Raw genomic sequence first — 58,888 nt, forward strand, 5'->3', positions numbered from 1 at the left:
ATGGGGGTGAATCATGGCATGACTGGAGGGGTGATGTCAGGGAAGCTGAGGTGGATATTTTTAAAACTTCCCGATGGCAGGACGAACTAATTGGATGAGGCGGTGCAAGCAGTCGCTTGACAAGAGTCTTCTCTCTTAATGAGCTGCACCGATTTATATTCGCGTCTGAAATAAGTGTGGTAATGAAGATGGTTTTCAATTATTGCACTCAGCTTTACAAAGTAATTTGTGTGTGGATTTAAATGAGGGGTGCGTTTAATGGAAGCCACCAAACCCCTAGGTAGATCTTTCTTTTATGGTGGTAAAATTCTTTACTTTGAGAAATAGTCATTATAAACATTTTAATGTTCCAATCAAATTGTTTATCATGAAACCATTGGAAAAACGGCAATATATAAAAGTTAAACCAGTGTGATATGGTGCTGGTGATTGACTGTGTTAGGAGAGTGGTGGCAGTGGTGGTGATGTGGTGATGATAATGCTGGTGATGACATCTTTCCACCTGTTGTTTATCATTACAGGTATCGGAGCTACTGCAAGAACAGGCCAGTCTTAAGCTTGAAATTTTGGAGGCCGAGGGACAGCAGGAGTTGCGATGGGAGTGCAGCGGAGACATGGGCAGCCCACGTCCCCACGTGGCCGCGAGGGTCGCACCACCCGCCACGCGGTCTGGGCCCGGCGCATCGTCCCCCACGGAGCCCAGCGCGGAGCACGTGGAGAATCGCCTCTCGCCAACCCCTGAAGCGGATGCGTGGCCGCAATGGGGACGGCACCGCCGGTGCTCGACCGCCGCGAGTGAAGTGCCGACATACCGGCCGCACGGGCCGCGGGGCGACGCGGAGCGACACGACGCGGCGTGCCGGGAGAGGAGGCCGGAGTCTCCGGCGAGCCGACGATCATCCGGCAGCTCACGAGATGAGGCGGCCGTGAGTCACGGAGAGCTCCTGTACCTACTAAAGATGGTGAGTGGTCATGCTGGGGACGACAGGGGCAACCGTACCACGTTGACACGGTATCGTTGCTCGCGTATCCCAGCACTGGTACGTGTGAGTGTGTGTAGTGTGTGTGCATGAGTGAGTGTGTGTGCGTGAGTGAGTGTGTGTCTGTGTGTGTGTGTGTCTGTGTGTGTGTCTGTGTGAGTGTGTGTAGTGTGTGTGCGTGAGTGAGTGTGTGTCTGTGTGTGTGTGTCTGTGTGTCTGTGTGATTGTGTGTGTGTGAGTGTGTGGGGAGTGACAGTGTAGCGGTTAGCGAGCTTCGTGACGAACCCGGCGACCCGGGTTCGATTCCTGCTCACGGCCAACACCAGTGACGATTATCTGAACCGGTCCTGGGCTTTTTTTAGGTCGGCTCAATCTCACAAGAGTACCTTGGTGCAATGTATAAACATCGCCACTAGGGAGACAAAGGCGGCCGGGCGTGGTGTTGGCCACCCACCCACTCGTGTGCCGTGCCAGCCTTTTCGATGCTCGCTAACAGCACTTGCCCCTACAGTCTGCTAAGGCTATACGGGGGATCTTTGTCTTTGTCTTTTTTGTGTCCACATAACTTAAACCGGGTCCGGGGCAGTTGACCCAGGAGGAAACCTAGGCAAGTTTCAGGATCTCCACCATCATGATGGTATATGTCGTCCGGTAGGCGTTGATGACACACATCACCTATGCTGACTCCAATTACCGGTCTGTGACGAACAGAGGGACTGGCGTCGGCTGAGTGGGTGGTCAAGGTCGGGGTCATTTGAATGCGGAGGTTACGTAAGGTGACGTTGACACCGTGGAAAAAGACCTCGGCCAATGTCGTACGGCTCTTTTTGCGCCACTCTCCCTCCTCCCCCTGCCGCTGTCAGGCGTCGTGCGGAGACCGCTGGTCACCCTCATGCTGCTCCGTGCACGATCACTCGTGTTTATGTTGGGCGCCGGAATCACTTTGCCGAGCTGTTCATACGTACAGTGTGCATCTGACGTTGGTGCATTCTTGTAAGCTTTCCCGGCACAAATAAGTATGTGGTGTTTTATTTTGTGGCGTGGCGTCTACCTCGTACGTAATAATATTAATAATATAACGTACATAATAATATGAATAATAATATTCCGTGCACCATGCGTGCCTCCTACGCATTTGCACTGCGTGCTCGTTGTGCGTTTGGTGTTTCTGCGGGAAAGTCGCCGTATCGATTTTTTTGTGCGTCGGCCTTGCTGCGTGTGTGCGAGCATTATTGTACATCAGTAAATAAGTCACTCCCGTGAAGTTGTGTTTAATTGAATAGGTTTCACGAGGAAGACGGAGGCGTGGGTGGGAGGGAATGGGGTGATGTGCATCGTGAGGCCGATATTCTCGTACACATTCAGCCCACCACGTCAAGCTTAAGTGGCTCTTATCGGAGAATGCAGTGAGTGTGGTCTCGTGACGCCCTGTGCACAATTTGTCGTGCAGATGAAGGACTCCATGCTGCAGGAGGTGCGCAAGGAGGTGCTGGACAACATGCTTCCCTTCCTCACCGGTGCCGAGTTCTCAGCTTCTCTCCCCGAGGAGCTCGAGTCGTGATGATCATCCCGTACCCTCGCAGAACTCCTGGGCACGAGTGATCCTGCCTGACCACTACCAGAAGCAGAGCTGCAAGAGGAGTAGGACTTCAGTGGGCTGTGAACTACTGCGTATGTTTTCACAGCTGTACTGTAAAATTCTCTGCTCCACTTACTGGAAGCTTTAGTTCCTGAAAAATCTCCCACCACATGGAGCAAAACGTCGGACAACATGCCAAGCAAAACGCGGTATGACCCGAAACACATGGGATATCCATTTCTGCTTGTGTTCTCGTCTGCCCTCCGTGGTGGGTGGCATTTGAAGGAAGGCGATAAACGCCCTGGCTTTGCGTTTTCCCAATCTTCCACCTGCAAGCAAAGTGCGTGAGGGTGGGGAATGCTCACCGCACTGTGAAAAAAACACGACGGGATCTCAAGCGAGGCCTTGGTGCGTCTGACAGCTGATGGCTCTGGGCTGGGGCAGGCACACGTTGCAGTGTGCACGTTGAACATGTAAAGGAGAGCCGACACAATGTTGCAGGGGTTTCGTCTTTTAATCCTTTTCTCCCATCCACACCCTGTCCCCAGCCGTCCCAATCTCGTTCCCCGCCAAAGGCCCCTTCTTCCCGCCCGTTCTCCCCTTATATCTCCTCGATCACCCCTCCCACTAACCCTCCTATTGGTGGGAATCCTTCCCCTGACACCCCTACAAACAAATACGTCGAGTATCTCGAAGCACATGGGGCGGTCTGGTGAGGGTCTGGATCATACGGGAGTGAGCGGCGATTGCTCTGCGGGATCGGCCATCGTGGTGGGATTGGAAGAAGCGACCGCATTTCACTGCGCAGCTCTTCGCTGTATAGCCCTTCGATGTGTCTCCGTGGTGTTTGGACAACACGGGGTAACGACGCGAATATCCATTGGAGAGCGAAGCAATTGTGTGCTCGTTTCCTGCAGTGCCCTGCCGGTTTTCAGAATTAAATCCACTCTTCCTGCAAGCAATGTGCCAATACAACTTTTTATGTAATTAATACTTAAATATAATAACTTTTTCCTGAGTGCATCACTCAAAGTGAAAACTGGTTTCTTATTGTGTTAATATATATTTATTGAAACTCGGAACGAATTGCGATCGTAGAGTTTTTGTTTTTATGCACGTGACGACTCCTCTTGCAAGGAAGCTAATCATGAATATATCAATCACATCTCTCCCTTGAAATTGCTGCACATGCTGCTCAGAGTTTACATGAATGCTTGGAATCGCAGCTGATGCAAACACAAAACGTGCAATTATTTGAACAATAGCAGAATTGTTTTTGTTCATCTTTTGAAATCTACCTTTTTATGCAAGGTGTGCGTGCTCATGGGGGCTGTGAGCACCGTCCACGTTACGCGTTAAGTCCGCGTGCAACATATGGAAATCTGAATGTACAGATGTTTATACAATCTTGACTTACAGCTTTCGTGACTGCAGGAATTCTATTCTTTGGGTCTTTCGGTAAAGCCACGTAGATAGAACAAATACTACAAATAATAACAATATCATGACGTTTCGGTTGCAACACAAGCAATCGTCATCAGGTGAAAAATATATCGTTATTGAATTGTTTTTATTCTATCTACGTGGCTTCACCGAAAGACCCAAAGAGTATAATACAGATACATATTAAATAAATGAGTGTGAGATGGAGAGAGAAGCCAAACCTTTATAAACGTCGGTATTGGACGTGTTTTCGTGATTTAAGATCAATATGTATCAGTCTTGTTGTCACACTGAGAGTTTATAAGGGGATGTATTTTTTTCTTGAGTATAGCGGCAGAGATTAAACTATTCAACTTGTTTTATTTTACCAGTTAAGCCCACTGAGCTACATAGCTCTTTTTCAGAAGTGGCCTGGCTACAAATGATAACTCAACGAAGTGGCTTATCATGTGGAAATTTATAAACGCCAAATACTCTGAACGCGTGTTTTTAAATGTGGAGAGAAAAACCGGAGGACCCGGCGACAAATCCACGTGACCACGGGGAGAATATGCAAACTTCAAATATACAGGCGTCAGGGTCGGGGTCGATCCCACGACCTTCTATATACCTGGCGAGGTAGTTCGTATCTTGCCACCATGGCGCCCATATGGTGTATACGATGGCGAATTTTAACTCCAGTGCAATAAGTGACACGCGTATTCTTTGGAAATATATGGGCGTTGGGATGCGACAGAACTGCTTTGCACAACGCACACTTAACCGTACATGTTTTTCTTCAAAGTGTTTAATATTCCATTTATTTAAGGTTAGTTGGAAATGCCTTGTGCACTTTTTTGCCACCTTCATCTGCATGTAAATGCACAATGCGCTGCGCTTTCCGCGTGTGATTTCTACACCTCCTGGGAGGTGCTGGGTGGCTCTGTGCCAGAGTGAATGCCGGTGTCCGTGTATTCTGCGTTGAACTCTGAATAATTGCGCTGCGCTGGGAGGTGTGACGCCACTCTCTCCTACGGTTTCGTTTCGAAATCGGAAAATTTGCATCTTTTTTGCCGATGCCGAAAGCCACACATCCCTGCCTTTTATTCCTCGTGTGAATTGGTCTACGACAAGCATCGCCATAAACAACAACACTCATTGACGGTCAGGGCCCACCAAGTCACTTAAATATTTAATGAAACGCACATTTCCAAACACTAAATTACACACGCAGGCAGAAAACAACAGCGTACTTATTCAGTGTATTGCCAAAGATCGACTTATCTAGTATTGAATGTTTTTAAAATTCATACAAAAAATAAATCGATATTTTATGGCTTGGAAGGTTTTTGTGCACGCATTTTTTTTGCAAGTTGATTCGTAAACACAACGACAAAGGAGGTTGCATACAAAACAAGTGGGGAGGACAAGGCCGGGTGTCTGGATCGCCTCTCTGCGTGCGGTCACGCGCCGTGGCGCCGCCAGCGAGGGCCGCAATACACGCGACGTTGCGGCACAGTGAGCAGCACACGTAATCGTTCATTCGTGTGTATTCGTGATCGTTTTCAGCTGAAGACGTTCGCGTTGGCGTGTATCGTAATCAGAAATGTGTTGCATGCTGTCCCTCCTTTTAAAAATTCACTCGTGTCATCATTGTAACTCACGAGTGTGATCGAGACGGGATCCGTATTCAGAGCGCAACAGACACACCGGGCGAGGATAATCGCAGTATCCTGCGTAGCTCACGTGTCGCGTTTCGTTGTAATCGAGTAAGAAAACATAGCTGCATATTGATTTGCATCTATGTTTACCACAAGAAAAAATAGAAAGAATTAGGTCTTGCCCTCACTGACACACTCGGACTGTGCACTTTTAAATCTAGATTGGAAACGAATTTCTTTAGAACTGTTTTTTGTGTTTAGTTTGTCCTTCCCCCGCACCTTCGATGAGCACGGTTGGCTACGTACGGTGCGAGAGAAGTTCAACATACAACAGGAAATGTTCCATGAGATCTATGTGGAATATTATCGGGCTGGTAATTACGTTGTAAACATTGGTGTCTAACTCAATACTTTAGTGTGGATACTGTTCAGTGTGTGAGACAAGCATACTGTATAAGAAAATTGACAAGGTAAGCTTATCGGTCACACATGCTCTGGGTTGGTTGTGTAGTGCCAACGATTCAGAGACAGAGTTTCTTGGAGGCACTTTCTTTATTAACAACTTTGACGGTCTCGTCCGCACAATCTCCACAGTAGCTCAGCCCAGCCTGTACACAACACTGGCCGTCTAACACTGACGGCGCCGACTGAGATAGCCAACCACTTTCCTTCCGAGCGCAATATCTAGCGGAGACATTTAGCGACGACAGCGACGACAACGACGACGAGACAACAGCAACAACGAGACGAGTCCATTCCCAGAACCGGCAGCCCTGAGCCCCCCGCTCTCGGCTCCTTTTATGCTACAAGCGTAGCCTGGCTCCGCCCTGACCGCGCCTCCCTTCTCGAACCTCCCAGAAGGTTCCAGGGTCCTCCAGACCGGGTCCTCTGTGAACCTTGCCCTAGTTCCTCCCTCTGCCGACACCCCGTGCACGCCCTCACCAGCGTGTGCGCTGTCTGTCCCCAACAGTTGCCTCTGCTGTCCACCAGTCGGCGCTATTACACTGCAGCTGTATAGAAGGGCGAAGGGTAAACAAGTTCTTAATAGTATTTGCAGACTGGGTAGCGAGATTTAGCACCTCATGTGTCCGAGTCTGGCACTGCGAATAATAATTATATGATTATAATCGTATTCAAGCCCCGTGTTTACCCAACAAAGCAACGACGAGTCTCCAAATTTACAGCAAGCTCCTGCATGTGGAAGTTTGATCAATTTCACTAAGATGCTGGTGGAGGACACTGTGGACCCAAACAATAACACACATTCAGGAAACCATCTCTGTACATATTGCCATCTCCTAGCCACCTTGCAGTCCAGACCTACGCCGACTCACCTGCTATTCCCTGACAGTCTCCAACCTGGCTCAACCCTCCTGAGCTGAAGAGATCTCATTAGATCCAGGTACATTTAGGTGGATTTGGACATCGGCCAAATGTGCAATTCCTGTCTGGCTAAGCATGTGTGTTATATCAACCCAAGGTTTAATCTTTCCTAACGAGCAGTATCAACGTGTTACTTTTGTATACTGTACTCTTGCCCTGCCTCCTTATATTAAAATCAAGAATTCGCCTTTTGTCAATACACTGATTGATGAAGGTCTGCCCCACGTTACATTTACCATTTTTGAATGACCAAATTCTCCACCCTGGTCAGTGTGGCTTGCTAAAGGTTGTTGTCTAGTGCCAGTTTATATATCACTCGCCACTCATGTTTGCTATGGCTGGGAATTAAATTCAGGTCACTAGATTTCATAGCGCAGGGCATTAACCACTATGCCACGCCGTTAGGATTAATTTGCTACATTTATTCATTTACGTGGAATAATTATGCCGCGAACATTTCACCTGTGAGTTGCACAATCCATATTTACCAGTATTGTGTTGCAGATAGTCATGAGGCTATAAATGCAATTAATGTTCTAGGCAATGTTCCTTCTTCAGTATAGTCATGACAACGTAACTCGTGAATTGGATGTAAATGTTTTGGGAATATCTATTGCTTAACTAAACTCGTGTCATAAATAACGGAAATTTGAGTTTGGAAATAATAGTGTACAATTATCAATTTGGTTTTGTGCTCGTGCAGGAAATTACAAATATAACCACTCGGCCATCCGCAGATTGTTTTCAGTAACATTGTTTTAAATGCCTCCGGATTCCTGTGACCTCAAAAGTGTGTTGCTGCATAGACATGAAAACAACAATAGCGCTGCACCTACACGACGACACGTGCGATTTTACTTTGTGTTTTACGGTCTTTCAAGGGTAACGTGTAAAACATGCCAGGAAATGTTTTATAGTCCTTCAAAAGATAACTTCAATAGCCTTGCTCTCCATGAAGATCAATGCACATTTTCTTAGTTTCGACAAATGCGGACGGAGCGGTGGTGCATTGGTTAGAAAAATGTAAGAAAATATATAGCCACGGCAATGAAGAAAAATAGAAAGAGATAAAGCAAAACAAATATTACAATGCGATTTGACTTTGGTTTGACCGGTTCTTTAAATAAACTAGCTAATGAAGAATTTGCAGGAAGTGATATAAGACATGAGGTAAGCAGCTTGTTTGATCTCCTTGCAAAAGCTGTGCAAGATTTAAACGAGATTGGGTCCTTCAGAGATTAACCTGGGCCGGATGGGCATTGGGGTTAGAGGGGTGTAGGTCACCAGTTCAGAAGCATAAACCTTTCGGCACTGAGGACGACAGCAGCATCCTGTTGGCCATAGGGGGAGAACCCAACATCCACTTTGACCCCTGACTCATCCACCCTGACTCAGCCGGTGCGGTAAGACGATTCACGCAGTCGCCACAAGCAATTACATTGCAGGCTGCCTTTTGCACCTTGGTTTGTGTCTGCCCGAGATATCACGTCGCTTTTAAAAGGGTAGAAACTGCGGTGCGTGGTCTGGCCAAATCGGCGGCATGAGTCATTAAACCGCCCAATTAATTGCCCCTTTTTAATGGAGTCTCTTCTGGCCGTGGGTTCGTGTGGGTCGCCGGTGCCTGTCGTGCCAGCGCGTGTGTGCTGCTGAGCTCGCGTTCCTTGCGTGCAGGGGAATTGTGCTTTGCATTTGTGAACGAGTGCACTAAGAAACAAGCACGATGCCGTTTTTTCTGCATTGTCAGTGTTCATGCTCCGTTTGATTGTCAGCAGAGCAAAGTGGGATTATGTGCTCGCGCTGATGAGGGTGACTGAAGATAACGCTGCATTGGGTGTAGAGAGCTCCACTGATGGCACGTGTGTTCACCATGCGCGTTTTGACGTCCGTTGTTCTCTCTTTGGTCACAATGCAGCCTCCAGCTGGCTTGCATGGCAATTAAAACTCTAAACAGAAATTATCATCATCGGCCATGATCAATCCACTGCTGGATGAAAGCCTCTTCAAGCTGCTGCAATCTACCACGGTCCTGCAATGCACCTCGCTATCACCTGCAGAGGATCTGTTTTTCACGTACAATTACATTTGTTTCAAATATCTTTTCGTGGTTTAATTTCAAAATAACAATTTTAATTGTGCTCATTCAAATGCAATTATCCAGCAAACGTGTAAATGGTCTTGGCTTTCAGCATGCGGCATTTGAAAAAACAATCGCGATTTCTTTTTTTTTTACCTTGAGTTTGATGGCCCAGCGTGTACTGTTACAGGACGATGTCCGTTATTTGCAGAGGGAGAGGATGAAGAGGAGGCAAACCTTTAATTATTGATTGCACGGCGTTCTCCCTCCACGGCATGCGGTGCATGGGTTGTGGCGTGCACACCTCCTCCTCCTGCCCTACGTCATCACACACATCCAGTCGAAACCATAACGGTGGACCCTGAATGCATAATTTAATAAGTGGCAGTAACAAAAAATAAATATAAAAGACAAGCCCCCACCCCCCCCCCCCCCCCCCTCTCATGACGGAGATGAGCGTGTGTATGTGCGTGGCGGAGGGAACGGGAGGAAATCTCGGCCGGGGGTTGAGAGGGAAGAGTGGGGAGGTGCTCAGGACCCACCCCCTCTCATTTCCCCGGCGCGCCGCTTGGCGCGTGCTGCATTGAAGGGGCTGAGCGGAGGCGGCGTGAGGCCCGCGGGAAGGGAGAGCTGCGAAGGCTTCGTCCACCGCTGGGAATTGGCGGCTGCTGCTGCTGCTGCATGCGATGTTCTGTCACAACGGGCGGGCATCGCCACCGGCACCTCTGCAAGGGAGCGGCTTATGAGAACGACTCTAATTCCTGCAGCTGCTGCTTGAATCAACCCGACCCCTCTGCCAAGAGAGGTACCCATCCTCATTTGGTTATTGTTGGCGTTGTTTTTAGACACAAGGAGACGGGTAGAGAATTATGCCGTCTTGTGTGCGGTGCCTAAAATGGCCCGACTGCAGATTTTGGTTCATGTCCTGCGGCCCCATTGTGAGTGGGGCCGCAGATGGATGTATGGACATGGACGCGCGTGCGTGAGTGCGCTGAGATCCTTGTAACATTTGAAAAGATTCGTATTTTGTATGAAGCAGGTTTACCTCTGATAATCCCAATACAGATTAAAACCTCAAAAAACGTAATCTCGGTAAAATCACGGAGTGCGTAAGCCCACAGCTGCTTGTCGCGTTGGGTCTCTCTCTCCCGCTTACGTGAGTATAGCTGCACATACTTTTATGTTTTCACCTGCTCTTTTGTAATTGACGATTAAATTATAGTTGATCAGTTGTTATGTATTTTAGGTCATACATATCATCAATGTGGTGTTTATAGTAATGTGACGAGTTTATATTAAAAAATATCGGAAAATTTTACGTTAATTTTGCTCTCAACTAATGAGCTAAGGGCGTCATTTTGTTTGCGATATATTTGTAGGACGTCGTTTTGTTTCTATTTCACAACCACGTTGAGCCTCGACGACCTCCCGCAGCGGCCGCGTCTGTCACCTCGATGCCCTCGGAATACCCACAACGTGTCACATGTCATAGCAAAACACAACTTTAGTCTGACCATTGGGCGCCGAGGCTTTCTCCATGGGCAGCCAGACCACCCCGCACACCCCCACTGATGGTCCAGCCGAGCGTGTGTGGCCAACCCGTAACGGTGATGTACTGGGAAGGAGATATCAATATCTCATTGCCAGGGCTTTATTCCGCACTCGATATTTTCTGGAACGCTGCTTAGGCTTGCTTACAGTAGACATTATGTATGTACGTTGAACTTCTTTCGCACCATACGTCGACATAAGGCACTACCACGAGAGTACAAGGTACACTTATCCGAAGCCAAAAAGCTGAATGAAATTTAATGGGGCGCCCATGTCCTGAGCCAGTGGTGTAAATGTCTCATTCCGATGGCAGGGGCAGTATATTGTCACTGTTCGAGTTAGCCCTCAGCCAGGATTACACTTAAAACATTACGATTGTGAGCGGGCAGCAGAGCCATATTGCTAGAACATAATAAGCATATACAGTATTATTGTACCCTGTAGTCCTATACGAACAGGCTATTAAACTTCGATGCATGGATTCACTATTGTTGTCAATATATTGATTACAAAAGAAGTCGAGATGGATGTGGCATGCCAAAATAATTCTCCGAACAGCGTTCCGGGCTGCTCCGGCTAAAAAGAATCTCTGCTCGTTGCCAGGGATCGCACTGCAGGGCAACGCTGCCAAGGTCTCGGAGCAGTCCTGTGGCCTCGGCAAGGAATTACGCCACTCGAGCACCCACGTGGCCTTCTGCATTTACCGTTGAACTTGGAATAATTAATAATTAAATATCCCATTCACCCGGTTCCTGCCGACGTCTAAACATGTTGGACTGTAAGCAAGAGAATGTTTACATGTCGTTGGCCAGTCCAGTCGACATTAATTATTTAAGACGAGCCTTTTGCCTCTCCAAGGACGGGTGTATTGCAGTCAATCTGAAATTTGCAAGCGAAAAGCAGAGCGCGACGTGATAGTCATTGCATCAATGCGTGTGCAGTTTGTAAGGGCGCGGTGACACAGACTGATTTCATTTTAAGGTTATAATCCCTTGTTCATCACGACGTCCTTTTTACTTAGATGTCTCAACAGCGTGACGTGAGGGTTCTGCCTTTGTAGTGAGGGTTGTAAGTTGACGCCGAGGAGGGGGGAGGAGGCGCCTCGGCCCCCCATGTGGAGTGACGTCACTTTGTAATGATTATTAATGAGGGGGGCTGTTCGATGTAGAGTGACGTCACCTGCTCATGCTTATTAATGAGGGGGGGAGGGTGCTCCATGTGGAGTGACGCCACCTGCTCATGATTATTAATGAGGGGGGATGGTCGACGTGGAGTGACGTCACAAGCGTTGCACACAGACATTCTTGGCTCATAGGAGGTAATAATGGGGAGGGGGTGTCCATTTTTGAGGACGTCATCTGCTCATGATTATTATTGAGGGGGCTGTTCGATGTGGAGTGACGTCACTTGCGCATGATTATTAATGAGTGGGGGAGTATTCCATATTGAGTGACGTCACCCGCTCATGATTATTAATGAGGGGTGGGGGGTCCATTTGGAGGACGTCACCTGCTCATGAATATTAATGAGGGGGGTTGGTCAATGTGGAGTGACGTCACGGGAGTTAAGGACAGACTTTCCAGGGTGATTATAGTTGGTATTCGACAGGTATTTTTTTAAAGGTGGACAGAGGTGGGAATGGGGGTGGGGGGATTTTAGAAACGTTTCCATTATTTCAACTGCCGTGCCGGGAGATCGTCGAACTGGTGACCTCCGGATTGCAAGTCGAGTGTGCTACCCACTTCAACACATCAGTACCTCATGGTTTTTACATAACAGTCAACGTATTTTGACATCTATTCAGAACCCTTTTAACAACACCTATCTTCAAATAAGCTAACCCAAGCTGGTAGTTTAATGGGTCGTTTTTGACCAAACGCAAACTGAACCTTGCCTTCCGCTGACAGCGGAGCTGTGTTCCGGGGTTGCATTTGAGAGACGGGGAGTGGAGGGACTTCGCGTTGGAAGCCGTGATGCATGATAATTGCCGTCGACATGCAGGAGCAGCAGAGGGCTCCTCTGCCCTAGTTCTGAACGCCAGCCCAGCAAGGGGGTTGTAGGAGAGCCGGGGGCACTACCTGCATGTCGCACATCCTGCATCAAGATGTAAGATGTGCAGAGCCTCTTTCTGGCAAACTGCGCTGGGAAATCGCTATTCTGCCTCTGTCATTGCTGTGGGGAATTAAACCCCCAGCGTGCCACGGACTAAAGTGTGTGCGCGTGTGAGACTCTGTGACATCCTCCATCTCCCGTAGATGAAGCGGCTTAGCAGGAGGATCAGGGTCCCTCAGAGGCATGCATAGTTGCTTGCTACGTGCGCGTCAGGGTCTAACATGGAATTCAGTTGACCAAATCACGATAACTGCTGCACCTATGATTTACCACATATTTGGAAGACATTGCATCGCGGAAATGAATTTTCTCATTTATTTGCGTATTTATAATTTGATTATAAATCGGTTAATTTAAAATAAATGTTACTCACAATTGAATGTAATACATCGCTTTGTGTGTTTGTGTTTTAATGTATGCCGCATAATCTGAGAAAATCTAAACATTGCATGCAATAACAATTACGTAAAATATGAATTTATTTTAACTGAGAACCTATTACGCCTACATTTCTACTTGCATTACGCCACTGGCTTGCCAAAGGTTCAGCCATTTACTTAAAAAACGAAGTAAATAGATAACTCAATACAATAAGCCTTCGGCACCACGGGGGCAAGTGCTGCAAGCAATTCCACTCATTTCCCGGAACCCGCGTGGTATAACGAAGCTGGTGGCCTCCACCACACCCGCACCATTTCCTTGGCAATGTAGGCCAATTACACCGCGACCCCAACTCGCCTGTCATGTTGTCATCTCCTGCTGGATGCGGGCCGCCCCAATGAGTTGTTGGACCGCGCTCGGCGCTGATTTTCGGTGTGGATTTGCGAAGGTTAGGAGCATGGACTGTAGGAATGTAGAAGTACAGCACAACAATGTATCTTGCTGCACTGCACTCTGCTGCCAATAACAACCTCGTGCATGAAGATCACATGCCCAAGCACTATGCAGGCTCAACACTGCTTAGCTACTGCAATCTGACAAGATCGGGCGTATACCGGGCGATTTTAGTTGTAGGTTTATTTTGAATGTGAAAGACAAATATTAGAGGCATTAATTCTCAAGTGGAATTCATATCGCCAACTACTTAAATGGGATTATTTAGGTGGAAATTCATTTGATTTCTCTGAGCATAGCATTGGTATTCTGGGAATGTTGTCTCGATTACTGTAATATCGGAATTATAAACTTGACATTATTCCCCCGCTGAAATGTCAAGCTTTAAACAACGTCAATAAAGGTTTCACATTCACTATTGTGCATCTGGTGGATGTAAAGGAGCCCTATTGCTCGCGGTTATAGATCACCTTAAGGTCGCTCTGCCTTGTTTTGTTTGCTCCCATTCATCTTTTTTCAGCTACTGCCGATTTTCCCATTGTTCAGTTGCGAGAGCGATGACTGATCCCAGCGCCACTATGGATGGCAAATCGATAGACGCCGACGGTGCAGAGAATGATCCGAAGAGCCCCAAGAAGATTCAGTTTGAAATGCCTTCGTTCCAGACGTACCTGGATCCCGCCTCGAGCGAACAGGTATGAAAACCACGAATACGCGCGCGTGTTCCGACACCGTTTCTAAAGATCAGTTGAGGTCGTAGGCGGTGGTGTCATTCGATCTCAGCACACCTTGTGTTTTTGGAGTTGTCAATTTTCTTCATGTCCCGGCTGACTGCGGCCATCGCTATTTACTTCCAATTAGGGATTGCAGACGAAGAGCCACGGTACTTAATTGGCCAGATCGAAACGTGCCACCCCCTCCCCCCCGTGCTGTTGTATAACCAGACACCGTGTCTGCGCCTGTAACGTTGCCTCATGCAGTGCTCATGCTGCATCTCCGTCGCTCCGAGTCAGTGGTCACAGCACCAATCGGCACAGACTCCTGTCCGATGAGCCACACACAAGCCCACGCTTGACTTTAGACCCTGGGGAGCCTACAAGGATGAGTCAAGTATAAATGGACACGCCTTATTCTGTTCATTTGTGGGCTCCTGCCATGCCCCCTTATTCCGATCTTCAGCGGAGTGCAACTCGTAAAGAGCAGCTCGAATTCTGACGTGCGCACATCTGTCCTTGAGAGTGTGCCAATGCGCGTTGGCAAATTTACGGGATGTAAGAATGTCACTGTGAAGGTCGAACAAGAATGTGAATTCCTGCACTAATGCCTGCGCACACAGTAATTAAACTTTTGACTTCAGGAGCCGAGTGGCTGTTGGATGTGAATCTGCTGAAGCAGTGCATCTGCGCACTGCCACTCTCCCTTATGAACTGGAAGATAACATTAAGCCGTAAAATTATAATCCAGTGATTTCAACTGTAATTGTCACCATTGCTGTCCACCCCGCGTGACCTAATTCTATCTGTCCCAAGGTAACGAGTCATCATTGCAACATATGACATCTATTTAACTAACAGTAATGTAGTAATAATCACTTGCCGGCACAACTGATTTACTGCATAGGGGTCAATATAACGACACATTAAACATGTCTATGTCCTCTTTAACAGAACATTGCATGAAACAAGAAACTGTAATTATGCTGTGAAAAAAATGCAACTCCCATCTACCGTGCAATCATCCACAGGATAATTCGCACATCACTGTCATCGCATTTTGTTAGTGTCAAAGAAATTCTAGATTTGAAGCTTTCGTGACTGCAAGGATTCATATTCTTAGGTGTTTTCGGTAAAGTTTTTTTTTACCGAAAAAACCTAAGAATATGTGTCAAAGAAAGTTGGTGAAAGATGCTGTGAATTGAAGTGGCGACCGAGATTGAGCACGCAACAACCTTGTTGACGCAAGAGTCTCTACCTGGGCTGGCAGGGAATTGAGGTCGAGTTTAGCAAGGGGCTACAAATGGAGCGTGTGTTCCAGATTATCTTGCTTCGCAGCCGCTAAAAGGACAACTATTTTTAGAATCCATAAAATATACAGTACTGTATATTCAAAAAAATCCTCCGCGGACGCATCTCGAATGTTGTCTGTGCTCTAAAAATGTAGCCAAATAGCCGAGCGCAATGTTCTATGTTTCTATCAATGTTTTGTTTTCAATCCTAGATCAGACGCCGCAGACCCACGCCAGCCTCTCTCATTCTACTGAGTGATCAGTCATCCCCAGGTGATGTGAGGCGAGAGGACACACATATACACACACAGGCGATGTGTTGAACATTACAGCATTTAGTTGTATGTATTATACGCCACAGTGAAAACACATAATTAGTTGTAATTGCATGTTTACTTGGAATAATATATATTTTTTAACTCTGTACAATGATGTATTTTTACTTTGTTCAGTTCTCTGATTAAATCAATTGCTGTTTACAATTTCAGTAAAAAAATGTACCTTCCAGGTGTGAATTGTAACCACCTCTAATCACTAAATGTTTACGCACTTGATGGAGATAACACTACATGTTGTGGCCTCTGAAAAGGTATCTATGGGATGTATATATATATATATGTTTCAACAGGCAACTTCTGCCTTTTAAATACGAAATTGGTAACAACTGTAATTATTCCGCGTTGGCGTGGCTGATTTTACGAGGAGACATTTGCTGTCAATGAGGCCTGTTGCAGAAAATAATGCCTAGGAAAGACCTCAGTAAAATCCAGGGGCACTGCGCCATTGCATTCCAGCGATACATTTACACATCAGCAGTTTTCTCCACGCGTATCTTCAATACTCACAAATAGCCGATTGCACATTTTCTATCAGTGAAGAATTTTTGTGGCCAATGTTTCATTGCGACAGAATATATTTGTGCATGTTGAATTAGGATGAATTTCCCACTTGCGTTACACGTTATTCTCTAGCAGCTCTAAACTACGTACGGTATCAATGTAGACTCAAAACTTTCGTGACTGCAGGAATTAATATTCTTGGTTCTTTCGGTAAAGTCACGTAGATAGAAAACACAAATCTAAATTAAAAGGAAAAAACCCACGACGTTTCGATCGCAACAAAAGCGGTCTTCTTTAGGTTACTTTGACTCAACCAAGCTCCAATATACTGTATTTTTTTTAGTGAACCTTTGAGTGGCAGGTTTTGGTATTGAGTACCGTGAAAGCCCGATGTCGTGTTTGATGTCAACATTAACGTTCCTCTTATCTTGCACGCAGAGGAGGAACAGACATCGTGTGTGGTGAGTACCTCAACGTGTCGGCCAAATAATTCACTTCTCATAACCAGGGCAGCCACCGGGCCCAGCCTTCACTTTAACGTTGCCCTGGTTTCAAATCTGTAAATAATGAGAAAACCCATCACAACAGAAACATTACTGCGGGCTGGAAAGAAATAGGTTTAGCAAAACACAAAGGAGTGCATTGCAATCATCCAGACCACCAGCTCAAAGTAACTTAATGTGGCGATTTTATGTGTTACACGGGGGGATGATCCCATTGTGCCAGTTGCCTGGTGCGTGAGCACAGCAACAACAAAATCAAGACAAAAACATTCAGACCACAAAGTCAAAGAGTTGGGATGGTCACATTTTCTCAGCTATTTGAGTTGTTGTTAAATGCCCAATAACTTACACTGCAAGCCACAGACTGTACATTATTCCCAGTGTCAGAGTCATCCAATTAGCGACAATAGCACGATAAAAGTTACACGTTGATCATGCAAATATTTGAAGTTTATTGTGGGGAGAAAAAAAAATCCCCAGCTTGCTAATTATATTTCAGTAATTTTGTTTTGTAATTAATTAATCTTCTCTTGAGAATTACGGGGAGCTGCCGTGATTCACAGCAATAGCACTGGTCCATGCGGTGTTCCTGGGACAGATCCACGATAAGTGAAGGACGCCAAATGACTGCTTCAAATAAATTGCGATTTAAAGCTTTCGTGACTGCAGGGATTCATCTTCTTGGTTCTTTCGGTAAAGTCACGTAGAAGGGAAGTAATAAAATAATAAAAATAAAACATAATAAAATAATTCTCACGACGTTTTGGCCACAACGCAAGTAACCGTCTTCAGGTGAAGAATGAAACACTGCCAAACTTGGAGCGTATATATAAGCTGGGTTGGAGGTGGAAGAAGAGCGCCTTGACAAAACAATTTGCATATCAAAATGAATTTAGCATATTTATGGGAAATGCGTAGGAGGTGGGCGGGGGGGTTTTCAAAGTCATATTATGCCCATGCATTATGCAGGATTAGCAGCATCAGTGGGAGGAAGTAGCATTAACAAAGGGAGGGAATGTTAATAGTATGTAGAAGCCACGAAACATGTCAATGGGAGAGCGATGGAAGGAGGCCCGCAGCGGAGCAAATAATGCATTCCCTGTGGAGAAAACAAGATACACAGTCAATGCCAGTGAGTGGACTGTGGTCTGAAGGTCACCATAAACGTGAACAACAATCAGTTAAGATCCGAAATGGTTTATTACGTCCTTCCAATGATTGCTGAGCCAGAATCCATCTTCTCGGTTGAAATTGTCTCTGTGTTTGTATATGTGGATCGCCTCATGAACGAATCTCTCATGGTAGCCAGATGGCTTGCAGAGAACCTCTGTCTTGGAGAAGTCAATGTCATGTGAGCCCACTGAATTGTAACAGTGATCTGCCACGGCTGAGGTGTTTGTCCTACCGTGTTTCAGGTCTGCTTTATGTTCACGGATGCGGTTCGAGACATGTCGTTTGGTTTCTCCAATGTAACTGCTACCACAGAGGCAACTTAGTTTGTAGACGCCTGGGTACTGTATGTCTGGAACCACATCTTTTACAGACGGGACCAGATCACGGATTTTATGTACTGTGTTGAATCGGACCTGGATCTTGTGTTTAATCAGGATTTTGGAGATATTTTTTGTGACCCCAGCAATGTAGGGTAAGGTGATGGTTTTCAAAGGCTCCTCAACAGGATCCTTCTTGATGGTTGGAGTGATGGCTTTGCGGATTGTGTAGTCGGAGTAACCATTAGCCTTAAGAGCTTGGTGTACGTGTTTGAGTTCACTGGCAATGTGTTCCTGGTCGGAGATGCATTGGGCTCTATGGTATAGAGTCTTGATGAGGGAGTTCATCCATCCCAGAAGAACTTATCCTACATTGCTGGGGTCACAAAAAAGATCTCCAAAATCCTGATTAAACACAAGATCCAGGTCCGATTCAACACAGTACATAAAATCCGTGATCTGGTCCCGTCTGTAAAAGACGTGGTTCCAGACATACAGTACCCAGGCGTCTACAAACTAAGTTGCCTCTGTAGTAGCAGTTACATTGGAGAAACCAAACGACATGTCTCGGACCGCATCCGTGAACATAAATCAGACCTGAAAAACGGTAGGACAAACACCTCAGCCGTGGCATATCACTGTTACAATTCAGTGGGCTCACATGACATTGACTTCTCCAAGACAGAGGTTCTCTGCAAGCCATCTGGCTACCATGAGAGATTCGTTCATGAGGCGATCCACATATACAAACACAGAGACAATTTCAACCGAGAAGATGGATTCTGGCTCAGCAATCATTGGAAGGACGTAATAAACCATTTCGGATCTTAACTGATTGTTGTTCACGTTTATGGTGACTTTCAGACCGCAGTCCACTCACTGGCATTGACTGTGTATCTTGTTTTCTCCACAGGGAATGCATTATTTGCTCCGCTGCGGGTCTCCTGCCACCGTTCTCCCATTCACATGTTTCGTGGCTTCTACATACTATTAACATTCCCTTCCTTTGTTAATGCTACCCCCTCCCTCTGATGCTGCTAATCCTGCATAATGCATGGGCAGAATATGACTTTGAAAACCCCCCCGCCCACCTCCTACGCATTTCCCATAAATATGCTAAATTCCTCTTGATATGCAAATTATTTTGTCAAGGCGCTCTTCTTCCACCTCCAACCCAGCTTATATATACGCTCCAAGCTTGGCAGTGTTTCATTCTTCACCTGAAGACGGCTACTTGCATTGTGGCCGAAACATCGTGAGAATTATTTTATTATGTTTTATTTGTATTATTTTATTACTTCCCTTCTACGTGACTTTACCGAAAGAACCAAGAAATATGCTTCCAATAAATCAACATGTCGTTAGCTTACCATTAGTGCACACGGCCCCACAAGCAAAACTCACATTTCACAAGTCTGAGATTTCCCTTCGGAAGAAACCAGTTGTTTAAATCGGGATGACTGAGTGTCAGCTCCACCTCTTCACCCCCCCCCCCACCAACCGCCATGTGCTTGTCACCTTTGTGTTTGCTCCAGACCACTCGAGCCGAAGCTTAACGAGGGCTCTGTGACACATCATCTCTGCGACACATAATCTCTGCCTTCTCCGCACGTTAATCAATATTTATAGAAATGCACACTCGTGCTTTGTTTGCCTCATTAATGTCGACTTTTATGCTTGTCTGTTGCATTCTGAATGAATAATGGAATAATTAACGCCGGTCCGTTTGTTCGTCATTCGGCTTAACGTTTTTAACCTGCTGGCTATCATAGGTGCACCTAGTCTTGATCTGCGAATGCCATTCGTCATGATCAAAGGGTCATCTGCCAATGTCACTGGCCATGTGAAGAGCCATCGTAAAGATTCATGCAACAGCAGGAGTATGCTTGAAGATCCTGAAGGCTGACCTCTCACAACAAAAACAATCACCATTTATATAACGTCTCAAACGCTTTAAATGATGGATATCAGGGATTAAGGTTAGATGCAGAGAGGGTGAGAGCAGGCACACATGGGAGAGGGAAGAGAGAGCTAGACCATGGCACACCAAAGACAAATATCCCCCATTTAGCCTTAATATACTTAGGGGCAAGTGCTGTTAGCGAGCACTTGTGAAGGTCGGTACAATCTTCGAGGGGGTTAGCGGCATTTGTCTTCCCAGGAGATGTTTATACACCACACCAGGTATTTATTTAAGGCTGAGTGGGAATTAAACTTTGGTTCGTAGCGTAGCGCTCCCCATAATTCACATGCACACAACAAAGTCAAACACATGCACAGGTATAGACTCATGCACTGATACCAAGCTTCATCTTTCACATACTCATACACACCCACCCATCCCCAGAGGCTCTGAAGATCCATTCTCCTCCTGTATACAGATACAGGCGATGACGACATTGTCTCACCTGCCATTGTAATCAGACCTTGACGGCCAGAGACCGCCATGGTAGATGTGGCTACTATTGATGAGGGCCACGACCGGTGGTCGGTTTACATAACATATCCTCTATTGCTTAATACAACTTGTTACAAATATATGTTCATGCCTGTGAATAATGTGTATCATCATCACGCACAACTGTATAGTATTATTTGTCTTTATCAGACAGGCATTAATTATTTGGCACAAACTTCACAACCAAGACCGCTCAGCGTCTTCAACCCACCTACGAGGAAAGGTAAATACTAAGAAGAGAACGTTATTTAATAATGAATTATTCACTTAAGGAAAAGCTTTAAAATGTAATTTATGACATACATCACTGTGTTCCTCCTCGAAAGATGTTGACCTTTGGTCTCTGGTGTCTATTAAAGGTCAATTTATGAATGTTTAGCCAATTCAGGAGTATTTGTTAACCCTATGCATGTAGACTCACAGTTCTTATCGTTTGAGTCACAAACTATAATTTCCCTTTTTAAGATATACTCACACAGTTACAGATTTTTTTTTCTGTTGCAGTTAGCACGTTTTAAATTGCTTGCAGATGCATAAACCCCACATGAATTTTGGCTTTGTAATCAAAACAGAATAATGACCCGAACTTTGTTAAGAGCCGACATTATTTACAGTGACGTTGAGTGATTAGGCCAAGCGTGGTCACTTTGCGATATTCTTGTGGGCCTGGCCCAACCACCAAGAGGCAGCCAAAGAGCACGCAGGGCTGCCCAGAAAGGGGAGGGGCACTTCACCCCTGGCCTCACACAAAGTAGGGCCTACAACAAGGCTGTGGATAGTGGCATAAGGAAGGGGCCCTACATAGCGTACTGGCCTGGTCCCCCACGAACCTCTGGGTGGCCCTGCAAGCATGTGTGTGTGTTCTTGGTGTCCACAGCCCACACGGGTGGACCACCCCGAGTAGACATAATTAACATCTTGGCACAAGGGAGCGATTGATAGGGTTTGACCAAGAAATAATAGTTAAATTACAGGGACGTGACTGAACAATGGAGAAAGAGTGACTGCACCGTCGATTGATGCAGAGTGAGTCGGAGGGTTTCCACCTGTCCTGGTTTTCCCAAGATGTCCTCTTTTTTACGCAAGCGTGAGCAGAGATTTCTCATAACGTATTTCATTTCTTATAGGTTTTCAAACCCAATGTTAAAATATTAATAATGAAATACAAGAATAAGAATATGAATAGAAATACAAGGGTTTGTTTTACAAACTAAAATACAATGTTGGTCCATTACCATGTGGGCTTTCTAATCTATTTAAAATGCATAGGCTTCATTATTTTCCACCCTTCCTTTCATCAGCCGAGAGTTGCTAATGAAATGTTTCTGGATTTGATTGTTATAGGTCCTCCGTGAACACATACATTTGTTAACCGCCAAGTTTTGCTGATAAGTTTCACAAAGTCAACACCAGTCCAGAGTTTGCCTGCTACAATAAATATTGCTGGAAATGCCGGTCCAGAACACCCTTAGCCTGGTATTTTATGTTCCTGCAGTAAAAAAAAAACATTGTTACATCGGCTTCTGCTCCAATTAAGATGTGCAACCGCTGCCTTTACTGCCGTTGATGTTACTGTCACTGCTGTTTCTACAACAGTTGCTGTTACTGCTGTTACTGCTGCTGCTGCTGTTGCTTCTGCTGCTTGCTCAGAATCAAAATATGTATTTATGCTGGAGGAATCCGATGAGCTATAAAACTCGTTTTCACTTCTGCAGCATGGTGATATAATTAGTCCAAATTCAAGCCAGACCGATGCGCCATTGGCCGCTTGAGAGAAAAGTGATTCTGATATGACTAAGGGGGAAAAAACAGCCATATATAATGTGTCATGTCGCCTCCGCGATATGTCCTTTGAAAGGCAAATGAAATTAATTTCATCCTGTTAAACTGATGTTATGTAGAAGCAGCTGTCACACTTGCCGATTCGAAGTGAGTGATTTTCAGATTGAGGTGACTTGACACAATGGTTCCCGCGTGCTCATGATTTCACGCCATCGCTAACGTCCACTGTGTTCCAGACGGCACGCCTAAGGAATCCACCTTTGCGGGGGAAGTCAAAAGTGGTTGCCGTACGGCTATAATCGCCATTTAAATGTCGAATTCCCACCACTGGCTCCGGGCTGCGAGATGAGCACGGAGTCGATACCCGCCAGGATACCAGGGCAGCTGCAGGAATTGTTAAAATTACACTCCGTTAATGAAATGAATGGTAATTTTAAACTTCTGTCTGTGTTCCTCTTGCTATGTTTACACATATTTGCCCATTTTAAATAAAAGAACAACAACAACAATGTCTCAACGTGAAGATGCTGCTCATTCCCGGAGCTCTTAGGCGTGCCATCACTGGAGGCTGCCTGCTGCTCTCAGGAGGAGCCTCAATCCGCTCGCTCGCCCCCCTCTCTATTCGCGTTTGCTTCATGCTCGAGTTCACCGGCCCTGCTTCATTGACGGCAGCCTACCCGCTTAATACTGTGGCTGTATTATCCACGAATTCTCACCGCCCGCATCACGGTAGCATGTCGGCATCATCGTCCGAATTTGCTAAATTAGTAAATAACTTTCACCAACTACGTGCAGTCATTGGGAAATACCACAATTCGATATTTACCCCCTACTCACACACTCATGCCCATTCGCAGGCTGTGCTACGTACACCTTGTGCCGCACAGGGGCAGCTGCCGCTGGTGGTATAATACAGGGGGAATGGTTGAGACGAGATGGTGGAATGGTTAGGACGAGATGGTGTAAGGCGAGTTTGGTTGCTGAGGTATAAACAAACGCCCGATGCACACAACCTTTTCTTCTTGGTTTGTTTATTTCAGAGCTGCAGGAGCTGGTGAGATTCAGCATGGCACGGGATGGGCGTGAGAGCGAAATCTCGTCGCCGGAGGACACCTCGACCAGCCCCACCAACGGGTCGCTTCCGAGCGGCAACGGCGGCGACGCCGATCACCATGGGCGCGACGAAGCCGGCAAGAAGACGAGCAGCGGAGAAACGCAGGAACCAGTGCGCACGGGCAGTGAGCCGGGTGAGCAGCACACCGAGAGATTCTTCACCTTAACGGATACAAGATAGAAAGAGAAAAAGAAAAAAACGAAACCCATTCAGTGTAACTGGTATTGACTAAACTTCCCAATGCTGAAAAAATTACCTGCAAATTACTCTATTAGGGTCGAACACAGCCACAACTTCACCCCATAATGCGAAAATCCAGCAGGACCCTGCTTAAAAACAAGTCTTTTGACTTGATGAAGCTTCTCTGTGTATACAAGCGCAATAATGAGAATACGTGTGATTGTACAGCGAGCAGAGTCACGGTGGAAATAAACAATACAATATCACAGAGGAAGCACTCTCAATGTTACTGTGTATGTTTGTATGTATGTATGTTGAACGTCTTTCGTACTGTACATAACCAACCGTGCATATCGGAGGGGTGTATGGTGAGGTTGCAGTATGGGGATGAATTCGGTGTCTGGATATGTAGATGAGTTGGGTGTGGATGTGTGGGTGTGTGGATGAGAGTATTGGTATATGGATAAGTGTACATACAGGAATCCACCAGTTGATGAGACCTGCATTGTGGGGTGGCTATGTGGGCAAGTGACTATGTAGGTCTGAGTCTGCACGTTTGCAGTGTGTAGGAGTCTGAAGGTGTAGGTGTGCGTACTGCTCTTGCGTGGGGAGCAGCGTGCTGCGCTACGATGCCGGCGACCCGAGTTCGATTCCCACCAACTGCCAACACTAGTAACAATTATCTGAATTAGTCCTGCCCCCCTAGGTTGACTCAGCCTCAAATGAGTACCTGGTGTGTTATGTGAACATTGCCACTGGGAAAACAACGATGGTCGGGCATGGGCCTGGCCATCCCCACCCCCCTGTGTACCGTTCCGGTCTTCATAGTTGCTCGCTTTACAGCACTTGCCCCAAAGGTATGTTAAGGCGATATGGGGGATATTTGTCTTTGTCCTGCAAGTGGTGACGCAGGCATGCCACCACAGGTGAAAGCTGAGCTCCACGTTAGCAAATGGACATGCGTCGTGTGCTGCAGGAGACCAATGGTGAACGCAACGACGGGGACGTAGAGCACGTGTGGGAAGACAGGATGGCAAAACAAAACAACTGGAATGTGAACAAATCTATTTGAATCTCGATACATTTCCAGCTCATTTGTTGCAATACAGCTCCACCTCTGAAAAACAATAAGACTTTGATCGATACTGTACATTTTCATTCTTCCCTCTTTGGTATCTGCATAAATGTGAAAAGCACACCATTGCATCGCGTGCTTATGCTTCGTTCAAATAGCCGTCAAAATGTACATATGTAGTTGAACTTCTTTCACACCGTACGTAGACAATCAATTAGCACGGTTGGCTACACGCTGGCGCTGCCCGTCACAGTGTAAGTCTGCTGGGAAACTTGGTGCCTCCGATAATGAGCAGGCTGTCACGGACGTAGTTGTTTATTTACGAAGCCATTATCGGCCCCTTGCTCAAATGCTGCCACCATAGATCACACAATCGGTCAGCCTGCCTGGCCCCCATCAGCGTCCCACGCCTCGGGATGACGCGCGCTCCCCTGGGCCCTTGTGGAAGGCGACCAACGAGCCCTGTCGCTCCCCGGAAGAGTTTGCTAAGTGATTTGAAATGCGTCTCTTGTATGAATGTTGTGTAAATTCACGTGGGCGGTTAACCTCTTGCCCTGGGCGAATGCGCATATCGTTGACACTGCGGTCACATCAACCGACAGCGCTGACCTCGAAGGTCAAAAGGTCCACATCGATGATTGTTGACCGTGTTAGTTTTGTTGTCCTTTTCTGTTTTGCTCTCTTAGGTCATTATCTTTGTAAAGCACTGCATGTTATTATTGCTTTGGAATGACGTGTTTCCGTTTATTTTTAATTACTTTGGAAAAGTGACTTGCGAGCACTAATGGAGCTCGTTGACTTGTGAAAAACTGTGCAGTTGTCTTTCATGAGATGCGTTTGTCCAAAGGGAAGGGGTGTCAGGGTTATGGCTAAGTTTATGGTTGGGGTTAGGGTTTAGTCTGTTCATGGTTGGGAGTAATGTTGGAAGCATTAGATTTGGTACAGCTTGACCTGTGAATTCTGGCTGAGATTAAAACAATTAATGATGACATTCTGATTTCAATCTTGAAGTATTCCTAGCACTCTCTGAAAAGGATAATAACTCATCAGACAGAAATGTGCATGTAGGCTGGAAACAAATGAAAGTAGTAAACATACTGCCAGTGTAATTAGAAAACATCTCTACTACAGTAGGAAATACTGGCTCTACTGCACTGACGATTCCTAACGACGGTGAAGATTACGTACAGGTTGTCCTGCTGTGGACCATACAGTAAACCACTGTAACATACGCTCCTTCAATGGAGAAATATAAAAAATAAACGAACTCTCTCCATGGCTTGCAAGAATATTACTTAATTATCCTACTACTGCAGTCTAAAATAACATGGCATAATTACGACCCTCGAGTTGTGGTCTAAAACAAGGCCATGTAAACTATAAACACAGTCTTATCAATTGACGTGACATCCACGGCATGATTATAATCACGCCTTCTGCTGTCAATAAATCACCTCTTGCTTGCATTGTTATTCCTCTTCTGGCTAGGTTTGCCCTGTTTAAGCTTGAACCTCGGTGGATATTGACAGGTGGCTGCATTGATAAAGATAATAACTAAAGGTAAAAAAACTGAAAATAAATATTTTTCTGGGAACAAAAGCTGAGTTGTGAGTTTTTCCCGCGCTCAGTGTCATTTTAATCCCTGGATTGTGTCGACCGCTGATGTAGCAGTAGCTTGTGTTGTGCCGCCGTAAATCCTGCACACAATGACGGAAAGGTCAATTGTGGAGCAAGTAATTTACTTTTTGGCAGCCAGCTTTTTTGACTTACTAAACACAAGTTACATGTCCACAATAAACTTAAAAAGCAATATATGTGAATATATGTGAAAGCGATATGTGTGAATATTCTTACAGAAATGTGTGTCGACTCCGGGAAATTAAAACGAATTGAGCCAAGAAAGAAACAAAAACCGGGGACTTTTTTTTAATGAATCCATGTGATATGCATATTGGGTTCACGTCGCGATGTGTGCAATGAGTATTATATCATTTACACACATTGTGAATAAACGTGGTATTGTGCAAATAATCTCATGTTCCTGCTTGTAAAATACAGCTACAAATATGACTGGAAAGTGAATGTTTTTCTCTTTAAATATATATTTTAACAAGTGTTTTCATTTCTTACATTATCCCAGCTCCCGAAGCAAATGCCCATGGAGGGAAACCGCTGCAAGACCGTCGCATGGGCAACGGTTCCAGTGAACGGTCCTAGCACCGTCGACATTCTCACAACGAGCGAGTGACGTCGGCACTCTCCGGAGGATGACGTCATCAGGATCTTTGGTACCTGCGGTGCAACGTGGGACGCGTTTGTCGCTGGAGCCCTGACAACCTTCTGGCCGGCACTCACGCATCTCCCTCTCATAATATGGACGGCACCGCGTGTTCCGTGGCACCAACCGACCCACACAGAAACGGGACGACCTCTGGCACTCGCTTGGCCTCTGGGGACAATCGTTTTATTGAATGCGTGCGACTGCTTTCAATGCCCCCCCCCTCGCCTGCAGCGGCTTAAACTGACCCGTGATTCTCCCCCGGTCAGCTGGTCACGGGACCCAGGAGGCACCAGGGGTTCGGCGCATGGCTGGCATCGCCTGGGAAGAGGCGTCGGTGAAATGGGCCTCTCCAATGTCAATTTGGATGAATTTGGATTTTTCCCTTTTTTATTACCTCTCAGAATTTCTCACTGGAATCAAACCGTCTGTGACTGCAGCGGCGCAGGCTCGCTGCACACTGTGCCGCTGCTTGTTGCGTTCTCGACGGGGCTCAATTCTTCACGGAATAATATTCGCGTCGGGAGTAGGCCTCGAGACGGACCGCGGAGTGGTCACTGCCATAGTGAGAAGTTTATTGGATGTGATGTGATGATAATATGCGGGTCTGAATTTGAGCCTTGGTTGTATACAATATTGCCATTGTAATCACGGCAGCAGTGCTTTTTGCTGGCATGACATATCCTTTGCTCTTAAAATGCACAGTATTCAGCATCATACCATTATGTTCTCGTCGTCTTTATTTGTGGCATTTACATTGCTTGTGTTGCTTTGTAAAGGATATGGACAGAGGACGTTATAGTCCCGTTAGAGCTGGTTGAGTGGTTGTGGCCTGGATTTAGGATGTGACACGACTTTGGCTGGAGCCGTCGATGACAGCTGGGGACAGAGACTCGTCGTTTTTTCGTCCGTGACTTTTTTGTCTGACATGCGCCCATGCAGTGGACCAACCACTGTGAACAACGGTCAATAATTGAATCTCATTTGAGCTTTTAACCTCGCCTTGAACTGTACACTATGTTAAAAATCAGTGACGGTGATAACATCATATGAGTTCACTGGCAATGTTTGTTAGAGTTTTGGAATGTCACCAAAGTAGGTCCACTAATGTCAGAAAAGGGCACAATGGGTTCATTTTCAAAATGGACAATGCGACTTTACAGGACGTTACACAATACTGAGCATTGATTTTTTTTAAAGTAGCTGTTTGCACAAATTTAGCATTCTAATCTCACTTTGCATGCCCAGCAACAACACTGAAATGCACAAAAGATTTCTCATTCTGGAGTTTTTCCGATGCCCTGTGCCATTTTCACTGTGTCCAATATTGATCCTCCTGTCGGTCATGCCATTACAAGATAATAACTGGTACATGTGAGGGTTGATGGGGGTTTTATACGTAATCTTAACCTTCACTGGGAATCGCACAAGTCACTAAGTTTGTCGTGCAGTGCGCTAACCACTGCGCAATCGCTCAACCCATATGTAGTCTGTACACATTCACATGAAGACCTAACGAGACTGAACGCGAGCTTGCTGTAGGTTGGATATTTTTGGCACGGATACGTGGCACATGTTTTTAATTGTATCATAAGTGATGTCTCATTGCTTCTTTCTGTTGGGAAATGAGACTAACTACAAGACGTTGCTGCACACAGTCTTGCGTTGGGCCTGGGTAATTGTGTGAATGGATTTAGCAACACACAAAGGTGTGCAGCTTTGCATGTACAAATGATATTAGCCTTATCCAGACCACCAGCTCAAAATAATCGCTTGTGTGCCCATATTGTCGTTTAATCCACCAACTCAAGGAGTTTAGAAAATGTGCCCATCCTCAGGGCAGCAGTGAGACAAAGACAACCATTGGCTGGTTTCATTCTCATGCAGACTCATCAGCACAGCAACATCCTCACATTTCATGCTAGCGGTAGGAGCAGCCACATTTTCTCAACTCTTTGAGAAGATTATTTCCCTGCTACGTGACTTTACCGAAAGAACCAAGAAGATCTTTGAGAAGAGTTGAGAAAACGGCAAAATGGCCACATGCAGTTATTTTGAGCTGGTGGTCTCTGGGTAAGCCAGGGAGCGTTTATACATGCAATATTGTACACATTTGATGTATTCTTAAACCTATGTTTTTCCGGCCGCATTAATTTCTCTGGTTTGAGGGGTTTTCTTATCATTTGCAGATTTGAATGATTGGGCAAAGTAGACAGGCGTCAGAACAGTGTTTAATGAGGCCCATTTGCTCGGCTGAGCTCACCTGTCCCACACCCAGGTGTAGCAGCGCATGATTTCACAAGATGACCGACTTTAGCTGCATAGAGAGCGGCTTGCTCCAAGCTATGGGCAGAGATGATAATGCGAGAGATTTCTGGTGTCATTTTAAATCCCTTGTTGTTTGATTCACATTTTGAATATGATTGCTGAACAGGCATTAGTTGATATTGTCCATTTCTCACTTATGAATATATACGGTATTTGAGTTGGGGAGAATTACTCGCAGTGGAACATAAATATTTTAAGTTAGGGAAACTGTGTTGTAATCACTTTGTTTTAAAGCTGTCATGACCACACAAAGCCATCATAACGTTTTTAACATATTCATAGATCCACAATTGTAATCTCAAAGTAGAACGATACAGAATCAGTCAATAAAAATCTTAACCTTATCTGAAGTGCATCTTGTATGAAATTGAGTACATGTCCACTATTATCTGTTGATCTCTGTGTTGTACTGTCTGTCAATGTGTCTGTCTGTGTGGGGAGCGGTCGTGTGGCAGTTAGCGTGCTGAGCTACGAACCCGGCGACCTAAGTTCGATTTCCGCTCGCAGCCAACACTCGTGATGATTATCTGAACCAGTCCTGTGCCTCCCCTAGATCGACTCAGCCTCAAATTAGTACCTGGTGTGATGCGTAAAACATCACCACTAGGGAGACAAAGGCGGTTTGCTAGCCTTCATAGGTGCTCATAAACAGCACTTTCCCCAACAGTCTGTTAAGCCTACACGTGTGTCTATCTCCTAGGGTCCCGCGTATGTCTCCTCCATGGATGTGTAGTGAGTTCCCAGGGAGACAGACGACGTAGTTGAGGCACACTCTTTTATTCAACCAAAAGGCGGTAACAATACTTGAAGGGGTAACGGCCCCTTCACCCGTGCTCAATGGGAAACACCCCTAGCACTATTCCCTGACTGTCCTATTCCCAGTCCTCCGCTACGAGTGCTATGGGAGGCTATCTGTTCCGGTCCTGGTCAAGCACGGATCTCGGCACCCAGCTAACCAGGCCGTGCTCTTACAAGAGCAGCGGTCCTGGAGCTCTTGGGGCCACGCCACTGGCTTGCCCTGCTCGGCCCTGACAAGGACAGCGAGCCAGCGGAGTTCCAGGGCCTATTCTGCCGGTCTTCAGTCTTCACTGGTAAGCTTCTAACACACTGGCCCCGAGCCCTCTGGCTCCCCGCCTTTTATAGCAATCCTCTCCGAGGGGTGGGGCTATGGGGGATCACAGCGCCCCCATGGCCCCCCAGGGTTAATCGATGCGGACGTGGATGTAGACACCCGTGTGTGGGTGCAGACACCCTTGTGTTTTTGTCCGCCTTTCTCCCCGTAACAACCCCTACAGATGTACAATTAAATAGAGTAGGGAGTTATAAAGTTTTGAAGATGAAGGATAATTTAATTGGTGTTCATGAGATTAAGCAATGGCGTATCACCACAAATGTCCCATAACCATGAAAACACACACACTGAAACACTGCATTGGCAGTGGTGCGAAAATGACAAACACCCACACATTTGTCAGTAACAATGCCCTAAAAGGAAAATATATATACGAGGCAACATTTCAGGCAATGGAACTTATTCAGAGCAGATCTCTCCATGAAGTAAGGCCATTGCCCAACTTGTTATCTATTCGTCTTTTTCATTGCAGGACAGTGCTATTGACGAATGTGTTGAGCCTTCAGGAGGCATCGATGTCTGTCTATTGCATGTCATGGATGGTTTGGGCGTAGCTGGAGTGGACGAACTCGCCACTGGATGGCAGTCTACAATTGGATAAGGAACATGATTGTAATTGGACCAAGGTTCTAACTTGTGTGCTCATGAAAAAATATACATATATACTTTAAGTCATGAATCACCTGTGATGGGTTAAGGAGTCAAATCTTCCCACTTCCAATTTCCTTTCTCATTCGGTAAAGGGAAGAGATCGATGCTGTACAATCGCCTCAACAACACTTCGTGATGTCGTCGCTGCTCTTTGCTCGCGCGTGTGCGCCAGGCGATGTTGACAGACCACGCGCCGTCTCGCAACATCACTCGAGTAAGTGTGCGCCTTTGATCCGAAATGTTGTGTTCAATGTTTAAACGTTTCGCGTACGAACATGGGCAAGCCACTGTTATAAGTTTCAACCTTGTGAGCTCTCATGCCGTTATTTACTGTCGAGTGCGAACTTGCAGAACTCCTGAAGTAAAAATGGAAAGCGTGGAGCAGAGAGGGAGCAAGAAAGGCGCCTTCTTACACAGTGTACAGCTCTCCGCAACGAGCCATTGAGTCAGAGATTAATACAAGTAATAATAATTCATGCTTTTTTACCCAGGAAAGTGTTACTGAGTCTCAAATCTTTTTTCGGAGGTCCTTGCCAATTATTCGCAGTGTAGAGCGACGATTGCTCTCTGCTTTCAAATTAAATCAACTCTTGGATAATTTTTCTAATTTGGTAAATGTGCACCATCAGGCTGGCACACAATTTTTCCTTCTTCCAATGATTGTACAGAATCTTTGACGTCCACTGTGAAGCGGACAGCGCGTGTGTTGTTCCTTTACCAAATAAGGCCCACTGAGCTACATGGCTCTTTTTCAGAAGCGAATTGGCCATAAATGATAGCTCAATTAAATGGCCTATCATCCATAATAGAGGTGGGTTTTGGGGTTAGGGGCCATCCATTTAGTAGGTACGAAAAAATCTGTCAAAACTTGACCCCTCCCCCCCTCCCTGTACGCACGCGGCCTTTTACCCCCCCCCCCTCCACCTGAGTACGTTCGCCTGACGCACCCCCCCCCCCCCCAGGAATCCTATAGAGCGGCCGATATGTAATCCACGCAGAAATGATCAAGGATTAATAATATTGACGTGTTTCAGCAAACAGTCCACCGCCGGACTATCTAACTCACTTGAAGGCCAATGTCGACACATTATTATCGAGACTTCACCCCGCCCCCCCCCCCCGTTTCCTATGCCTACGAGCATTGTCAGTGGACCCCCCATACGCAAGCGAACGCGTTTGGGTTACCCCCCCCCCCCACTCCATGCATACGGACTCAATGGATGGCCCCTGAGATCGCGTAAATATATAAATGTTGTGTCGTTAAACCCGCCACCACCCGACACAGCCACTTGTAAGGGTTGTCACGTGAACAGAACGTGCTAACTCGTCACTCGTACAGCACACCAGTGTGTTGGAGAGCCAAGCCACAACATTTACAATCTAGTGTTAAACTAAAGTGGCTTATCATGTTAGAATTCCATAGTATAACGCATGTTTCTAAATATGTAGGGAAAACCCGAAGGACCCGAGAAAAGCCTACACGACCAAGGGGAGAACATGCAAACTCCAAATATACAGGCGTCGGGGTCGAATACACGACCTCCTGTATACCAAGCGAGGTAGTTAACATCTCGCCACCACGGCGAGATCAGCCTGCCGCATTCAAGCTGCGGACGTCTGCACTGGGCCAGGTCGTGTCAGCAGGCCACAGATGCTGACACAAGTTACACTCGCATATCTGTGTTGAAATGGATTCACAACACTGGGCTTTATGCATAGCATCCAGCTCACATGTGGAGATGTTTCCGATTGGGAACAGTGATGTGTGTCTGTGTGTGTGCCTGTGTGTGTCTGTGTGTGTCTGTGTGTGTCTGTGTGTGTCTGTGCGTGTTGGATGCATGAACTTTAAAATCACTCGAAACAACAGGTGGCCAGGTGGCTTAAAGCACTGAACTGGCACCTTTGAGATTTGAATTTGAAACTGGCAATCACCATTCGTGTTTAAAGAGTAAATTATCAAGTGTAGTGACTTGATAATCTCGTTCCGATCACCAATGACTGCACACACAACGTAACATTAAATTCGGTTGTTGATGTTATATATCAAGGTTCTAACTCTGGGTTTAAACAGTATGCCGTACAGTAAAAACCTTTATCTGCAACACAGTTTGTGGATAAAGTTAGTCACTTGAAGCGATCTCAGGAGTAGTTCTGTATTTTCTTCTTCCGTGGGCTGTTTTTAACATGGGGTAATGCAATGCTCTGGAAACATATTATTGAACGCTTGCTCTTATGTTAAAACAAATATGGCACAATTCTAATGCAATTGGGAAAGAGACAAGAAAAATCACTCACACGAGCAATGAGGCAGCACTCATCCATTTTGATTGCCTTGATCCAGTCATGGAAATTCCACATTCCTATGACAATTGCCAGTCTCACTTAACAAAGTCTCACTTAACAAAAATGACTGTTGACTTCCCCAAAGTGGAACTTACTTTTTGCTAAATGAATGAGTTGGCCCCAACTGGGAGTAGCTTTAAAACAATAACACAAAGATATACAAAACCGTAAAATGTAAAAACACATCTGTGGGATAAAACCCAGATTATGCTGAGGCGGCAGCAGCAAAGATGTGAATACAGAGAGAGGTCCTGCAGGCTGAGTTGTTTATGCCTGCACCCGTGCGTGCCTTTGCGGGGAGCGGTAGTGCAGCAGTTGGCGCTGCGCTACGAACTCATTATCCGAGTTTGATTCCCGCTCACGGCCAACACCAGTGACGATTATCAGAACTATTCCTGGGCTTCCTTTCGGTCGACTCAGTCTTAAATCAGGGGAGACAAAGGTGGCTGGGCGTGGTGCTGGCCACTTGACCCCCTCGTGTGCCTTCATAGCTGCTCACTAACAGCACTTTCCCCAATAGCATGCTAAGGCTGTACGTTTTTTTTTGTATTTGTGTGCGCTCATGAAATTCAAAGACAGGCCATTGACTATATTTCAAGTGACGGCTGAGACTTTACGCGATTGCAACACAACAAAAAATTACGTTGCAACTTGTGACTTGGTGCTTATGTGGACCGCGGCTGTGAGAGAAGAGAAGGGAGCGATTGATGCCTTGCACAAAGATGGTGCTGTGCGGCTTTGGTCACCAACATCTGGGCAATTTACACTTCGTGCGCCGTTTATTTGTAAACACCATAGCAGTTGTAGTTGCCTCTTTAAGTACCATGAATAATTTAACAAGTAGACTGTTACTTGTATTTAAGCACATGCAGCAGGAAAAAAACACAAGCCGGTCCATTTCCAGCATGTGCTGATTTTAATGTCGCAATGTTCGCACAAGGGACAGAACCTGACTGTGTAATATCGCTTCTCGATACGGTCGCATGCATAAGAAAGCGATCTCTAAAGCAGATCGAGTCTCCCCTCCCTCCAGCCCCACCCAACCGCATTGCTGAACTGCATTGGCTTACGGTTGCTGAGAGAATACATTTTGAGGTCATACTCATGACACACAAAGTGCTTGACAGAAATGAAACCACAATACCTTGCTGATCTCGTCAAGGAGCATAAACCATCACGCGAATTCCGGTCATCCTCGCAGCGCCTTTTGGCTGGCCATCGAACAGAGATGTTCACTGTATCGCGCGCTTTCAGATGCGCTTCTGTGGCCGTCTGGAACGCTCTTCCTTCCGATATTAAGAAGCCACTGAAGCTATGCACTTTAAAATCTAAATTTAAAACTCATTTATTTTGAATTGCTTTTTGTGTTGAGTTTGTTGTCTTTCCCCCACACTTCCGATTACCACGGTTGGCTACATACGGTGTGAGAGAAGTTCAACATACATACATTGACCACCGCCGTGAAGTATGATCAAACAACTCCCCATGAGCCACGTTCCCGCAACAAATGAGGAGTGCTCTTTTTCCTGCGTCTCATTTTTTGCTTTTAAACGGTTCGGGTTTGCCATGAAGAATGACCATTTGCTACAACATCGCCTGTTATACAGTATATTTTAACTTGTAAGGCAGTGTTATTGTCGAATCTGTTGAGTTTCTTGTTACGCATGCTTTGAGAATTGAGAAGGCCGTCAATCAGCAGTGGATTAAAAAAGGGTTGCAACTAATAAGAATAGGCCAACAAAACTGAAACCTTTTTACAAGGAACCATGTCTGCATTAACCACAATACTTGTGGTCAAAATGTAAACAAAAAACACACTCTGACAATATATGCATTGTCCTTGAAACTGAAAAGCACCAATTGAGACGAGGCTCAAAAGAAAGCTGTCTCTGGTGTGGACCAATCAGTTTCAAGGACAATGCTTATATTACCAGTGTGTTTTTTGTTTACATTTGACCACAAGTATTGTGGTTAATGCAAACATGATTCCCTGTAAAAAGGTTTCAGTTTTGTTGCCAGAAAAAAGGGGAAAACCCCAATTCTTAAATTTTGGTACTGGCAAAGGAGGTCTAATCATGTGGCTTGTAAATTATCATTCAAGTAATTCTGAGTTCTTAATTTTATGAAGTGACGTTGTGTGACCACTCGGGTGGCAGGGGTAGCAGAGAGTTGACCCCCACCCCCCCCCCCCCAGGGCTCAATAAACTACCACAATGCAACCATCTGCTGTGACCATTCCCCCCGCCCCCGACATCGTGTGAAGAGGGCCATTGTGTTCCGTGTGAGATCCACATTTATCACATTCTACAAAATTATCCGCTTTTGCGGAATAACCAAAGAGACCGCTAAGGGCAACAAGTGGATTCCTCGCGTTCCTCTTGGGGAGAGAAGCCACGTCTCTGAGCCAGGAGTCTGACCACCAGGCGCAGCAAGTCGAGTAGATAGGAGGTCATGTACGTTGTGTGTGTATGTGTTAAAGTATTTAATTGGTGGCCAGTTCTGTTATAGCTCTTGCTTGAAGGGCCCCCTGCTCCCTGCTTTCCGAGGCGCACGCACCGCCACCACCACTCGCGGTCATCAAGATAATTGGTCTGTATTGCAGGAGAGGCTGGGGGGGGAGGCTGTTGGAGAGTAATGAGTAATTTTACGAGGTGTGGGTGTTTGTCTAGAGAGCCGTTAGCACTGCGACGTGCACAGCAACTAAACAGTGAGGCCACGTTCACGGAAGAAAATTTGAACAGTCGCGTTGCTGGCTGTCTCATTCACGTCCAGCTCATTCAATGGAATTTCGTCTTTCCCCCAATTTTATCCCAATTATGCGATCGGCGTGATATCATGAAACGAAGAATCCATCCGGAAATCTTGTAAAGGAATGCAACCCGTTGTGTTAGGGAACGGCCCACAGAAGCAGACATTACAGAGCAACCTCTCAGATCCCTTCTTCAAGTGGTCTCTGGTGCACACAGTAGAGGACGGCACTTTCCCCACTGTTTTCTACATGGAAGCATATTTCGTCAAATGACAGTAAAACTATATTTTTGTATTATTATTAGAAGTAGAATTTTGTCGAATTAAGTGCAGAACCAAATTTTACGAAAAAGATGTTTGTCCAGTAATTGGTGACCTGGCTGAGGCCATCAACGCGGAACACTCGAGAACCCCCTGTGAAACTGGGGATCTAGTAGTGCCTTGGTTCTTGAGCCACCCGGCCACCTCTGACCATACTTCTTAGTCAGGGTCTTGGTAATATGTGCGTGCCTCCCCACGTGCCACAGTCTAGACCACCGGCCATGACGTGTCTTGTCGAAGCCTGCCTCCCACTTGACAGCCAAATGCGACGTCTCCAACACATCGCATCATGACAGGAGTATAACACGAGTGGCACAACAGCGCAGTAACACATCGCATCATGACAGGAGTATAACACGAGTGGCACAACAGCGCAGTTACACATCGCATCATGACAGGAGTATAACACGAGTGGCACAACAGCGCAGTTACACATCGCATCATGACAGGAGTATAACACGAGTGGCACAACAGCGCAGTAACACATCGCATCATGACAGGAGTATAACACGAGTGGCACAACAGCGCAGTAACACATCGGCCCGTGCGCGGTGTCGGCACAACGCTTTGACCTCTGAGCCCCGCGGCCACCTCCCATGCCCAACTCTTAACCCCTTCAGCGCTGGCCCGTGTCTGTCATTGTCCGAGCCCAAGCTTTTATCTTCGACGGCAAGGGGTTTGCTGGAGTGCTGAGAGACGAACAGGGAGGAGGAGGGGGGCTCACCCGTGCAGGGGTTGGGGCCCACGTTTGTCCAAACAAGGGCGTGCGACCAGCCAGGCAGCCCCCCGCCTCCTCCTCCCTGTGCCCTCGCCAGCGCCGGTCTCACCCACACGCTCGCCATGCGTCCGTCTGAGCAGTGTCGTTTTGACGTCCACTGTTAACAAAGATGTCTGGTGTCCTCCGTGTGTATGTGCTGAAGATGCGGTGGGGGTGTGCGGGAAGGCAGGCTGTTTTAACAGTTTGACAAAAAGACCACAGTGGTTAAACATTCTAGATTTAATTTAGTTGTTTTCATTAATTTTATTAGATTTTTAGCTACGTGACTTTACCGAAAAAAACCCAAAGAGTATGGTTAAACATGTTTTTATATTTCCAGATAAGCGGTTGCTACGTGATTAATGCTGGCTTATTTAAGTAATCTGCTGTCAAATTATTGTAAATTATTGGGCTCGAATTATCGTATTGGCAGCAAGCCATTTTAATCCAGTGTCGCGTGAACTGTTTTAATTTGAATCTTTAGCCAGGCATACAATATCAATCACTGATGCAAATCAATATAAATAACTTCTATTAGCGTTTATCCAACTTTCAAGCATCGTTTTTATCACTGCATTGGCTTCTCTCTGTTCTTACTCAAAGTGCCTATGACCAAAATCACGTGGAATGTGCCCGATCTCATCAAATATCAGAAGCTAAGCGGGTTTGACCCTGGATAGTGTTTGGATGAACAATAGCCATGCACGAAACATGGCTTGTGGGCAACTGTGGGGCTACGTTGCCGTCAGAATGCAGTCCAGCAAATTACATCGTTGGACTGTAGTATTTGCCAACGTCTATGCTCCCCAACGTCACCAATCTACACTGACCAGCATGGCCAAGTATGGGCAAATACCACCCATGTATAAGATGGCGTGGAGAGGCCCTCATCCAGCAGTGGATTGACACGCACCTGCATCTATCCATTTATATAGGCAATGTCCTCAACAAATGTGGATGCGTCAGTTTTTGCTTTTAGCAGGATCTCAATTCTACTTTGCAGGCTTTCCCAGTTACCCAGTGTAGCTCTCGTGTTGTTGGGCACGATGTCCAATGTCTCGCTCCACGTGCTGAGAGCTTCTCCAGCAAATGAATAATCTTGAGGCAATGAATGTGAATTGAATATGGTTGCAGTTCCTGAAGAAGCTGCCAGCGTGTTCAGCAGAAAGTCAGACATCGTGCCGAGCGGCGTTCGGCACAACCTCCAGAAGCACTCACCGGCGGAGATCTGCCCCTCACGTATGACAAGATCCACCGAAGCCCCCGCTGAGTGCAGGAGACGAACTCCACATCCGGGGCCGAGGGAGACGGGCTGCGTCCAAAGGGCGTCTGCAGATCGCTGCCGGAAATACGAAGACGAACGAGAGGGCCGTCGAGGGTGCCGTCTGAAGATGTAAATACACTCCCCCACGCCCCCCCCCCCCAAAAAAAAAAACCGGCCCGCTCTTTGCATTGTTTAGTGTTGGCTGTATTTCAATAATGCAGTGTGCCTGCCCTGTGTCGTCTGCTAATTAATGATCAAATCCATGTTTGCAGGAGTATTAGTCTTTTACAAGTCTTGGGGAACATCCCGTGGCAGTTGCTTATCTGGCGCCCGCATCCTGTTGCCTTCTTCCGATGCTATCTTGGTGACCGAACCAGGAGTCTGTTGTGCCTTTGCATTCCATTCCATAGGAAAGCCACTGGAGCTATAGTCGTTCAGAGCAGTTTTGTGTGTGTTTAGTTTGTTGTTGTTCCCCCGCACCTCCGATTAGCACGGTTGGCTACCGTACGGTGCGAAAGAAGTTCAACATTCACACCCACTTCTCACTTATGCGTTTGATGACAGCGTGTGTCTGTCGAGCAGCGTGGCGCTGCCTTCGAGGTGCATTCTCGGCAGGAGCAGATCCATCACGCGCCACGTCACCGTCCGCTGTGTCCTTGCTCCGAGTCGAATGCCCCACTCTGTCTCGTGACGTTAAGCCGATAGCACAATCGGCATGCAATTGTCGAAAAGAAAAATGTATATAGCACATTAAACAAGAAATGGTCTGCAAACAACCTTAACTTCACAGTGATGCATGAGCAATATCTTGTGCACAGTACTTCCTTTGCCGTGTCTTTATGAGAAGCTGGGTTTTTGGTCTATTAGTCTGCTGCTGGGAAACCCTGGAAGAGTCTGAGAGATTAAATACATTAAACACGTCCAATAAACGACGTGATGGGTCGCCCTGCATGGAACGGATTAAATGCGACAACTCTTACTGTTTCACATAACCCGCGCGTGCGTCTGCACAGAGCGTTACCAAACAAACACGTCGCGTGGACAATATGAATTAGCATCACTTGGACGTCGAGGGCTTGGTCAGCAGAGGAGGAGAGGGCGGTGGTGAGACGTGTGCTTGGACAAGAGACACCTGGACGAGTCCGCCAACACAAACAAACCCTCGAGGGTCGCTGCACCGTATGCATTCACTCACGCACGCACCCACAAAAGGCGAGGACAACGATCACCCGTGTAGCCTTAAACAGGCTGTTGCGGCAAGTGCTGTTTGCGAGCACCTATTATATTTCGCCCGGTGCTTGAGCCATGTTGCGACTGCTCTCTACTCCCACAGACACACGCATGCAGCCACTCGCACACAAAGATAAAGATCCCCCATATAACCTTAACAGACTGTAGGGGCAAGTGCTGTTAGCGAGCACGTAGAAGGCCGAAACGGTACACGGCGGGGGGGGGGGGGGGGGGGGGGTGGCCAGCACCACGCCCGGCCGCCGTTGTTTCTCCAGTTATAGACACCCACCACACCAGGAACTCGTTTTATGTTGAGACGACCGAAGGGAGGTCCGGTACCAGTTCCGATATTACTCACCAATGACGTTTGCCTAACGCACACACGCAGATGGATATGCTGTACATGCACGCACACATACACACGGGGATGCATACACGCACACAGACATGCGCACACACATGAACGCATGGCATCAGCAAAGATGTCATCAAAGAAAACTGAACGCTTCCATTGGGGATTCGCTTGTGAAGTGTGCCTGTCATGTGGCTTGTGCCCAGTTTGCAGCACTGGTATTATTTTAGTCAAAGTTCTAAGTGTGTGGAGGTTGGTGGGGATGGTTGTGGAGGAGTTGCGTGTCAGGGTGGAGTGAGGGGTCTCAGACATATGTGCGTTCCCTTCCTGCTGATCACAGAGGGGGTGAATGTGATAGAGAGATTCCCCCGGGCCAGAGAAATGAGAGGGAAAAAATCCCCATGGAAAATCCCTCATGGCGTCAAAAGGGATTATATGAGAGGGGATTACACGCAACCAAACTACATAATTTAACACCAGCAATAACATTCATTTTGAATGTTTGTAGGATTAGGTAAGTTTTTTTAACCCAAGGGCATTGGACAAGTGACTGTCTGTATGTTTGTGAATTTTTTTAAGTGCATTTGACAGGGAATACAGAACGACGATCTCAAAGTGTTTATATAAATGTGATGCAAGATAACAGGATGGGCGACGCATAGGTTGGCGCATTGTGCTACGAACCGGCGAACATCAGTGGTGAGTGGCATCAGCACCAGTCCCGGTTCACCCCCACCCGCTCCGACTTCTCCAGACACCACTTGCCCAACCTGTATCGACGAGCATGTGGAATACGGTGGAACAAGCCGCCACCCGTGGCTGATTTGGCGTAGGAAAGGCCTTCATCCAGCAGTTTGCGAATTGTATTTGTGATGTGATGTAACTCGGCAGGTATAATTTTAGAATTTTAATTGGTGAAATTGCCTTACAGTCTGGGGGAGATCCAAATTCTATTATATTAATATTATATTCTTGCGTATGACGGCAATATGTTCGAAACTAAATGCTAATGTTGAGGTCTGTTAGCCACGATGAGAAGGCTTCCGGAGGGAGTTTGTGTAGTTTCGATATTCCATATTGAAGGAGCGCAGACTTTCGTGGTTTACTATATGGTCCGCAGTTTGGTTTGTATGGCTGCAATCGCACTGTGTAGCTTGTCTTGACATTGATAATGAAACCTAAAGAAATTACAACTCTGAACAAGACACAATCGCAAAGCACCAGCGATGGCATGTCACACACGGGAAGGGAGATTATCACACACGTGTGTGTGTGTGCAATCCACCAACCCTCACTGCCTCTACGGTGCTGGATGAGAAGCGACATGCCAAGCCACCACCGCTTGATTGTTAAGGCGGTGAGACTAGCGCCACCCTCTCTAGGGCAGGGACACCAGCAAGAGGGCCGAGTCCACGGCACGTGCCCCAGCTTCACCGCTCCGGACCCGCAAACGAACGTGCCAAGATGTTTTTCAATCGGTGAATGGAAGCAGGTGAGTGAATTTGGCACAAATTGATAGACGATATATCTCTAACTGTTCAAAACTATTTATTTTATCTGCCTATGCATTACCTTTTAAATTTTTAAACAGCGTTTGACATTTAATTTAAATTCATGCACACATTTTATTTGTATCTCTCTGCTATGAAGTAGAGCCATTGCTCAAAACGTCACCCATTTTTCATCTATATATGCACACACATATTTTGGTTTTGTTTACACTACACTAGGTACTAATTTAAGGTCGAGACGAATGTGTTGTGTTATTTTTTTTGTATTTCAAAGAGTATTCATATTTGACAGGGGAATTATATACAATGGTCTGGGTGTCTCAGTTGCTCGCGATGAAAGATTACCAACTATTTCGGCACCGTGAGCCCAAACTGTGTCCCATTGCATTCGAAAGTTTATTTCTGAAAAAAAAGACCCACATGCATCACGCTCTGTCGTGCGTCTCTTCTAAATATAATCTGCCTGAGATTTGCACCCAAATATGGGAGAAAACAATGCTCACGTCGTGAGCGGCTTGCGTCTAAACCGAGGGGGTCCGCGGAATGGACGGCGTCTATGCGTGCGCGGTGGAGATTAACGGCCGAGCTCTGTCGGGAGCGGATGTGGCTTTTCCAGAAGCTCGTCGCGGCGCGAAGGTTGCGAAGTGAAGTTGCTTCGTCACGAGTGAGGGCAGGCGCTCAAGCACGAGCAGCAGCGCCACCCGAGCTCAAGATGTTGCCGTTGCTGCCATGGCACTGCAGCTATCGCTTCCTTCATGCTGCTCGACGCCTCAGCTGTTGCGCAGTTGACACCCGACCTCCAAGAACCCTTCTCACAGTCATCGCCACCACCACCACCACCGCCACAGTCTGGCTCTGGGTCTTCCCGTTTGGTCGGCGACCTCTTGATGCCACTCCAATGCCCGCCTCGGCAAACTGCCCTCCCTCCACCCTGCACACGCGTCCCACCCATCACTACATCCTCTTTCTGATTACATTTGTGTCATATTCCAAATGTACAAGTTTCTGACCATATTCTGCCCTACAGTTTTTTTTCATGTTCTGCGTGTACCTGTGTTCAATTGCAAAAACAACAAACAACTTAAATTTATCCGGCGCTAAATCTCACAAACATCTCAAAGCGCCGCATAATTGGACACCGAACCAGGCAAAGGGACGACTGGGGAGGGAGGAAAGCTTGACCGCTCAAATAAACGAGTTTCAAATATAAATTCGAAGGCGGCACGTGAAGAGGAGGGTGAGTGGGGGGTGAGTTCCTGAGCGTGGTTGTTGAAAAAATGAACGACAGCCTACGGATAGTCATGACGACAGGCTACGACAGGTTACGGATAGCCATCACGCACAAATTGCTTGCCAGAAATTAGCCACAATACCTTTCTGATCTCGTCAAGGAGCATAAACCATCACGCAAACTCCGGTCATCCTCGCAGAAGTGTGTGGCTAACCATTGAATAAAGACGGTCACTGCATCGCGCACTTTCAAATGCGCTTCTGCGACCGTCTGGAACGCTCTTCCTTCCCATGTTAAGAAGCCACTGGAGATATGCACTTTTACATCACCTAGATTGGAAACTCATTTCTTGAAAACTGATATTTGTGTTAAGTTTGTTGTCCTTCCCCCGCACCTCCGATTAGCACGGTTGGCTACGTGCTGTGCGAAAGAAGTTTAGCACAGTGCACATGTAGTCGCCCGGAACGAGCGAGGGTAGCGGTGGAGGAGGCTCGAGTCAGCCGAGCGAAGAGGGCGAACGGGTTTATTACGGTTGGAGTCAATCACGTGGTGGTGGTGGGGGGGGGGGGGGTTACATTTCATATAGACATTCCAATTGATTTCGCACACGTGAACACGAACCAGACAGGCACACGAGGCGGAGGGATGCATTAAGACTCCTGATTTACTAATATATTTAAAATCAATCGATGTTAGATGGGCACAGTTAAAGTGATTTGATTTCCATCTAGACAACAATCGTATTCTGCCAGTTAATCACATTTAGTGTTACTATGTTACTGCCGATGAAATTGTATTATAGTTTTTTTGTATTTTCACGAGGTAAATTTTATTCATGCACTGTGTGTAGCTTACAGAAGTGTTTGATGCAATTCTATACCTTACAATGGTGTGTGGCGGTGCACTTTTGCAATATAACAAACTCTTAGATGCTCTTTCGGTAATTAAGTGGGACATTAAGAATAGACCACAATGCGACTGCAGTCACCATTCTCAAGTCATGGACAACGCAAAGACAGCACAGAGACAGCACAGAGACGCATCACCGTGCACTTCTATCATTCGCTGGCAGCGTTCAAAAAATTGAGCAGGCGATTTATGAAACTGTCCACTCGCTCATAAACCTCGACATGAATATATAAACGCTGCTGATCAGCCGTTCACCGCCATGCATGCAAAGCCTTGTCTTGCACTTTGGAGACAATAATGACTGAATCCTGTAGATGTGTCAGACTCACAACCCCGCTGGGCCGCGAGGTGACCAGAATTTGTTAGTTGCAGCAATTGGGTCCATGCACCCACCTGAGTGGTGGGGTCTTCTCTGGAAACTCCAGTTTCTTCCCACACGGAAGAAATGCCTAAACAGAGTTGACCAGACATCTCAATGCTGGCAACTGCGGTGGACAGTTAGCGCACACGCCATCGAGCATATACACGGTGTGTGTGCCGGCAGGGCGGAGGAACTGGGGCAAGGGTTACGGAAGGCCTCATCGGGAAGCCCCTGGAACCTGCGAGTGGGTTCCAGAAGGGAGGCGAGGTCAGGGAGAACGAGAGCTCCGGGCTGCCGGTTCTGGGAGTGGACTCGTCTCACCGTCGCTGTCGTCGTCTTCGCCGCCTTCGTCGCTGCCGCCTTCACCCGATCATTGCGCGGCCGGACAGTTGGTGGCTGTCTCGGTTGTGTATGGGCTGGGCAGGAGGCGAGCGCTGTGTGTGAACTGCCCAAGAGTGTTTCAATAAAGAAGGTGCCTTCTGCAACTACCTCGTCTCCGACTTGTGCTACACTACACATATGAGGCCTTGATATTGGTACTAAAGGTAAAAGTGCAGCGCGGAAATTGCGTGCTGGTAGAAGGGCTTCCACCAGACGCAGCTCTGGAGAGGCCCCTCGAGTGGACTACTCGCTGACCAAACCTCTTGAAAGAGGCGGTAGTACCGACACTTTACCCCACCACACATGACCTGCATCGAATAACTGCGCCGTACCCATTTACACTGCTAGATCGACAGAGGCGGAGGGATTTAAGAAACTTACATGATCATTCAACTATATTGCTGGGAGAAGGATGCGACAAGTCCAGTGAGTTCGCCACGACACGTGGCAGCATCTCTGTGTTAATACTCTTGCCGAGCAACGAGATGTGCTCGTGGATATATAGATAGATTTATACAGTAGATATATACAGTAGATATATATATACAGTGCTGTGAACACTCAACACAGACCCACAGGCCTGCCACTCGTTATATTTAAATACTTACAGCAACGCTCAGCGTTAGGGTGTTGGCAGAATGTGGGGTTTAAGAACTTGGTAAGCTGCATAGTCTGTACAACTTGCTTTGTGTAAAAAAAGAGATGCAGTGAAATAAATAAAAGTCATCGTAAAAAAAACTTCCCAATTTTCTGGAGAGTCTGCAGACATTTCCCATTCACGAGCTTCTGAGAAGTCGCGAGGAGAAAAAGAACTCGAGAAACAATGTTACATTTATTAAATGAGGAATACGGAAGTAGCCAAACACAATGTATGAACTATAATAGAGGCGTTTGGGTCAGATCGTGTAAATATAAATGTGTCGTTAAACCCGCCACCACCCGACAGCCAATTAGTCAGGTTTGTCACGTAAACAGAACATGCCATTAAGTTACCAGTACAGCACACCCGTGTGTTGGAGAGTAAGCCCACCACAATTACAATTCGAGTACGACGTTTAGACAGCAATTACACCGAGCATCATCAGGCAACAGCCACATTTGTAGAGACACTTGTGAGCCAATCAGGTGCAGAGGCCAGAGGAGGGGGGTGGGAGTAATGTATGCATATAAATTACAATGGATATCTTTAACCGGTTAGGTTATTCATATTGTATAGATTGTAATTTATTATGGATAATATTGGTCGCGAAAGCCTACGTGTTAAACATAATAAAGTGTGAATACATCCTGGTTATTCTTCACGACTTTCCTGTCCATGGACAGGTGCATGGCTGTAGCCCCCTGCACCCCACCTGACCCCATTCCACCCACTTCACGCCGCGACGCCGCACTCAGCGACTCGAGACTCAGCTACGGGACGGGGGGCGCAGGTGGCCTCTCCCTGCCTTGCTCAAAAGTGATGGCTTTGTTCGCCGGGTGGTGGTGGTGGTGTCGGCGCATGCCGGTGACCCGGCATTGTGGAGGCAAGGGGTGGTGGATGGCACACAGATGCTGTGAAACTCCAATTCCCGTGGCGTCGAGGAGGTGTCCCTATACTGGTCCCCAGGAGAATGCGGGACGGCAAAATGTGGACTCCGCCTGTTCCATCTGTATGGAATACACACGTGCTCCGGTTTCCTCCTACAAATAACACTCACGTATGACCGAGAACACCTTAAAATATAGTGGACCCCAGAGCTTGGGGCAGAATTTTGTGCCAGTTCACCGCCTGGCTGCTGACCTCCCGCTTGTCTGTGAGTTGTTCTCTCTCATCAAGAGTGAGCGAATCCTCTGCGGCGCATTACAAGTTGACATTACTGTCGTTATATATATCACTGACATCATCACTGCATTCAGTTCAACGTCATGCCCAAGATGCAATAAGTATTTCCACGGGTTTACATTTTTTAATAGGCACGTTTATTTAATTAGTCTCAAAGAACACACTTTCTGCCACTGCTGCTGTTTCTTACACGGTCTGATGGTCTGACACAACAACGCGTTCACTACTCTGCCACATGGTGCGTGCAGGCTCGCCCCTAGCCAACTGACGTGGCACAGGAGGGCACAAGGTAGCGGTGTAAGCGGCGGCATACGACTATTAGGGCTCACGAAACATGCATCGAATCGCTCGTGTAAGAATTATTGTATTTGTGCATGCAAATTGTACGCAAAAACAATGTGCTGAACTTACATTCAAGAAAATGTGGCTAATACAACTCTACAAGAGAAATAAAATAAAACTGGAAACTATGCAGACGAGACACTAAGAACAAGATCAGAGAGGAATGGATTACGGATTTCAATTGTGGCTCTGAATCGTGACAATTCATTGAATTACCCATGGGAAAAATTGTTACATCCCTACATTCGATGTGTGATGTGAGGGCACAGTTGACAGAGGAGTAGGGGGGGTCATATTAGTGGGATGGAGGGCAGCACTTCTCTAGCCCCGGGTACACAGCACCTCGATACACGGCGATTAGGGATTGGTGAAACATCCCAGGCAGGACAAGCCAAACACTCATGCATGGCATTGGCCAAATATCCCAATGTAAAAAGTGCAATGGCTTTCCCAGTAAAAAATTTGCATTTGCATTCTTAATTAGGAGCATCCGGAACCAGACTAGTAAGACTCGGCTGAGGCTCTCCTGGGTTAATGAATCACATTTTTTATAATTCATATTATTCTTGTCATCCTCAAGAAGGGTGAGGTCACGTGAAAGAAGCGTTCCCCAGGATCTCGGGAGGGGCGCGTCACCGCGGGGCTCCTCCGGCAGGAGGATGACGTCACCGCCGTCGGCGCTTTCCTCGGCGCCGTCGTGGAGCGCGGAGGGGGGGGGGCTCCCTGCGCCCCCCCCCCCGCGTGTTGCCGCAAGGGCCCCCCGCGTGTTGCCGCAAGGGCCCCCCGCGTGCTGCCGCAGCGCCACCGCGGTGTCCTGACAGGGCGTCACTCGACCGCTCCGACTGAGGATCAGCCCCGTTGATTTATTTTCTTCAAATGCCTTCTGTGTGTCTCTGTTGGGGCTTGACTCATTCCACCAAGACTTCGAAGTCAGCCATGTAAGTACGGTGCTGCTTTGTGGGGAAGTCGCGGTGGTTCGACTGAAGGAAAGACTTGTTCCCACCACAGGACTGAGGGAGTTCCTCCACTGGCTCAGGGCTGGACACGGGAGACGAGCACCAACACCTAATTGGGGGAAGCAATGACGGACGTGTGTCTTGACTCTACCTCGCGTTCAGAGAAAAGGATATTCCCAAAGATTTGAGAAGAATCAGCATCCCGTTAACTCAACGAGATGTCCACGCTCTGTCACGCGTGCAGGGGCTGTTCCCTGCAGTCAAGCAGTCGCCTTTGTTCATGCCGCTGCTGTCAGGATCGTTTCTGTATTCCGATTGGTGGCAGCGTGCGTGCTTCTTCACCCGTCAGATGTCCACTCTGGTGTAACATGCGAGAGGTAGAACATCACGTACCCAGATTCCTTGCTGCATTTAGTTTCTCTCCTTAATTGCACATACTTATCGTTATTTACAGCAGCCGACTAATGAACTGTTTATTTGTTTCATTGGTAATTTACGAAGTGGCGTATTTATATATATACTACTTGTTATGGAATGTACTGCAGGGCAGACCAAACAGTGTTGGAGCAGTGTTGACAGTGCTAGTGTGATAGTTGAAGACCCACACCACTACACATTGAACACCGTGTGGTACATAAAAGACGCAATCAAAGTTCTCATTAAAACATTTTAATATTTCCAGAGGTTGATGCATACAAAGATCACGGATCAGGGCATCACTGAGACAGTGGATTCAAATCCAGGTTTCGGCCACCAGTGATTAAACTGGATTTTCCAGTGTGATTAATTTCCGGTCCCAGCCCACTTATTCAGCTGATTCTAGCTCAAGAAATGAAACAATTTGGTGTAATTAATGGACAGCGAACGTTATCTCTGGGACATCCGAAAGGTACGCATGTAACGTGGCTAATACGCCGATGTAACCGACTTCAGAAGTAGTTCTGTGACATCTACTTCCTGGGGATTTGCACTGCGAGCTGACAAAGCTCCGAAATGAGATGTGACTCATTCTGCACCCTGACTCCGATAGAACAATTGAAATCAGATTTCGAGATGTATATATGTTTAAACTATGATCGGGTCACTCCGAATGTACTGTGATGAAATGCGCCATTGCAATCGGTGTACAAAGGGTAGCTCAGTGTGACTTTTTTATTTTATATCTTTCACGTAACTCTTTATCAGCCCCTTGGGTGAATGTATGAGTATGTGTATACAACATTATATACACACTCCGGCCTACACACATAATTGTCCATCCCTTCCTCTGGCCGTGCTGATTTAAGTTGGAACAAAATCGCGTGAACGCATCACTCTTCCTCCTGGGAATATTATCTTTCCACTTAATCTGTCCGTCTGGGAGTTTCTGTCCGTCCATCCTCCTATGCATCCATCCTGATGATGTTTACATGAGAGGAAAACTAAATAGAAATTAGCGAAGATGCAGCGTCTTGTTTACATTGGGCATGGGCGGGTGAGTGGGTGGTGCCCGCACATTGTGCAGATTGCATGCCAGTGGCGGTGGGAGGGGGAGCAGTGGTGACCAGGGGGCCAACCCAACTTAAACTAAACTATTTTGATTTTACAAGGTAAGGCTCGCTGAGCTACATAACTCTTTCAGAAGCGACCTGGCGATCACAAATGATAACTCAACGATGTCGCTTATCATCACGTAAAAAATGTATAGCAGCCAAATACTCTAAAGGCATGTTGATAATTATAAATGTGGAGGGAAACATCGGAGGACCCGGAGAAAAATCTACGCGACCACGGGGAGAGAGAGACATGCAAACTCCAAATATACAGCAGGCGTTAGGGTCGGGATGGAACTCACGACCTCCTGTATACCAGGCGAGGTAGGTCTGGGGGGGGCTAGGGGTACCGGGGGGCAGAGGTGCCAGTGTGCACCAGGGGCGGGGCAGGCTGATGAATATGCATTCAAGATATCACGAAACGATTTTACGCTTTCGTATTCTGACAGGGACTGCAGCACTGTGAGATTGACAGGAGTGAAATGCCCCCCCCCCCTATCTTGAGGTGGTTAACGGCGAAAATGTAATGAATCATGAAGACGGAGTAACCGTGTGTGTACGTGTGCCCACGTCAGTTAAGAATGTTCCTCCCGTGTGTTGTACCGCGACTTGTTCGACATGATGTATGACGTTTCGTCCCACGTGCTGGGAACTTCTTCTTGAGCTTCTTCAGGAAATGAATTTGGCTCCCAGCACGCGAAGCGAAACGTCGAACACTGTACCGAACAACACGCGTTACAAACAGACACCACATCGGGAGCGGTACAGCCCCACGCCATGCTCATCGTGACCACATGTCAAATGAGCCTTCTCTTGGTGGATTTGGATAGAAATTCCACATTCCTATGCCGAGACCAGTGAGAGTCACTATTGACCTAACTTGTATAGTTTTGGTTTGAAGACATCAAATATAGAAACAAACGTGAAAACAGCTTGAATTAAAGTATGTTGGGGAAAGGATGCAATTTCTTTTAACGCGTTTTTGTGCTACCGAAATACTCCTAAATATTAACAATTGCACGTGAATATACTATGAATGGGGAACACATATGCTTTTGTCTGAACACAGACAGAAGTGAAAAAAGCTTCAATAAACAGTCCCAGCTGTAGAAAACTTGTGAGCGCGTTTCCTGCACGCACACACACGGACTCACACGCACACACACGGACGCACACACACACACGGACTCACACGCGCATTCACACTACCTCCACGCTGTAAACATTTGGGAAAATAGCCTGGGGTTACGCGGCCCTAATAAACTGGTGTCCTATGTGATTTCTAGTTTTACAATCCATCAATTCGCCAATACATATGGGTAAACACACACACGCATGGTCGCACGCTCACATATCCTACTGTGACCCCAATCTGAGATGATACTGGCACATAGCAATTGTCAGCAGAATTACAAACATGCTTTCCTCCAGACTTAGCTGGAGGTTTAACATTTCCAAAAATAGACGTTTACTTAACGCCACTGACATGTTGGTGGAACTAGTTATGTGTGTGTGTCCACGTGCAGATTTGCCAACGGAATGATGTAATAATGTGTCTGTAATGATCGTAAAAATGTGCAAAACCAAATATGGCAATGGTTCCTCATCCAACCTCACTCCTTGAACACGGTGGGTCTACTGTAACATTTTATTGTGATGATGCCTTTACAAAAAATTCCGCTCTGCTGTTGTGTAATATCCTGCTGGTCCATGTTTGAGTCCAAATTTACTCTTGCATGTATGCACTGAACTCTAGTAGGGCTTGGTGTTGGGCACAAACACACCAAGCACACAATCAAGGCCCCAAGCAGTTCATGGAGTCCCCGAACGTGCAAAAAAATAGTGGTGCACAAAATATCAGCTCGAATTCAGATTCTAATAAACATAACAGGTTAATTCCATATTTTGTCTCATATATTTTGCCTACATCTCATTCCTCAACATCTATCATCTGTAACTCTCTTCTTTCATCTTATATATTCTCCGCCTGTTACCTATATGGCTCACCACTGATGTTAGCCGTGGCCTGGTTCTCGGTGCAGTTCGCTCACTGCTGCACCGCATCTCCACACCCAGCTGTAGTATTATAATACTGTAGTTGGCAGTGCCATTGTTTTCGCTTACTTGTTGATGCCATTGTGGGAAACCCAGATCCAACCCTTGTTGAATTAATTGTGTTTATTGTACATTATATCTGAAGTACACCGTGACAAGAGCAGCTCCCGCAGTGCCTTGGGTATGACACTGGACTCAGTGCAGAGATCACTGATTCGCCATCTCTTGGGGCTGCAGTTGAAAGAACGCTGCACGCTTCTCAAATCCCTCTGCCTCTGACCACTCAACAGGGTAAATGAGCGCACCGCAGTTTAGTAGATCCGAAGGTTGTATGTGGTGGGTTCATGTGTGGATGGATACGACCATAATTCAGAGACGTCTTGCCAAGTGTGGAAGAGCAGGCCAAACACCCTCTGTGGGAGCTCCCTCTAGTGGACATCCACCGGCAGTGGCGTGGAGCGGCAATTGCAGGGCTGCACAGTTACCTTGACATACATCCGTGTTTTAGAGGGGAAATTGCTTTAGATGTGAATTTCTCCATCTAAATATTGAGTCACGTCGTGTCTGTTGACACGCGCTTGTGATCGGTGCTGGGTGCGTGGCCCCTCCAGTGATGCCGGGGGTGGCTCTCTCGAGGCCTCCCCAGTGGGGACCATCTCCCGACACGCTTCCCCTTCTCCACCACCCTTGGAATTCTGTAGCCGAGTGAAATGCTGTGAATGTTCAGTACTGTACAATCCTCTAAAGTCTAAACTTAACCAAACTTTTTACTTTATCAGGAAGGGCCACTGAGCTATATATTTTTCTGAAGCGACCTGGCAAGATCAACGAAGTGGCTGATCATGACGTGGACATGTATGGCAGCAGCCAAATACTCTAAGCGCACGTTGACTCTACATGTGGAAGGAGAACGCGTCTGGGGAGAACCTTGTTCTCACTCGGGCTGAACACGGATCTCAGTTACCTTGGCGGGCTCCCGCACATTGACGCGCGCAGATCAGTCTCACTTCGTTTTACTCCAAGACCCCCCCCCCCCCCCCGCAGCGACAGAAGTGACGAAGGGTGCTAAAATTATAAAGGCGACGTTGCCAGGTCACAAATGTAGTGGACATCTCGCCACCGTAGGCGTGACAGCAACTCTTGATCTGTGAGCTTCTACACTCCATCGTTCATGTTTCACATGGTGGAGGTGTCAGTTTTTAACTCTCAAATGTATCCTTTGTGTCACGTAATTTGATGAGCATCATGATCAGCTTGGCCTGCAGCACGGTGCAGTGGTAACACTCGTGCCTCGGAATAAGAAAGCCCTGGGTACGATTCCTGACTCGGGTGCTTCTCTGCGTGGAGTTTGTGTGTTCTCTGCATCGTATATTATTTTAGATTTATAGAGTGCCTTTGCTCAAGGTGCTTAACAAAGTTTAAAAATTGTTTAATAAAAGAATGATGTATATGGCATGGGCGTGCAATGGCATGGGTTTCCTCCACGTGTTCCGGTTTCCTCCCATAGCTAAGAACACACAATGCAGCAGCCCGTATTGGCAAAATGACAGTACATGCAGATTTCTCAATTGAGATCACGTATAGCAGCAACGTCGTCCCCTCCTGCACAGACTTGGCAGGACCCTCCTAAAAAAGAGTCTTGAGACTCATTTGGCCTTCCTGCATAAACAAGGATGGTAATAATAATCCATATATCCACTGCTCGATGAAGGCCTCACGCCACCCTCACGCCATCATCGCCTCCCCCCCTCCCTATATGTGTAGAACTTATTTCTTATTTCGCACTGTACGTAGCCAACCGTGCTATTGGAGCGTCAGCCCCCCCTTTTGAGTTCTTAGTCAAGACAAAACGTGTTGGTGCAACGTTAATACCAGTGATGACGATTAAGCGATGGGCATCGCAGCATTTCCACATCGGCAGGGGGTGAGAGCAGCAGAATGCACGATAGAAGGCAGCAGATGGAATCGTTTCTCATTCTGTACAACAGCGTCTAGCAATTGTTTACAGTTTAACATTGACTGCGTCATTTTTGGATGACCCAATTTAAATGAGGTCACGCCACAGGACTACATTATAGCAAGCTCTGTGCAGTGGCATCACAACATGCATTGTGCATCGTGACGTCACAGTGTACATACTGTGACATCACAGTGCACCGTGACATCACAGTGCACCGTGACATCACAGTGCACCGTGACGTCACAGTGCACCGTGACGTCACAGTGCACCGTGACATCACAGTGCACCGTGACATCACAGTGCACCGTGACATCACAGTGCACCGTGACATCACAGTGCACTCGTGACATCACAGTGCACCGTGACATCACAGTGCACCGTGACGTCACAGTGCACACAGCGTGCACCGTGATGTCGCAGGGCGCTCTCTGATCTTTGGCAGTTGTTTCGCGTGGTTGGCATGGACACTGCTGCAAGACATTACATAGCCCCCCCCCCCCCACGTCCAATCCCCCAACCCTTTCTTCGTATGTATGTGATTGAACTTCTTTCGCACCGTACGTATCCAACCGTACTAATTGGATGTATCCCCGTGCCCTGAGGCACTCCAGCCCTTGGGTGTCTCGGTGCAGTTTCACCGCCAGCACACCTGGTAACTGCATCGGTGGCTTCGTCTCCCTCCTCACCTGACGTGCTGTGATTTGTAATATCGCTACAGTACGGAGTCGCGTATCGCTGGGCGGAAAAAACTCGGCCAGGAAGAAACTGGTATCAACAGGAAGCGAGCGAGATTTTGGGCGGACGTGATGTGAATGGCTCACAAACAAAATGCCCGACCCTTGGGAGGCCATTCAGACGTGCGTGCTAACGCCGGCATAACTATTACTCATGAAGGAAAACACATTAATGAATGTGCCACATACAATGAGTCGCGAGCAATGACTGTGATGCAATTACTGCTCGTAGCGATTGCTCTTTATCGCCGTAATTACATTGCGCTGTTTTAGAATCCGAATCGTGTGAGGTCAGCATGCCCTTTCCGCTAGACTTACCCTCAGCCAGGCCTGTTTGGGTCAGCGACACACAATATGTTCACACCCAGCACACCACATCAAGTATAGACCGCTCGCTCTGGCTAGTCGCGTGCCTTGCCTACTCGTGTCTGCCTCGAAAAGAATCTGTTAGAAAATAAACCCTGCCAGTGCTCTTTTGATGGCCTTTCGTCAAGGTCAGCACCAGACCAAAATCGTTTTTTCGTCTCAAATGTAACTCGGCAACTGTCCCCAGCTCAGCCAGTGCTGTGCGCAGTCACCTTCAGGAGCGGGCCCACTAGAACCGCGGGGCGAGTGAGCAGGGTTGCTTGGGGCTTATTTACGAAATAACAGCCGCTTTGAGTGGCGTGTGCTGCAGTGTAAAGTGGAGTTAATTGGGCTTGCCCTGTCCTTCCCCGATGCTTATTGCGATATTCAGGAATTTAAAAACAGCTTTACTCCACGCTTGCTAAAATAAAAAAAAGTTACTGCTGTAATGTCAGGCTCATCGTTAATGTGTGCAGTGTCATCATCTCCGCTCGGACACCACAGCCTCATGGGAACAACCTGGCAAGTCCCTTCATTAACGCCCCCAAAACACAGATGCTCCACTGATTTCTAATGATCCCCCTCCTTTTTCTTCGCAATAGATGATTGATTATTGTGAACGCGATTATCCGATATCTTACCAAGTGGCGTTTTACAACAGTTACAAACTGGGAGACGTGTAGCTACTTTCAAATGAAGTTCTCTTCTCCATACTACAACGTGTCCCCAACATGTGAATGGGGCATCTATACCTGGATGACCCTGTAACAATAATTTACGTCGGTCATTTACTTTACTCATCATAGCTGGATTCGAATTAACGACGTCCATTTCACCCAGAGGATGGTATGCGTTGTGTTGTGAGGCGATGTGAAGACACGTAGCAGCCGGAGTCACCGCGAGGAGACGACTATCTCCCAAGTCGCACCCACGGACCACCAAGTACACCACTGTGGCCTGCGCTCCTCCAACGGAGGAGGAGCAGCAAGCTGCACGAACTCTCTCTCTCTCTCTCCCGCAGCCCCCTCGTCGTGGTGAGCAGACCTCCATATTGGCATTCATCTTCTGAACATATCGCCATTATCAAAGCACATACATAGTGCTCTACAGGCTTGAACAATAAAAGTTAAATTGTACGCAAAATAAAATCACGTTGTAACACATTTCTAGCAAAGACATAATAAAATAACACATTAAGAAAATCCGAATTAAAAGCCAGTTTAGAGGTATTTTAAAAGTGCTTAATGATTCTGAAGCCCTCAGGTGCCCTGGCAGGCTGTGCCACAGACGAGGACCGTAAAAACTCCACGTGAGACCAGAAAGAAGAGCATTGCAGTAGTCGAGTGTGCTGGTGGTAAAAGCACGAATCAGTCTCCCAGTGGTAGACCGAGAGAGAAAGGCTGTACCTTTGCTATGTTTCTCAAATGATAAAATACCCTTTTGGTGACATATAATGTGGGCTTCAAAGTTCAAATCCGGATCAAAACACCCACATTGTTAACCTGTAGTTTGACGTTTTCTGTTAGTGAGCCCAAATTTGTGATGATTTTATCTCGTTGGGCTTTTGCTCCAATAACCAGCAACTCTGTTTTTATTTTTAAGTACCAGAAAATTCTGTGACATCCACATATTTATATCCTCAATGCACTTTGTCAAGTTCTGAATGGGGCTTACATCATTAGGCGATACATAAATGTAAAGTTGAATATCATCAGCATAACAATGAAAATCAATCCCATGTTTCCTGATGATATGCACGAATAGAATAGATAATTATTTTACTGGTCATCGAATCAACAAAGTAAACGCCGCTTCTGTACACAATGGAACTATTCGAGAGATAAATGTAAAAAAACCCGTATACATTAATCTTCACTGCAGCACTTCCCCAGATAGACTCCTATTTTCCACCCAGACGATGCGTGAGAACAATACGACGCCTGTGCATGCGTGCACGCAGATCATGGGTACAATCATGAGTTCTCCCGTGACTTGCCGGCCACGCTGAGGATGCCGATGAGACCACACTGTTCCAATTCACCCCTTCCCATCATTTCCTTGATGGTTTGGCGAGCTTCATCACTCCCAACCGCTGACGTAATGCGTTGTTTGTTGTCTAGCAGCGGTCGACATTGTTGCTTCCAGCCTGGAAGTTAAGACGTGGTTATAGTCGGCATCGGCATCATCATCCATGGTTAATCCTTCTGCTGGATGAAACGTTCCCCACGCCATCGCCACCTATCTTTGCATCGTAATATTTTAAAGGTGCAGCCCTGCAATTGCTTGCTGACGCCACTGCCGGCAGAAGGTTATACACTAGAGGGAGCTCTAGAAAGACCCTGTAGAATAATTTGTCCTTTTCCACAGTGCCCAGACGTTACTGGAGTGCCGACTCTTGACCCCACCACACACGACCTGCCAACCCACTCTCTCCGTGACGTACCCATTTATTCTGCCGGCTGGCCAGAGGCCGTGGGGACTTAAACTTGCACCAGAGCTACAACTTCCACGCACAAGAGATCACATCGAACCAGCGATCTCTCGATTGCAAGTCCCAATGCGTTGCCATTTACCCCAAGGCAAAATCGTCATTAAATCGTAATACAACAGCAATATTAGTAACAACACAATCATACGTGTATAGTGGACATCACGACCCAGTGGGCACCTACGGCCTATCCCATGGATCGTTATGATGACGACTTGTATACCACATTTAAGGGAAGTAACTTCATGATGCTTTATAACCTGAACAGACAAAAACCCCACAAAAGAGCGACGCATCATCCCCTTCAACGTGAACTATGTGTGTGCTCAATGCGTTGGTGTGGTCACCTCTCGTGAGCTGCGTGACTAAAGCCAGCCAGAACTGAGTTCTCGATCTGCTGGCTGACGTTAACGAGGGCTCACGATGACATTATATCGACAGCTCGGTTCTGCACAGGATTAAGTTATTTTTGTTTCAGCCGGTCAAAGGGATGCCCATTTCTTTCATTAATTGCTTCCTTTCCTGTAACGATTCCTACAGGTTCTGCTCTTGAATATTTTGTTAATGAGGTCAATGCATTTATCCCATTACAGTTATTTGCCACCAGGAATTAATCTTGGAGCAAATGGTTTGAACTGCGGCGTACTCGCTGCCACCCACAGCGCGGTGAACTGGAGCGTTACTCAACCTTAACTTAAAGCTTTCGTGACTGCAGGAATTCATATTCTTTGGTTCTATCGGTAAAGCCACGTAGATAGATCAAATAATTAAAAATAATAAAAATAATAACGTTACTCTTTCCACGTGACTAGAATTTCCCTTATTTTCTCTAAGACATGTACAGCTCCTTGTCAATTCCTTGCTAGATAAGGGCCTTCCCACACCGTGCGAGTTGGAGGTTATTATTTGACTAGACTTCACATACGCGGAAGCATAGAAGTACAGCTCAACAACGATTGTTGCTGCACTGACTTATTCTGCCATCACAAAGTATGCAGCCTAATAACGACCTGTTTGTGCGTAGCGGTCCCTCATCCGAGCACTATCCAGGCTCGATCCTGCTCAGCTTCTGAGCTCTGACGCTGCCGGGCATGTTCCAGTTCACTGGCCCAACATCCCAATGCAGGATCCAATACAAACGAGTTGCTTTCCCTAATAAACTACACCGATTTTATCTTACAATTATTTCAGAACTTACTAGGTAAAGTCAACCGTTGTGTTATTGAGTCCTCCAGGCGTAGTAAAACAGGCCCGTATTTGTTTACACGTCAACATGCCGTGCCGCTAATGCCAGCTGGCCCAAGCAAGTTCCGGCGGCATGAGCTCTGTCCTAAAATGTACTCAGAGGCAGAAGTAACCACCCAGCCTCCCAGCCAAGGGAAAACGTCCCTGCACGAGAGTCCTCTGTTTTAGAGTGGCACCCCAGAGAGAGTCAGGTGACTGTGGGTGGAAGGGGTCAAAGAGCCCCTCTCGAGTGTCACTGGCCCACTCTTCCACGCTGGCCACGGGTCGTGGAATAGGTGGAAGACTACCCACACTTTAACCCACCACACACGTCCTGCCGTTCACCGAACTGTAAAATGTGTGTCCATTCACACTGTTGGGTGGACGTGGGCGGTGGGGGGTATAAGCAACTTGCGCCCATTGTTTGAACTGCCGTGCCAGGAGATCGAGTCGGCGAGTTCCCGGGTTGCAAGTCCAGAGTGGTGATAACCGTTGAATCCCGGGTGGCAACACTGCACAAGTTAGGCAGCGTCAGGGATATGAAGTTTATTTAAGGAATTTACAGTTTGTGTTTTTTTCTTGCTGACATGG

General features: G+C 46.8%; 2 protein-coding genes across 3 annotated transcripts; both read left to right on the top strand.

The window, feature by feature from the left end:
• Window positions 1–9,600: 9,600 nt before the first annotated feature.
• LOC133349615 (protein phosphatase 1 regulatory subunit 1A-like) lies at window positions 9,601–29,998 on the top strand. 2 transcript variants are annotated; one of them, XM_061563182.1, is made up of 7 exons: window positions 9,601–9,904; window positions 14,143–14,291; window positions 15,814–15,874; window positions 16,879–16,901; window positions 21,042–21,114; window positions 23,714–23,920; window positions 27,183–29,998. In XM_061563182.1, exons 1-7 carry the CDS (start codon window positions 9,781–9,783, stop codon window positions 27,257–27,259), a joined length of 714 nt encoding a protein of 237 aa, XP_061419166.1. In that variant the 5' UTR covers window positions 9,601–9,780; the 3' UTR covers window positions 27,260–29,998. The 2 variants fall into 2 exon arrangements, with proteins under 2 accessions (XP_061419166.1, XP_061419167.1); XM_061563183.1 differs by having other exon boundaries at window positions 9,607–9,904; window positions 14,117–14,291.
• Window positions 29,999–31,478: 1,480 nt separating this feature from the next.
• LOC133349846 (uncharacterized) lies at window positions 31,479–47,821 on the top strand. The gene is made up of 4 exons (XM_061563651.1): window positions 31,479–31,645; window positions 38,735–38,993; window positions 44,642–44,961; window positions 47,781–47,821. Exons 1-4 carry the CDS (start codon window positions 31,567–31,569, stop codon window positions 47,819–47,821), a joined length of 699 nt encoding a protein of 232 aa, XP_061419635.1. The 5' UTR covers window positions 31,479–31,566.
• Window positions 47,822–58,888: the final 11,067 nt, after the last annotated feature.

Source organism: Lethenteron reissneri, chromosome 31 (assembly GCF_015708825.2).
Source record: "Lethenteron reissneri isolate LAM-NWPU_2019-01 chromosome 31, ASM1570882v1, whole genome shotgun sequence".
NCBI lineage: Eukaryota > Metazoa > Chordata > Hyperoartia > Petromyzontiformes > Petromyzontidae > Lethenteron > Lethenteron reissneri.

What these genes read in the sequence shown, in the direction of transcription:
- LOC133349615 (XM_061563182.1), top strand. Translation starts at nt 9,781, where the DNA reads ATGCGATGTTCTGTCACAACGGGCGGGCATCGCCACCGGCACCTCTGC. An exon ending in CGACCCCTCTGCCAAGAGAG is followed by an intron (nt 9,905 to 14,142) that starts GTACCCATCCTC and finishes CCCATTGTTCAG; the next exon opens with TTGCGAGAGCGATGACTGAT. An exon ending in GCGCACGGGCAGTGAGCCGG is followed by an intron (nt 23,921 to 27,182) that starts GTGAGCAGCACA and finishes ACATTATCCCAG; the next exon opens with CTCCCGAAGCAAATGCCCAT.
- LOC133349846 (XM_061563651.1), top strand. Translation starts at nt 31,567, where the DNA reads ATGTCGTCGCTGCTCTTTGCTCGCGCGTGTGCGCCAGGCGATGTTGAC. An exon ending in CGAGGGTGCCGTCTGAAGAT is followed by an intron (nt 38,994 to 44,641) that starts GTAAATACACTC and finishes GTGTGCCGGCAG; the next exon opens with GGCGGAGGAACTGGGGCAAG. An exon ending in AACTACCTCGTCTCCGACTT is followed by an intron (nt 44,962 to 47,780) that starts GTGCTACACTAC and finishes TGTTGCCGCAAG; the next exon opens with GGCCCCCCGCGTGCTGCCGC.